The sequence below is a fragment of the Talpa europaea genome, assembly GCF_964194135.1.
Source record: "Talpa europaea genome assembly, chromosome: 9".
Taxonomy (NCBI): Eukaryota; Metazoa; Chordata; class Mammalia; order Eulipotyphla; family Talpidae; genus Talpa; species Talpa europaea.
In genome coordinates, this window is record NC_140076.1 from 49,455,583 (window position 1) to 49,527,671 (window position 72,089).

At 39.3% G+C, this 72,089-nt stretch overlaps 1 protein-coding gene across 1 annotated transcript; it reads right to left on the minus strand.

Annotated features, from left to right (window-relative positions):
• Nucleotides 1-894: 894 nt before the first annotated feature.
• Nucleotides 895-23,146, minus strand: ACADM (acyl-CoA dehydrogenase medium chain; the record flags this gene model as incomplete). Its single annotated transcript, XM_084241592.1, has 12 exons — nt 895-966; nt 2,295-2,543; nt 7,554-7,649; nt 8,223-8,363; nt 10,588-10,696; nt 12,713-12,843; nt 15,031-15,111; nt 16,327-16,427; nt 17,164-17,233; nt 17,334-17,431; nt 19,418-19,505; nt 23,117-23,146. 12 exons carry the CDS (start codon nt 23,144-23,146, stop codon nt 895-897), a joined length of 1,266 nt encoding a protein of 421 aa, XP_084097718.1.
• Between the last annotated feature and the right edge of the window lie 48,943 nt (nt 23,147-72,089).

Sequence of the window (72,089 nt, forward strand, 5' to 3'; positions counted from 1 at the left end):
CCCAGAAACAAAGTCTTAGAAAAATATTTTAAGCCAAGTTTCATTGATTTATTTAACATAAGGCAAGTGAAATGTTGACTCAATGAAATAAGATTTTCAAATATCTTCTGATTGTTGTATAATGGATTATGAACATTACATTTTTGATAGTTACTGTCTCAAATTGAAAACAATATGCTTCCTAAATTATAGTAAAATGACCTCCTTTAATATAATTTCATTAAACTTTCAAAAAGTTATTTAACAGCATCCAAATTCTAATATAGTTTTCCAATACAAATTTTGGATAATCTGAATACTTTCATATGTTGATTTATCGATCACTGGAAGTTTCTGTTATTTTAAGAGGTCAAAATAGCAAAACAAATTTTTTTTAAGATTTATTTTTTATTTATACAACAGCTGGGGTACAGGCCAGAGGCGCAGGAGGGTGAGAGGATTCACCAGAGACAGAATGGGGAGCAGAACAGGCAGACAGACTGAAAGCACTGCTGAGGGGAGCAGCGGGCGGTCTGCCACACCATGTGGGAATCTTCCTGGCCAACCGGAAATGGAACTCGCATTGCAGAGGCTGCAGACAGCCTCACAGTGCTTCACTCAACCCATTGCACCACCCGGGAGGCCCAACAAATGTATTTTTCTAGGCTAACATAACTCAAGCATGGTGATACTAAGGACAAAAATTACTTTAATGAAACCAAATCTATTTGAGAAAAAGCTAGACATAGTTAAATAAAAATAAAAAACATTACAATAGTTGCGTAGATTTAGTGTAGAAGTTTTTACTTAAAAATTTTTACTGGAAAAATATGAAAGCCCTTTTCTATTTTTCTGGAGCTTAGGGAATTGTGTTGTAAAAACACAATCATAAACCATGTTTCTATAGCAATCTTGTTAATTTTTATACCTGCCAATGTGTTCACGGGCTATAATAAGCCTTTGAATTTGTGCTGTACCTTCGTAAATCTGCAAGAAAAAATTATAAATGTAAGTTAAATATTTTCAGTATATACATAATTCAGTTTACTTAAGATTTTGGATAATAATATAAATTCTATTATAATATCAAACCAAATCAAACATACAGGGTCTGCAGTATATAGTGATTTCAAAGCTGATTTTGTGAAACCCATGAAAATATGTAATTCCCTAAAGATTAGTTAAAGTTATTTTAAAAGCCACTTATCAAAATATTAGAGTATTTAAAAAATCAAATAAAAGTATATTATTATTTCAAAAGGCTTGGGAAAAAAATTTAATGTTGCTAAAATATTCACACAAATTTTCTGAACTATTATTAGTTATATGTCACCTTAAATCATGTTCTACTCTTACTCTTAAACCTGATTTTGTCTCTTCTGCCTAAGGAACGATGTTGCTAAAGAAAAAGATGCTATAGGATTTGGTTTTGTTCACCTAAAATAGTCTTCACAGCCAGACCTCATTTCCAGTTTAAACTTCTAACTCTAATAATTTGTTTATTCATCTTCTCATCAGATAGCAGAGAAAAAAGTTAAGTGACTGATATTAAGAATTATAATGATTATAGGCTCCAAAAGAGGGAAAGCATCATAAGATAAACCTGTAACAAATTTTGGTCCTTAGTTATTTCCTGTCTAAATCAAGAGGCTGTGTTATAATGTCTGAATTCCTTCTCACACTAGCATTCTATGATTCTATCTCTAGATTGCAGAGGACTCAATTTTTCAAATTATATGCTAAAGGTAAAAGGAAGCAAAAGAAGATATACTGTGGTGCATGGGTTATAATTACTTAAGTAATTATGTGGTGAACATGGTCATTTTTATCTTATTTAGTAAATTACTCCTTCTTAAGTTTTTCTAGTCACCAATTTAATTTAGGAGACAGAGTATTTTGTCACTGTCTCTTAATGTTTTTTAACTCCCAAATATGGCTTACTGGGGAGTTCTCAGGCAAGATTCAAAAATAAATAATTTTGAGTGAAATGTACATTTTTTTTTTGAAATGTACATTTTTAAAAGAGCACAGGGCAGGTTATGATTAGCTATGATGTTATTAAGAGTTAAAGAAGGCTGTTCCAGACATACTGCACATGTCTGTACATTTACTTTGTTAACCTATTCTCCCTTAAGGCATCAACTTAAAAGTAACATTCTTTCATGTGTTAACTAGTTTCAAAAACTTGAGCTCTCAGCCATCTATGAGGTCATTTATAATTACTAGCATAAAACCTCTAAATAATAAAAATTACACTGTGTCATTTATGAATATCCTGTACCCTAAAAAACAACAAAAACCATTTTTAACCTTACCTGGTATATCTTTGCATCCCTCATTAGTTTTTCTACGGGATAATCTGTATTAAATCCGTTGCCTCCAAAAATCTGTACAGCATCAGCAGCTATCTGATTTGCAATATCTCCAGCATATGCTTTTGCTATAGAGGCATAGTAGGTATTTCGGCGGCCAGAATCAACCTCCCAAGCTGCTCTCTGGTAACCCATTCTAGCAAGTTCAATTTTCATTGCCATTTCAGCCAGCAAAAATGATACCCCTTGATGCTAGAATTGAAAAGAAAAAAGTTTAAGGATATTTATGTACTAATTTGAAATTTTTTCTCACAGAATTTTTTTTTTTTTTTAGTAGAGGCATGCTTTATTTATTTGTTTGCTGGTTTGTTTGTTTGTTTTGTTTATACATGCACTGGGTACAGTCAGAAGCGCGGGAGGGTGAGAGAATTCACCAGAGCCAGAGCGGGGAGCAGAGCAGGCAGAAGGACCGAAGTACACTGCTGAGGGGAGCAGCGGGTGGCAGGAGAGGTCTGCGCGCCATGTGGGACCCTCCTCTGGTGGCCGGGGAGCTGCCGGGGATCGAACCGGCGCTGCAGAGGCTGCGGGCAGCTTCGCAACCCAGCGCTCAACCGCTGCGCCACAGGGGAGGCCCCTCACAGAATTTTTTTAGTGTTAAAACCAATTTTAGATTTAAAAAGGTACACTCCAGGGGCCTCCTGGCAGCGTAAGAAGTTAAGATGCAACCTATGAGACTGTCCACAGCCACTGCATCACCAGTTCAATCCCTGGCCAGGGAGCAATTCACATGGCACAGCAAACCTCTCCCAGCTCGCCCAATACTCCCCTCAGCTGTTAGTTCAGTCAATCTGCCTGTTCTGCTCCCCACTCTGTCTCTGGTGAATCCCCTCACCCCCCCTACCTCTAGCCTGTACCCCAGTGCTTGTGTGCATTAATGAATGGATCCTTAAAAAAAAAATAAAAATAAAAAGGTACACTCTAGTTCTCTAAAGTTAACATATTAAAAAACTATATGGTATAATGATCAAGATCAGGACATCAATATTGGTAAAATATTATCATTAATTACATTATATACATTATTCAAATTTGCCAAATTTACCACTGATGTCCTTTTTCTGTTGAAGAATCTTATCCAGGGTTACATTATAAAATTTAGTTATATCTCCCTAGTCTTCCCCATGCTGCTAGGACTCCATTCTTTTCTTGTCTTTCATGACCTCAGCACTTTTGAAGAATACTGACTGGTGGTTGTTTTTTTTTAAAGATTTATTGTATTTTATTTGTGAGATGGGGGTGTACGCCAGAGGTGTGGGGAGATGGGATGGTGTAAGAGGATTCACAGAGACACAGTGGGGAGCAAAATGGGGGGATCTACTGAAATACACTGATGAGGGGAGTAGCAGGTGAGACAGGAGAGGTCTGCTGAGCCAGGGTTAGCTCCCTGGCCAGGGATTGGCTACTGATAACTTCATAGTCCTGAGACTTAACCCTGTGCCACCAAGGGAGGCCCCATTTTTAAAATTTTTTTAAAGATTTATTTATACATACAAGAACAGGGTGCAGGCCAGAGGTGCAGGGACGGGTGAGAGAGAGAGAGAGAATTCACCAGAGACAGAGTAGAGTGGGAAGCAAAAAAGGAGGATCTGTTGAAATATACTTTTAAGGGGAGCAGAGGGCAAGACAGGAGAGGTCTGCTGTGCCATGTGGGTTAGCTCCCCAGCTAGGGATCAAACACATGCCTCCGTGGTTGGTGATAGTTGGAGACTTTAACCCCAAGCACTACCAGGGAGGCCCAGAAATGTGTCTCTTTAAGTATGCACTCTGTGGTATGGGACTCTCCAAGTGGAGAAATAGTTCTTAGAATGGTGATTCCTCTGGAGTGCCTGATAAAACTATCAAGACATTAAAGATGTGAAACTCTAGAATGCTTCCTCAGTGCATTGAAGGAATATATCTTCTGTAGAAAGATATTATCTTTGCTTACAAGGAAAAATCAAGATAGAAAGATTAGGCCCCTAAGTACTTGAGATACAGATGAAAATTCTGAAAGTAATTAAATGAAGTCGTGTATGTATATATACATATATAATAAAATTAGGGAAGTAAAAGAGAAAGAGAAGCTATACTGAAAACGTATCATCATTTAAAAAAAGCATGGAATTGGGCCTCCCCGGTGGCGCAGCGGTTAAGCGCTGGGTTGCGAAACTGCGCGCGGCCTCTGCGGCGCCGGTTCGATCCCCGGCTGCTCCCCGGCCACCACAGGAGGGTCCCACATGGCGTGCAGACCTCTCCTGCCGCCCGCTGCTCCCCTCAGCAGTGTACTTCGGTCCTTCTGCCTGCTCTGCTCCCCGCTCTGGCTCTGGTGAATTCTCTCACCCTCCCGCGCTTCTGACTGTACCCAGTGCATGTATAAACAAAACAAACAAACAAACCAGCAAACAAATAAATAAAGCATGCCTCTATAAAAAAAAAAAAATAAAAAAAAAAATAAAAAAAAAAAATAAAAAAAAAAAAATAAAAAAAGCATGGAATTGAAAAAGAACTGAATACAAATTCTAAAAATGAAAAAACTAAAAAAAAAATCAAAGATGAATAAGTTGCAGATTAATTGTAAATTAAAAACAATCTGATCTTTCATCATAGTTTGAGAACCACTGACACCTGAGGACAGAAATGAGGTATTTGTTCATAATATAACATATAACAAGTTACAGGAGGAGAAAATACAGATAAGGGGAGCGAGTCAATATTTGAAGAGATGTGCAGAGAATTAAGAACACGATGATTCTTTAGTACTAAAATTATTTAGTAGTTCAGAAGACAAGGGAAATGATATGGATTAAGAGTATGAAATGGAGTCCTAGATCTGTGGCTTACAAATTTTGTGACCTTGGACAAATCATTTAATATTTCTGATTTTCAATTTCCTGATCTTTAATTAAGATTATAGTACTACCAAAACTAGTCTAGCACTGGGAGAATTAGATAATATATTTAATATGTGTGGCACACCTCCTCCAATGAAGACATACAAGTGGCCATCAGGCACAAGAAAAATCCTCATCACTTATACTCAGGAAAATGTAAATCAAAATCACAGTGAGATACCACTTCATATCTGGGAATGACCCACATTAAAAAGACCAGAAGCAGTAAGTATTAGCAAGAATGTACAGAAAAAATGGGCCTCCCTGGTGGCGCAAGGGGTTAAGCACAGCACTATGAAGAGATATGCAGCCTCTGCAGCACGAGTTCAATCCCCGGCCAGCCAGGGAGCAACCCACATTGGTGTAGCAGACCTCTCCTGTCTTGCCCGCTGCTCCCCTCAACAGTGTATTTCAGTCAATCTGCCTGTTCTGTTCCCCACTCTGTCTCTGGTGAATCCTCTCACCCCCAGAGGTGTGGACCTCTGGCCTGTACCCCAGATCGTAATATACATAAATAAATCTTTAAAAAAAAAAAAAAAAGAATGTACAGAAAAAGGAGCTTTCTTACAATGTTGGTGGGAATGTAGATTGGTCCAGCCCCTATGGAACAGTTCTCAAGAGGTTAAAAATGGATCTACCAAATGAAACAGCATTTCACTCCTAGGTATCTACCTTAAGAATATGAAAACATGCTCAGCGAAATAAGCCAGAAAGAAAAAGAAAAATACCGGATGGTCTCACTCATAGCAGGAATCTAGAAAACTTAAATAAGGGACCAGGAAAATGAATAACTATAAGAAAGTGAAAATCAAAATCAGCAAAAAACTATGAACCAGAGACACTCTATGGGGGGTAGGGGGCGGGAGGGGAGGGATTGGGGAATATGAAAATAAAATTTATTATTAAAAATAAATAAATACATTTTTAAAACCTTAAAAAAAAAAATATAAAAACACCGGGCCTCCCCTAATGGCACAGGCGGTTGAGCGCCGCGCTGTGAAGCTGTCCGCAGCCTCTGTAGTGCCGGTTTGATCCCCACCAGCTGGTGAGGGTCCCACATGGAGTGGCGGACCTCTCCTGTTGTGCCTGCTGCTCCCCTCAGCAGTGTATTTCATCAGTCTGCCTGTTCTATTCCCCACTCTGTCTCTGGTGAATCCTCTCACCCTCCTGTGAATCTGGCCTGGTTCTTGTATAAATAAGTCTTTAAAAAAAAATTACGTATAATTTAAAAAAAAAAGGATATAAAAACACTAATTTGAAAGGAAATATGCATGCCTATGAAAGGAAATACGCATGCCTATGCTCACTGCAGCACTATTTACAATAGCCAAACTATGGAAACTACCAAGGTGCCAAAAAAAAACAGATGAATGGATCAGCAAGAAGTGGTATATTCACAAAATGGAATATTACTGTGCTTTTGAAAAGATAAATTCTTGCCCTTTGAGACAACATGGATGGAGCTGTAGATTATGTTAAGTGAAATATCAGAAAGAGAAAGACAAAATACCAGATGTCACTTTTATGTGGAATATAGAGAAATAAAACAAAGAGCCAGATAAACTTAATAACAAACCCTAGAAACTAGACAGTAGAATTGAGGCTACAAGGAGAGGGGAGGAGCAAAAACAAAGTGGGGAGGAAGAACAATAGTTTATGTTGGTAGACTACAGATTCTGTGGTTGCATGTGCAAGCCAGTAATGACTTCTGAAGGGGGTATAACTCTAAAACACAATGCTGTAAACCATGTAACCTCGATTAAAAAAAAAAAAGAAAAACGTGGCACATCGTCAGATATATAACAGGCACTAACAAAATAAATATTAGCTCTTCCTTTTCTTCATAATTTACATAATTCTTTGAGTGGACAACTGTTAGTGGCATAGTTTAAAAGAAATCTACTCTTGAAACCCATCCTGACACATCACATTATCTTCTTGCTACCAAAGTAGAAATAAAACCGTTTGTAGTTAAAGATAACTTTCAAATAATTAGATGAAAATGAATGTCTTTACATTTGGATGAAGTAAGCACAGCATTAAAATTACCTCTACCGGGCCTCCCCAGTGGCAGCGGGTTGAATGCCACGCTGTGAAGCTGTCCACAGCCTCTGCAGCATGGGTTTGATTCCCAGCAGTCCAGGGAGATACCCACATGATGTGGCAGATCTCTCCTGTGTCGCCCGCTGCTCCCCTCAGCAGTGTCTTCAGTCTGTCTGCCTGTTCTGCTCCCCACTCTGTCTCTGGTGAATTCCCTCACCCTCCCACGCCTCTGACTTGTACCCTAGTTCTTGTATAAATAAATAAAAAATCTTAAAAAAAAAAAAATTACCTCTACAAGCAGCTTTCCAAAAGTTTTCCTGTCCAGGGCATACTTGGTAGCTTCATCCAAAGCTCTTTGTGCAAGTCCCACAGCACCAGCTGCCACCTAGTATTTTAATATAAAACAAAGTAAAATTCACAATGTCTTTAAAACGCAGAGTACAATGGCTCTTTGCCTAACAGTCTATGTTAAGGATTAGAAAAAGAGAAGATGACAAAAACCTTAAGGCAATGAGAATGGGGGAAGGGAAGAGAGGGGGAAAGAATAAATATTTTAATTTACATTATTAGGAATTAAAGGTTAATGGAAGACATGGGTAAGGAACAAGATCCAAGCATGAAGACAAATCATTCTTTCTGCTTAAGAAGGAAAAGCTCCTTAGGGGAAATATTCTTAATGAGTGAGAAGAGAGGAAATGAGTACCATCAGTAGGAATGATTAAATCAAGCGCAAACTGCCTAGCGTTCTCTAAGTCTAGCATCAACTACTGCAATTGTGTATTTGCTAAAAGAATTTCTATAACATGCAGCAAGAGAGTTAAAGAAGCCTAAAATATAAAGAATAACAACAATATCTCTCCATCCTTAATAAAAGCAGATTTTAAAAAATATACAACCAAGCATACTAAATGTAGTCAATAAAAAGACTCCATACAGATTATGAAATCATAATACTTACTGGAGGTCTGGTTTTATCAAAAGCTCCCATTGCAATCTTGAAACCTGCTCCCTCACCAATCAAAACATTTTCTTTAGGCACTTTCACATCTTCAAAGACAATTCCTCTTGTATCAGAACATCTCTGGCCCATGTTTATTTCCTAAAAAGAGAAACAACATAAGCTGTAGAATACCATTTGACCTAGCATGAATTTTTTGTTTTAGTAACTGTTTTATGATTTTGAGCTATTACCTAGACCAGGTTTAACAAACTATGGCCTTCAATATCTGTTACAAAAGAAACAAAAGGCCCAAAATGAAGCCATTCATGCCATGTCCCACCAAGACTTAATACTTAACCTAACTGAATACCTATCTCTGCTAAAAGTAGAAATTTAAACTAATAACACTGGAATTTCTTGGTCAGCACTAGTGAGGTAATCTACAAGATGAAAATCCCTTACCTTCCTCTAAGGGAAGGTGGTTTTGCCTGAAATAATCTTTCCTTTCTTTTGCTAATTACCTTGTTCAACTTTCAAACTATAAATATTTTCCAGGTACACTTCTATAGTGCCTTCCTTACTTGCTTGGTGGGATACTGTCCAATTCATGAACCCATTATTTAATAAAGCCAACTAGACCTTTAAAATTGGTTGGATTTTTATTTCACACTAGTAACCACTCCTGAAAAGGAAATATGAGTAAAACTTATGCCTATTCATTTTTAGTACTTACATTTTGTTATTTCTAACAGTCTCAATAAGTTTTATTTGTAAAGCGTACTCTACCTTTAAAACATATGCTTAAAACAATAGAGCATCAGAAACTGCACTGGGCAAGTTCTAGGAGACCTGATTACTAATCTCAACTCAAGTATGTTGTAACCTTGAGTAAATCACTTGGTTTCAATATTCATCAAACATACAGAAATAATGTGTAGGGTACCTTCTGCCATTTACACTCTATGACCTAAAAGAGAAGTGACTCCTCATATGGAGTCTAGTAACATGCTTCCATTTTAAAGAGGATTGGGTACAAGAGAGATTCTGATAGCTTTTAATAAAATAAGATTTTACATATACAGATGACTGGTTTAGAAGTTTACATAATTTAGCCAATTCAAACTAGCCTTTCCAGTTCAGATTATGCCACTCTTAGGATCTAATATCTGACCAGATAATCTGTACTTTTCCTCATTTGGAAGGAAAAAAGTATAATCATGTAAACTTTAGTAACTCTAACTTCCATAATTCCTTCATTTGCCTTAAATATAGACAATATTTGATAATTAATAGTAATTTTAGTAATTTTAGTAATTTTCTTTTTTACAAATCCATTTTGCAAAAGAGATTTATAGTTGTAATACTGAGTCCCCTCTTCCTAATAAATTATAATCTTAAATCATACTTCCTTAGTTCTCATTAGAACTAATTAAATGATTTCATTTCTTCTTTCATTTGTTAAATTTTAAACTTTTTCTCTTTAGTTCACTTTGAATGCTATTAGTGCTAAATTATCAGACTAACATTACAACCCTTTTTTAAATTGCCTTTTTCTTATTTAAATCAATTTTTTCTTGCTTCCCACATTCGAGGCTCTCTGCCATTTCCATACTTTTCTCAGGCACAGCTTTTGCTCTTGGTGATGTATAATGGTGATATTCAATTTATGTCAGATTGTTTTAATACATAAATTGTTTTAATCCATAAATTGGGCCTAATGCTACTTACCCTACCTGAAAGGTTGCTGTAAGGAAAGAAAAAGAATGGAAAAAGTCTTTTGAAATGGCTAAAACTCTATTACTGGCAGGCCTTATAAATGACAGTTTGATTCCTGCTTTATTTTCTTTTTTAAAGATTTATTTATGCATACAACAACTGGGGTATGGGTCTGGGGTACAGGAATGAGATAATTCACCAGAGACAGAGTGGGGAGCAGAACTGGCAGATCTACTGAAGTACACCATTGAGGGGAGCAGCAGGTGAGACAGGAGCATTCTACTGCACCATGTGGGTTAGCTCCCTGGCTGGGAATGGGACTCGTGATGCAGTGGCTGGTGATAGCTTGTATAGCTCTCAGCCTTAACCTCTGTGCCACCAGGGAGGCCCCTGATTCCTGCTTTATTTTCCCTCACATCTGTTATTAGTATTCGCCATAGACTGGGACCTGAATGGTCACTCTACCAAATAATGACTTGACTATTTTCAGCTTAAAACCATCAGCAATATACAGGTTATTTTACCTGTTAACATCAAAACACAACTTTATTTTTATTCCATCTTAATACAAACACAATGTAGTCAATGAAGGAAACAAACTGTAATTTCGAAATGTACTGTTAAAATAATATTTGAGGCATATATCACTAATAGATATACACGTTACCTTTCTTCCGATCTGTACTCCTGGGGTATCTGCTTCCACAATAAACCCAGTAAAGGCTTTACTAGCAGGTGCCTTAGGATCTGACTCAGAACGTGCCAACAGAAAATACCTAGTACATATAGAGATACATGATGATAATAATACCAGGAGATGACACATGGTTAAGTGCTGTCCTAGTTAACCCTCCCAACAACGTCAATTATTTCCCCCATTTTAAAGATGAGAAAAATGAAGAATTAAAAAGGTTTAAAGGTTGTCGCATACTTATGATGTTGGCAGAATTAGTATTTCTGTCCAGTTCTGCTTCACTAATATGGAATTTAAATATTTTTGATAGTACGAGTTGTAAACTCAAAATTCCTTTTATCATAAGGTAATTTTTAAAAAAGGTCCATACATGTTGAAACTGTACTTTTTCTTTCCCAAAACTAGTTTAATTCTTTAAGAGACAAGCTACTAGGAAAAGGAGGGCAAATAGAAATTATGTAGCAACATCATTGTTTTTGTTACAGATGATTATTAGGAACATTTATTGGATTTTACCTCTAGAAGAATTCTTCACAGAAAGATTTAAAACATGAGGAGAAAAGCAAAACATCTATATATGCATGTAACCCATGTTCTACGTTGTCTGGAGCAGGTGATTTTTTTAATTTCATAAACAATTTATTTTCTATGCTTAAAACAAATTATCATTTACTCTATAGTTTTACTGACCTACTTTGTTTTAGCACACGAAGAGTTGTATTTGATGAGTTCTTAAAATTATAAAACTTCTAATTGCATTATTAGGTTCTTTTCAACTTATAAATTTTGATCATTTCTTCATTTTTTTATTACTTGCTAATACTATGATGACTTATTTAAGATAATGACATAGCATCCCACATTACTAGAAATTCATTAAAGGGATTGACAGATACATTTAAAATAAACAAAAACTTCTTAACAAACTCATTTCCAGGAATAATATTTTACTTGCCAGAAAATGCACCAAACAGCACACACATATTGAATCAGAATTTTTGCAGTTGCGGAAAGATAGCCCATTTAATTCACTTTTCCAATCACCAGAAAGTCTTTCTAGAAAGTCTATTTGTAGTTGAGAGTAAATTACATTATTTTCCATGACAACTTAACACACATGGGACAGTGATATTAGAAAATTTCTTCTTATGTTGAGTCATATTCTACCTTCTGTTTGAGCTATTTTCTAACTTTCAGTCATTAATTCTAAACTGGCTTCCAAAAGCAAATGCACAAGTCTGCACTTCTTTCTGTATGACATTATTTTAAAATTCTTGCAAAATAACCAATCCTAAATCCTTTATTCTTCATAGGATCTGTTTTCTATGCTCTTCCTTATGCAGATCATTTACTTACTTCTGAATTTATTCCATGGAGTCAGTGCATGTCTAAAAATGTGTTGCCCAGAATTGTTACCATTTTATCCTTTGGTTTGATGCTATGCTTCTATTTCTTCAACTTAAAATTACATTAGCCTTTTAGAGGCTGATAGAACACATTGTTGATTCCTGTTGAACCTACAGTTACTTACTAAACTTTCATTTTTTCCACACAAATAATGTAATCAACTATATTTTCTTCAACATTTAGTATTAATACAAGTGAGTTTATGATCCTTGTTGAATTTCACATTATGTTTGGACCTGTATTTGGATCTTTGAGATTTTTGCTAAAGAAAAATTAGGACTATCTTTGTTTACTGCCCAGAATCAGAGAAAATGCTATACCAGTGTTTTTTTTCTTTTTCCTCAGAGTCTTAAGGAATGATTTCAAGGAGATGCTGATACAGGAAACAGAGAGTAGAGATAGTATATCAAGTAATGGAGCTCTAGCTTCCCTAACCAGATTCAGCCAGAGTAGATGTTTTGTTTACTTTTATTTTACAAATTAAATTTCTGAGTATTAATTTGAAGAAACAGTTAAGGGCTTTAAAATAGCTTCTGAAAATCACTTTAGTATTTATAGGTTTTTATGAAGCTCCCAAGGCCACGAATAAAAATCATCTTAATTGTGATGGTTTAATAATAAAGAAGAGCGGGGAGATTCTGAATATAAAGTAAGAAAGAAGCAATATACAGAGATGTTTTAGACAACATACCAATTAGCTTTTCCTCCGTTGGTTATCCACATCTTTTGACCATTAATAATATACTCATTTCCTTTCTTTTCTGCTTTGGTCTTTATACCAGCGACATCAGAGCCTGCTCCAGGTTCTGTTACACAGTAGGCCTTTAAAAATATGAAAATGAGAAAAAAGGGCAAACATTAATTACTACGAGTGTTTAAAACCAGAACTGCATTTTACTTTTTAAGTCAATATTTTAAATATATTAAAATATCTAAAAAGTTTTCTTAGAGAATCAAACTGCTTAAATATAAGAACATTTAATATAGAAATTAAAACTAGATGCAAGATAACAAATAAACCTTATCAAAAGTTTACAGGTCAGATATCTTCATCTAAATTAAATTCAGCTTTACAAGTGCAGTAGGTTACAAACTAGGAGATTTGAAAACCAGAGTAAAAGACATCCTTAAGACCTTCCTGTGGTAATGGAGAAGAGTATCATAATTTAATTATATGTCTATGTACAAAAGTCATTCTCAATGGGCTTGGGAAACTAGCATAGTTTAGGATGCTAGAAATGATACTTAAGTCACAAAAAGGAATTCTTGTGGGTAGGGAAAAGGGCAAATGTGTCTTCCACGCAGAAGTAATAACATATGCAATGATAATTGGAGATAAACAGCAGGGTTACTCAGTGTTTATAGTATGAAAGTACCAGAGTTCTATAACTTGTAAGCTCTGTGCATGTTAGAGAATGGAAGGAAATGAGTCTGGAAAGAAAGGAGGGAAATAGATAACAAAGAACCCTTTATATTACATGAAGAAGTTAAGTTTACCTGGTATCAAGAGGGGAATCACTTTTGGTTCTTAACAGAGTGACAAGATGTAAGCAGTAATGGATAAAAGGAGTGGTAGAAGGCAAACATTAAGTAGATGAAGTTCTACTTAATGAAGTTACTGATAGGTACAATGGTTACAAGCCTAAAAACACAAGTACTAGTCTTTTAAGGTATGTAAAGTACAAAGAGAGAAACCTTAAGGGTTAATTTTAATTCCAAGCAGTTTGGAAAAAAATAAATCAAAGTCTTAAGGGTAATATGGATAATAAAAACGACTACTTTGACTTATAAGGTGGTAGGAGGTGAAGAGTGGTAAAGAGGGTGGAGAGAAATAAGGAAAACTCATTGGGAGAGGTAAGTCTTGAAGGACAATTAAGTGAGGCAAGCAGATCTAATGCACAGAAGAAACAGCAGGGGAAACTACTAGTAGTTCAGTACTCGCATTGACAAAAAGTGTGTAACTAAAAGCCATGCAAACAGGCTAAAGAAGAAGGCAAGAGACCTGGTCAAGAGGTTGAGGCATATGCCATTTCCTTAGAAAGTCAACTTGTATGCATTTAACATAAGTTTATTGAACCCTTACACCTACTACATGGGACCTTAAGGAATCACATGGGCTTCAAGGGAATCCAGAATACCCTAGTATGCAAAAGTGAGGAGTAGATGCATTTCCTGAGGAAACAGGATTCTAAAATGAGCTGACCAACTAAAAAAATGTATCAGGTGCCACTGCCACTGAAAATGGAACCACTGGGTGTTTTTGTAAATGCAGAGAAGTGACACAGATTTGCAATGTACATAGTTTATTTTACAAAGGTAGAAAGGATAGATTTAGGGGGAAATAACAACAAAACTTACTGTCTTCCAGGTGCTATTCTAAGTTCTTGACTCATTTAAAACTCACAATAATCCCTATGACATAGGATGTTGAGGAGCTAAACAGGATATTATGATAACTCTCAATTTTTTAGTTTAGGCAACTTCCAATTAGGAATACTCTAGGAGAGAAACAGTACTAGAGTGAGGAGAAAATAGTTTGGTTTGGGACATATTTATTAGTTTAGGAATTTAAGTCTATCCTAGAAGAAACAGACAAGGGTAAAGGTCAGGGGAGAAGTCTGGGCTGAAATTGGAGAGTTAACAAACTACTCAATGAACACACCAAAACTTAACATCAGATGTGGAACTCAGCTATTAAGTAATTAATGAATAAATGAATAGCAGTTAAAAAAGAAAGTTCCCTTGGTCATTAGGTATGTTAATAGGCTAGAGGATTATTCTGACACTTTTCTGGCAAATATTAATTAGATATTTTTCTCCTGGAAATAAGTGAGAGGATTATGATGTTACTTTCTTGGCATTCCAGAAATATCATTTTACCTAAATAGGTTACCAATTTTTTGTCTTAATGTTCTATAGCTCCTTGTATTCATATAGATTAAAAAGTAGAAATGGTACTTTTCTTCCATTCTTTGCATGTGAAATAAAGCAGCAAATACACATACTCACACACATCATTGGCTCCTCAGTCAACCTTCCCAGATACTTCTTTTTTTGTTGATCATTCCCAGCAATAATAATGGGCATTTGCTACCAAAGAAAAGTGACATTTAAAAAGCAAGGTACTTTTGCTAGTTACATAAATTCAGAGATGCTGTTATTCAAAACAAGAGATTTATTTTACCCCAAGGGATAGGTCTAAAGGACTGCCTGTCATTATGCCTCTAAGCGGAGTGGTAAAATCATAAAGGCTTTATGAAATAAATCTGTTAATCCAAGTATTTTCATAAAATTAACTTACACATAGGAGTTGTTCACAATATAGTATATAAAAATCTACTCTAGTGAAATGTACAAATAAAAGAATCAAATTTAGGCTAAATGAAGAAATATATATATGATCAGGTCTACTAAGAATTGCTCATTAAATGTTAGGATTGCCAGCACTGTCAATAAGCCATCCTGCTGCTTTTCCTGAATACTGGGTCTTGGCCTTGCCTTTACCTAAGACTCACCCAGGAACAGGAGCCAAAATGTACAGTTTCACCGCAAGGACAGCTAGGACTCCATGTACTGGAGATAACAGGACCATTTTGTTCTTTGTTTTGTGGTTTGTTTGTTTGTTTTTTAAGATTTATTTATTTATTCATACAAGCAATGGGTACAGTCAGAACTGCAGGAGGGTGAGAGAACTCACCAGAGCCAGAGCGGAGATAACAGGCAGACTGATGAAGTACACTGCTGAGGCGAGCAGCGGGCGCAGCAGGAGAGGTCTGCGCGCCACGTGGGACCCTCACCGGCGGCCAGAGATCTAACCGGCGCTGTAGAGGCTGCGGGCAGCTTTGCAACTGCACCACCGGGGAGGCCCCCATTTTGTTTTTTTAAAGATGGATTTATGTATGCATACAAGAGCTGGATGACAGGCCAGAGGTACAGGGGGGAGGGGGTGAGAGCATTCACCAGAGGCAGAGTGGGGATCAGAACAGACAGACTGACTGAAATACACTGAGGGGAGCAGCAGGAGAGACAGGAGAGGTCTGCTGCGCCATGTGGGTCAGCTCCCTGGCCAGGGATTGAATTCAGGCCACAATGGCTGTGGATAGCTTCATAGTGCTGAGACTTAATCCCTTGTGCCACCAGCGAGCCCCAACAGGACCATTTTTGAATAAGAACTTCAGACTTCACTGTAGAATCATGTGTTCATTTTTAAACAAAACTGTGTTCTACCATATATAATAAATTAGCAGTTAACTGTCTTACTAACATTAACTCACAGCTTGGTAATTTATTTTCAAAGTAACTTACACCCAAAGAATTTGCTTCAATAGCAGTCTGAACCCCGGTACATCCATAAGCCAATTCTTCTGTAATTAAACAGGCATCAAAAGTTCCAAGTCCAAGACCTCCTACAGTATCAAAATATTTTAAGATTCCATTATGTGATACAAGACAACAGAATTAAAAATGAATTATTTAATTAGTTCCAATATGAACTAATTGGTTATAAATGAGAATTTGCAAATACAGTATCTGTAATACAATAAACTAAAAAAGTGTTCTGGGAGCACAGTAACAAATTATACTTTTCTAAAATAAATTTCAAAAAATTCTCTTACTATGTTTAATCTGGACCTATCTTTCTGTTGTAACTTGATTTTGTAAATATTTTATTCAATGCTGCTAAATCTTTAACTCTTTGACCTGAAAAATCTCACAGAAAAAAAGTCTTAGTCAAATGTAAAATTAAAGGTAGATTATAAATGAACAAATTAACCAACTCTACAAAGGTACCAAAGTTTAGATCAAGTTAAGGATAGAACCAATTTTAAAGGAGGAAAAAAATGTGTTTGATGAATATAAGGCTTTTGAAAGCAGGCAAAAAAATATTAAAGTCTGAACAGAGACATAGGTAGAAAGCCATTTACTGGCAACAAACACTTTAAAGAATGAGTAGAGTTTAAAGTTTTTCTTTTTTTTTTTTACAGTTCAGTGATTTTTTAATATAGTCACAGAGTTGTACAACTATCTCAACTATTTAATTTTATAACATTTTCATCACTTCCCCTGCAAGCCCCATACTCTGCCCCTAAAGTTTTTCTTGATCATATGCATGCTAGGTTTAAAAATCTGAAGAAAGCTTACCACAACTCTCTGGAATGTGTGTATTCATTAAACCAAGTTCCCAGGCTCTTTTAATTAGGGGTACAGGGTACTAAAAGCAAAAAAAAAGATAAAGGGGAAAAAATCTGGTTATATTTAAAATCTAGATCATCTTCTAAAAACGTTTCTCTCCTTAAGATGTATATACCTACCTCGCCAGATTTATCATAGTCTGCAGCAACTGGTATTATTTCTTCCCTGGCAAATTTACGAGCAGTAGCTTGAAATTCTTTCTGCTGCTCAGTCAAGTCTAAAGAAAGTTTTTAAGGAAACATTATAATAGGATAATGAGTTGAAGAAAAAAGACCTATGAAGTCAGAATGTGGATCGATATAACTAGTATCTAAGACAGTGTGATCTCAAGAATCAATTTAACTAGGAAGATGAGACATTCTCTGGTGCCATTAAATAAAACTTTTTTCCCCCAAAATATTATATCAATACCATAATATTATTAATCAATACCATAATTTCAATTTTACTCCTCTTTTAATCTCACATAATTTAAATTTTTAAAGCACAAAGCAACTGGTAAAGTGGTGGAAAAGTTTCTCAAAAAGATTGTAACATAAAACTGCTATAATGCTACAAGTAGTGTCCAAAAAAACTTAAGTATGTACTATATACTTACTATAAAATTAATGAAAAGAGTAAGAGGCTAGACTGGGGGTAGGAGTCAATCAGTATTACATTTATCAAATCCACACTTAATGGGTTTTAATGTGGTTGTATCCAACATTGAAGGATAGGTAAAATTTAAAAGTTATACTAAAGGGTGTTTCAGGCAAGAAGAATGAAAGCAAAAGCACAAAGTAAGAATGAGCAAGACAGTTTAAAAATAATCATTTGGAGAGGGACATGAGAAATAAAATGTAAAAGGCATTACAATTTTCGTGTTCAACTGAATAGCGTAAGATGATATTTCTCATTTTATAGATAAGGAAACTTTAGACCACACTGAGGAAATGATAGCCCCATACCTTACAATGAATTAGCAGTAAAGTATAATTAGAGTTTCAGTCCAGTATTCTCTAGATTGCACTTTATTTCTAAAATTGGAATCAGTTCACATCAAGGTTGTGGATGGGTAAAGAGCAAAGAAAGCAGGGATCTATGATGTATTATTTGAGAACCTACTTAGATCCTGTCACTATGTACTGGGAACTTTACATATATAATTTAATCTGCAAATAAGTCCTGTGTTGTATATACTATTCCTATTTTATAAAGAACCAGATTCAACTAATCATAGGTCTCATCCCTACTCCTTTACTTGAGCTTCACAAACTCTCTCCCAAACACTAATCTGATCCTCTGTCATTTAGCAAACCAAACATAGATTTCTCCTGCTAATCCCTTACTACTCAACGTAAATCTGTGTGACAAACCAAAACTACACAGCAATCACATTGAATCAATACTCTTATCTCAACAAGGAAATATGAAGATCCAGTGTCCCACAAAGTGTTATCCTCACATTGTTTGAAAATTTTCACTTAATCCTATTTTTAAAAACTTACAAAGATGAAATAAAAACTAAAAAAAGTAACTCCAGAAGATTCTGAGACTGCATTTTGTACATGGGTGTAACTTAATGATCTCAGTGGCCTTTTTAACTATTTTCTGAAACCAAGTGAATTGAAATTAAACACAAGAAAGGTATTAATTCTGAAGTCAGAAGTACTTCAGGAGGCCAAGGATATCAAAGATAGGAATTACAATTTTGGTTTTTTGCCTAAAGTCTTCATTATAGAGAGGAAAGGGGAAGGAAAGCTTTATTTCTTCCTCTAACACATGGCTCCCTGGTTCCAGGATTGAAAAGTACATCTAATAACAACAAAACTGCAATTCAGCAGGTACCTGATTGGTGTTTCTAATAAGTTTTTAAGAAATATTTGCTGCATTCACATATCCAAACTGAAGAGTGTTCATATGTTATCACTAAAATTGTTATTTACTTTGGGCTGTATACCAGGAAAAGGGCAGGATTATGGATGCATGCTGACAGCTCTTCGTATTGTGAAGAAAAAGAGATCAGGAAGAATCAGTGAGACTAACAGTGAGCAATCTGTGGGTGGTGACTGATTCTACTCATTGACAGACATTACTAAGTTTGTTTACACACACAGTCCAGACAAATACATATACAGAGCTGTATATGTAAGTATGTGTATATATAAACACACAAAAAGCAAATACAAGTTCATAAAATCAACAGACAGAATAAAACATATACCAAAACTAAATCCCAATCCTGGTTCATGTTTCACAGCAGCTTTTGTATGTTGTGATCTCCAGTCAAAACGTGAAATACTTCTCAGGATCTGTAAACAACAATTTTATTCAAATAAATTTGATAAATTATTCCTTAATCAAATAAGAGATACAACCATGAGCACAGCAACTTGTTTGAACATATTAAAAATCAGTTTTTTAAGTTATTACATTCTTTCAAATGTTATTTAATATCTATATTAAATAATTTAATATCTGTATTTAATATCTATATTAAATAAGCTAATTACCAAATGTTTCAATAGATATATCAAAGGAAATTTTTTTTTTTAAAAAGTGAAAATATTGTACTGTTTTCAATAGCTATCTAGTGCATCAATTGTGATGCCCCATACATGTGTGCCTCCTGGGTATGTTTCTGGGAATCCCATTTTTCTAAGATAGCTTACTCTATTTAATAAAACAAATTAGCCTAAGGCCACATTTCATATTTTCTGCCGTAGTCTATAGGCATTCTTAGAATGTTCTAAGTCAGCGGTCAGCACACTATGCAGTCACCACTTTCATAAGTAAAATTTTATTGTAATACAGCTCACTGTATTGTCCATTGCTGCTCACTGTATTGCCCATTTTCCAGAGCTATATAGTTGTCATAGAGACCATATGGTTCACAAAGTTGAAAATAGTATCTGTACCTTTGCTCCTATTCCTTCAAAAGGCTATATAAAAACAATATAATCGGGCCTCCTCAGTGGCGCAGCGGTTGAGCGCTGGGTTGCGAAGCTGCCCACAGCCTCTGCGGCGCCAGTTCCATCCCCGGCTGCTCCCAGGAGGGTCCCACATGGCGCACAGACCTCTCCTGCCGCCCGCTGCTCCCCTCAGCAGTGTACCTTGGTCCTTCTGCCTGCTCTGCTCCCCGCTCTGGCTCTGGTGAATTTTCTCACCCTCCCGCGCTTCTGACTGTACCCAGTACATGTATAAACAAACAAACAAATAAATAAATAAAACATGCCTCTTTAAAATATATATATATATATATATATAAAATCAAGGACATACGTATTATTCCTTTGCAATCTATTTTTATTTTTCCTGACAGCTTAATGTACATAAAACTAAACAGTTGCATTTAAAAATTTACCAAACTGAAAACCATAGTGAACACCTGATTAAGGTTTGAGGACAGTCAAAATTACACAATTTTCATTTCAAAGGATTTTGATGGAACTATGTGTAGGCAATCCAATCTAATAAGTAGGACATTGAAAGAAAAGAGAAGTTGAACAATATACTAAAAGTTGAAGTACTGAATTTGCTTGTTTTTCAACATAAAACTGTAAAAACAAACTGGCTACTTTTTAATAACAATTTCAACTTATAGAGAATCACCTATAAAGTGACAATATTTCCAAATATCTTAATTTAAACAGCCCTTTCAAAATAATAACATAGTTTATACTACAATTTTGAAAAATTGGATGCAGAGTATGAAATTTCACACTTTGCAATTTTCATTAATTTTATTTTGGAAGTAAAACATTGTTTTTCTCGTTCTTATACACCAAACCCATTCTGGTTTAGTTACATCCTACCTATTAATCATTGAATCTCCAGGGCAAGTCTAGGATTAAGAAGCTACTTTTATTCCTGCTTTGCATATGAAAAAACTGAGGCTCAGAAAGATCAAAATTGGCTACAGTCACGCTGCTATTAGGTAGCGAAACCAGGTTCTAACTCTAGCATTTACTATCAAGAGCCTCTGCTAGTTGCAACAAGTATATTGCATAACACTAAGCCAGCTGACTTTCTATACACAACAGCAAAATATTTAAAATGAAATAGTCCTATTCTCAAAATCATCAAAAACAATAAAAGTATTAGGAATACATTTAAAAAGTAAAAAAGAGTCTATGCTATCACCTACCTAGTTACCATTCTTTCAACTTAAGTCTGGTTATTAAGTTCTATAAAGGAAAACATCCCACAAAAATCACACCAAACAAATTGACTATTAAAAATGTATGTATGGGGCCTCCCCGGTGGCGCAGCGGTTGAGCGCTGGGTTGCGAAGCTGCCCGCGGCCTCTGCGGCGCCGGTTCGATCCCCGGCTGCTCCCCGGCCACCGGAGGAGGGTCCCACATGGCGCGCAGACCTCTCCTGCCGCCCGCTGCTCCCCTCAGCAGTGTACTTCGGTCCTTCTGCCTGCTCTGCTCCCTGCTCTGGCTCTGGTGAATTCTCTCACCCTCCCGCGCTTCTGACTGTACCCAGTGCATGTATAAACAAAAACAAACAAATAAAGAAAGAAAGAAAGAAAACATGCCTCTATATATAAAAAAAAAAAAAATGTATGTATGACTCTATCATATATGACTCCTATAAATAGAAACATCACACAGAAGACCTCACAAAATAGGTAAAATGGTCTCCTAAGAAACTTATGGGAGTCCTTACTGGATTTAAAATAGTTTTCAGAAAGTCAATTTACATATGACTTCAGAAAAACATGTTTGTAAAACAATACTAAAGTAGCCACAGTCAGGTAACAATACCCAACAATCTGTTAATTATATATTTGTTAGTCATTTAATTAGAGAGATGGGTTAGTAGACACAAAATAAAGAAATAGAACATTATTTGGTGTTTAGAATCACTGAATTTGAACTAAACCCTTTTTCACACTGGACTAGTTACAAAATTCCTGTAGTTTCTTTTCAAACCTGGAAAAATGGGGCTAATTTTACTCGATAATTTGTTGAAATGATTAAAATAAATGTTCTCCCCCTTTTCTGCCTTCAGAGTCCACTAAATTGTACAGCACTTAATACTGGGCTACAATCCATTAGGACTATTCTAAATTCCAAAATTGCTATTTTTCTGGTCAGTAACATTGATTTAACTCGTTTATAAGTGACAGTTAATGGCAGTAGTGCGTAAACATTCCAATAATATTTAATATAGCAAAATGCATCTAGTGACTGAAACAAATTAGCATCTGTAAGACACACTTCCCAATACACCGACAAGGTTCAAAAAGTCCGGGGTAGGCTGTTGTTTTTTTTTTTTTTAACACCTGCAAGATGGAAGCAACCTCCCTCATATTGCAAAATCCGAAGCGCATTAGAAGTATTAAGTATCCCAAGGACCAAGGGTTCCATTTTACTTTTTCCCCGTGACTTTGCAGGAAGTATGCATGTAGTATGTATCTAGCATGTCTCCACTGCAGAATCGCATCCACATTATGATTCTCCTTCTTGGGCTGGAGCCAGAGAGCGGGCAGCTTTCCTCCAAGAGATTCTATGCCAGTTTAGTTCCTATACTCCGCCCAATTCAGAGACTGGTTCACTTCGGAAAACTATGGGATTATTGGGGGAACTATTTGGAGGGCTCCCAGGCAAGAGAAAAAGGACATCCTAAGAAGTGGACGCCGCCTATGTAGGGGGCAGCTGCCACGAGGATGCCGTTAAAAGCCAGTAAGCATTCTGACCTCCAGGGAGAGGGAGGCTGGCGTGAAAACGAGGCGCCCTATAGGAATTCCGTCACAGCCCGCCGGGTAAATAATAGGGCCGAGGCTACCCCGAGGCAGGCTACCTCCTTAGCCGCCTACCCGTCCCTACAGCAACTACTTTGGTCCATGCCTCCCTCCCTGGAGAACCACAACCCTCACTCCCCAGTGCCTCCGCGGCCCTGCTCTCCTCCTCACCCCGCAGCTCCGCCTGAGCACCGCTGCCATGTTGATTGCAGAGCTGGCCACTCAAACAGTTGACCCCAGCGCCGGGTCAAAACTCGGCCTGGCCCCGCCCCCCGGTGGATGTGGGCGGGGCCGGGGCGGGGCCTCCGTGAGAGGGGTCGGAAGGAAAGGGGCGGCTGGGAGGGGCCGCCCGACGCACGCGCGGTGACCTTGCCGGCGCTGTCCGCGCGACCTTGGGCGGGAGCTTGAGCTTGCCCCTGAGGGTGGTGCTGGAAAATGCCCGGCTGCCCTGCGGATCTCGGAGTTGAGACGACAGCTGTGCGGAGAGGGAGCTCCCCGTGGGGGGCGGGCACGGAGGAACTGGAGGCCCAGGCCCTGGCTGGGGAGTCGGGGGTGGGGGTGCTGGGGTGGGGCGCGGGCTTGGCTGGGTATCTGGGTGAGAGGGCGTGGACCGGGCACTGTGGGCAGCCTCAGACCGAGACCTGGCTCGGTGGCATCTCCCTGGCCGTCAGCCTTGACCTTTACTCGGAGAAATCTGTCAAACCCAAGTTGTTTCTCCTTTAAGCGTTCAAAGTACACTTTACTCTCACATGCTGGACCTAGCTAAAGGGTGTTTTGTGATTCAGAAAAAGAAGGGGAATTTAATCATTTAGGTAATTTGATCTTTCTGAATATTTCCAGGGCAATTTATTGCTATCCGTCTGTAGGCATGTGCCGTGTGTCCTTGGAGATGAGGTGCAAGATGAACCTATCTAAAGCTCCTCCTGAGTGTTGGAACTGAATGTCTGCCTGAATTCTATTTAAAGTCACCCTCTTTTTTTCCAACTAGACTGACTTCAGAGGTTATAGCTGTGATGTTACAAAACTGGGAGATTTGCAAAGCCCTCCGGGTATGGATAGGTCTTTGTGAAAGCTAATAAATTCAAGCCTGGAAAGAAATGTTTTCCATAATCCCCAGGGTTTGTCTTTTTTATTGCCACCATCGTAGTTTTAGGTCGTCATCACTCACCCTTAAATCTTTTTACTAACTTGCTTATCTATCTTTTGCTAAGCTAATGCAGTGTATAATCTCGTTTTAATTTAACTGCTTAATTTCAGTGTTCTATCATTGTATTACCCTACAAGAACCTTCCACTTTGTCCGTTGGGAATTTAGTCCGTTTGGATACAAGGCAGGATATTAATTAATTGCTAAATTCACAGTGACAGTGCCAGGGATATTACAAAAATGAAAACAGAGTTTGTCTTGGAATCATCAAGAAGCCTTCAAAGAGGTCCTCCCCCATGGATGGCACAGCGGGTTGAGAGTTGAGCTCAGCACTGTGAAGCTGTCCGCAGCCTCTGCAGCCCAGTTCAATTCCCAGCCAGCCAGAGAGATACCCACATGGCACGGCAGACCTCTCGTCTCGCCTAATGCTCCCCTCAGCAGTGTTTTCTTTCCATCTGCCTGTTCTGCTCCCCACTCTGTCTCTGGTGAATCCTTTCAAACCCCCGCCTCCCCCCTCCCCCGCCGCACCTCTGGCCTAACCCCAATTCTTGTATAAATAAATAAATCTTTTTTTTTTTTTTTTAAAAAAGACGCCTTCAAAGAGATAAGTGAAGACATAATGAACTTTTAAAGATGAATTGGTTTTGGCTATGTATATATATATATATTTTTTTTTTTTTAAAGATTTATTTATTTATACAAGCACTGGGTACAGTCAGAAGCGCGGGAGGGTGAGAGAATTCACCAGAGCCAGAGCGGGGAACAGAACAGGCAGATGGACCGAAGCACACTGCTGAGGGGAGCAGCGGGCGTGGCAGGAGAGGTCTGCTGCGCCATGTGGGACCCTCGCCGGTGGCCAGGGATCGAACCGGCGCTGCAGAGACTGCGGGCAGCTTCGCAGGCCAGCGCTCAACCACTGCGCCACCTGGGGAGGCCCTATGTATATCTTCTTTTTAATTTCTTTTTCTGGACATTTTGAAGAGAAAATATGTCTAGTCTAGAAGCAGTAGGTTCAATGCATTGGCATGCCTAGTGAATTTGAAAAGTTTATGAAATGGGGATATTGAAGAGAAAGCTGAAAAGATAGAAGGTAGGGCCTCCCTGGTGGTGCAGAGGGTTGAGCACAGCACTTCGAAGTTGTCCATGGCCTTTGCTGTGAGAGGTTGATTCCCGCCCCTCTGGGGAGCTACCCAAATAAAAAGGCAGACCTCTCCTATCTCGCCCACTGCTCCCCTCAGCAGTGTGTTTTGGTACATCTGCCTGTTCTGCTCCCCGCTCTCTTTGGTGAATCTTCACCCCCCTGCAACTCTGGCCTGTACGCTACTTCTTAAAAAAAAAGAAAAGATAGAAGGTAATGGGTACAGCAAGTGCAGTGACAGTAAAGATAAGGTCTAGGGTTTCAGCATAGGGGTAAGTAGTTGAAGCAGAGTAGAGAACAAGGTTATTTTAGGAAAAGTTGAGAGGCCAGGAAAATAGAAGAATCATCTCCATGGATAGTGAAGTTAAGGGAAAAGGGAGGTTCCAGGTTCTCCACCCCACCCAAGGGAGGGTGAGGTTGATGCGAAATGCCCGCCTCAGTTTCTCTCAGCCAATGAAAGGAAACAGTTTGAGGAAAAGGAAAGTGGTTTAATTTGTCAAAAAATGAGGAGGGCAGCAGACTGGAGCATGAAAGACCACTGTCCTGCTCTTGGGCAGGATGCAGGGTTATTTACACAAAGGGATAAAAAAGGGGGAGATAGGCAAGGGAGTCTGCCAAGTGGGGAGGGGATGGGGTCAGCACAGAGAAGGGTGGGCAGCAGCTTGCCTTTTTAACAACTGCTGCTTAACTCCATTTTCCTTGGAATGCAAGAAGACAAACCTGTTAAACAAGGGGGGAAATAAGAGATTGAGGGATGACAAACTTGTTAATGCTTATCTGAGACACCAGTCATTTGTAACTGCATCAGAGTTGAGGAGGGAGGAGAAGAAGATGGAGAGGAGACTACAGAAGGAAGGAGGAAGGATAGAGGACAAGGAGACCTGGAGGAGGCACATGGAGCAGAGAGACATGTGAAGAAACTGGTGCTTACCTTTTGTTCCTGGACTGGTTGACACAGATGTGGGTGAGACTCGAGGGAAGGTAACAGTGCCAGCTTTTATCTTGGTTTTGATTTTGCTCTTTCCTCCAGATTTGTCTGTCTGTTTCTGACACTTTTCTATGGCTCCCTGCCAGAGGGTGCTGTAGACTTGCGGCAGGCTTTCAGGCCTTGCTTTGGGCCAACCCTGTTTGGCTGGACATTTGTCCCCGAGGGGAATGGTAACTTTGGGTGCTTGATTTAGAAACTATATTCTTTGTCTTTTCTGTATTGCAAACTAATTGTGTTAAAGTTCCTTTCCATTAAAGGTCACATATGTTGGTACTTGGTACTTTGGTACTTGGTGGGGCAGATGGAGAACCTATTTAGAGCAGGCAGAATTGGATTATGGGGTGCCCCCTCCCTGTCCTGTAACAGTACTAAGAATTATGACTAGTTTGAGAGAAAGTGACTTTGGGCTAAATACAAGACTTTTTAAAAGATTTTTATTTATTCATTTTTGCATAGAAGAACTGGGGTGCAGGCCAAAGGTGTGGGGTAGAGGTGGTGGTGAAAGAATTCACTAGAGACAGAGTGGGGCGCAGAACAGGCAGATCTACTGAAATACACTGCTGAGGGGAACAGTGGGCGAAACAGGAGAGGTCTGCTGCGCCATGTGGGTCACCTCCCTGGCCAGGGATCTAACTCAGGCTGTAGTGGTGCTTTAACCCCTTGGCCACCAGGGAAGGCCCAGAACTCTTGATAACATCTATGTTTTTCTCAGCTAAATAATCACGATAAGCTGATATGTTTGGTGCAAAGCAACACTAGCCTTTTGGTAGTTGGTGTTTTTCCTTTTCCATTCCTTTTTCAAATAATACTCTTGTTCTGTCTTCTGTAGCGATAGTAAAGCTAGATATCCTACATTGTTATGTTACTATGAGAGATGATTTCACCAAAAAGGAATTTATAATTATATCTCTTCCAAGCCTTGGGGAGTTACTTAAGACTGTCAATCTCAGCAATGAAATACCAGTTTCTCATTCAGTGACACTTCACTTGTTTTCAGAGCAGAAGTCATGCTTAATTGCTGATCCCACTTTAAGTACTATTTGGCTTAGATCCCAGGAACTAATTCATATGGTGAGGTTGTTCACCTGTCTTAAAGACCTCTGTTGCTTACAAGTAAAGAATTAATCTGATTATTCACTTTAGGGAAGCTTCATGAGGTATGGTCATCTTGGAACCACAGCAAATTTTTTTAACTTGAAGGCTCAAAAATTTGAAATGACCTATTTCCCCTAAATAAGATCAGAGTATAAATTCAGATTCTAGTTTGACCACAAATAGGGAAAGTTTTGCAAATGTATAAAACTAGGTTTTACTGTTTAATATACATTATTCAAACCAGGAAGCAAAAAAAACAAGTTCATGGCAAGGGTAATTTCAGGGATCCTGAGAACCACTGGAAGGATGAAGGGAATGCTTGTAAGAACAGATCAGAGACATAATGCTTAGTAAATATTACCTTCAGCTGGGAAGAGCCTCTAGGAGATAAGGAGTAGAGCATAAACTAGAGCTACAGGGAGAGAACTATGGCAAAAGGATTCTAAAAGAATCTGAAAACACCTCAGTTCAAGCAGCAATAATAATGAAATTCTTACATAGGCAAGAAGAGTAGCAAGATTACATAAGGTGATGACCAACAAGACACCCATGGTACCTAGTTCATGACCTAATTAAGGCATGCAATGAATCTACTTGAGATGCCAAGTTGTGACAGGGTGAACACCAGGAAAAAGGAAGGTGCTGGGTTCCCCACCCCACCCAAGGGAGGGTGGAGCTCAGTAGGGAGGAGCAGAAGCTAGAGAAGCCTCTGGGAGGAGGAAGGATGCGAGATGGAGAGCAAGAAGTAGACCTGGAGGAGACACATGCAACAAGGAGACATGTGAAGAAGTTGTGTTTGCTTTTTGGTCGTGGACTGGTTGAAACAGATGTGGGTGAGAGACCGGTGGGGAGGTAACAGTGGCAGCCTTTTTCTTGATTTTGATTTTACTCTATCCCAGATGTGCTGAGCTCACTCTGCCCCTTTTCCTGTGGGTCCCCACCAGGAGTAGCCCTTGACTTGTGGCAGGTTTTCAGGCCTTAGTGGCCTGCATTGGACCAACTCTGTTTGGCTGGGCATTTACCAGTGAGGGGATGGGTTACTTTGGGTGCCTGGTTTGGAAGCCATTTTATCCTTTCCCTTGTCTCTTTTTTTTTGTTTAAGATTTATTTATTTGGGCCTCCCCGGTGGCGCAGCGGTTGAGCACTGGGTTGCGAAGCAGCCCGCAGCCTCTGCAGCACCGGTTTGATCCCCGGCTGCTCTCCGGCCACCAGAGGAGGGTCCCACATGGTGGCAGAACTCTCCTGCTGCCCGCTGCTCCCCTCAGCAGTGTACTTCGGTCCTTCTGCCTGCTCTGCTCCCCGCTCTGTCTCTGGTGAATTCTCTCACCCTCCCGCGCTTCTGACTGTACCCAGCACTTGTATAAATAAATAAATAAATAAATAAATCTTTAAAAAAAAAGATTTATTCATGTATACAAGAACTGGGGTACAGGCCTGAGGTGTGGGGGGTGAGAGGATCCACCAGAGACAGAGTGGGGAACAGAACAGGCAGATTGACTGAAATACACTGCTGAGGGGAGCAGCAGGTGAGACAGGAGAGGACTGCTGTGCCATGTGGGTTGCTCCCTGCCTGGCCGGCAGGAATCGAACTCTTGCTGCAGAGGCTGGGGATTGCTTCATAGGTTGCGTCTTAACCCTTGTACCACCAGGGAGGCCCCCCTTTCCCTTCTCTTTTTTTCACACTGATAGTATTAAAGTTCCTTTCCATTAAAGGTCTTATGTGCTAGAATATGTTTTCTCTTGATGTGGCAGATGGCAGAACATATATAGAGTGGGCAGATTTGGGCTTCTAGGGTGCCCCTCACACTGCCCCATAACAAAACCCTGGCTACTTTCCTCACATTCCCTTCTTTGGGAATCTGTCCTGCCTAGTATGTATTATCCCCAAACAACTATGTTCTCAATTACATGTGTGCTTCCTACCTCTCGGCCACAGCTGTTTGGACCCAGGGATGGACAGTCTGACCTAGGGGAAGTCCGTTCATGAGCTGATCAGGAATTTACCAATACCATGGCACAAAAAGTTGAATTTAGCTAATCCGATTGCCTATCTTGGGAATTTGAATCAAAGAAACAGTTATTCATTGGTCAAAATCTATTAACTAATAGATGGAAAAACTTGTCATGATCATGTGCAAGTTCAGTCATAGAGGAACAGAAACTGGGAGAGAGGAGAACAAAGAAAATGAGTAGTGGGCCTCCCTGGTGGCGCAAGGGGTTAAGTACCACACTGTGAAGCAATCCACAGCCTCTGCAGCACGAGTTTGAGCCCCGGCCGGCCAGGGAGAAACCCACATGGCACAGCAGACCTCTCCTGTCTTACCTGCTGCTCCCCTCAGCAGTGTATTTCTGTCTTGTTCCCCACTCTATCTCTGGTGGATCCTCTGACCCCCCGCATCTCTGGCCTGTACTCCAGCTCTTATGTGCATAAATAAATAAATCTTAAAAAAAAAAAAAAGAAAGAAAATGAGCAGAGAAAAATGGAATTACCAGGAAAGAGAAGAAAATTTAAATCTTACCTCTTCAGATCAAGAGGATTATTTCTAATACCTGCCTTCCAGCTTCATTTGCCATTAGGATCTTAGGTACTTAGGTACTTGTCTTGGAGTCTCAGAAGAGTCCATTTGTATCTTTACAGGAAAACTGGCAATACATTGAACAGATCTTTGTCCCTTGCAATTAAAAAACAAGGAGATGGGCCTCCCTGGTGGCGCAAGAGGTTAAGATGCAGCCTATGAATCTATCCGCAGCCACTACAGCACAGGTTCAATCCCTGGCCAGGGAGCTACTCACGTGGCTCAGCAGACCTCTCCTGTCTCACCTGCTGCTCCCCTCTGCAGTGTATTTCAGTCAGTCTGCCTGTTCTGTTCCCCAGTCTGTCTCTGGTGAATTCTCTCACCCCCCCCACAACTCTGGCATGTACCCCAGTTCTTGTATGTATAAATAAATAAATCTTTAAAAAAAGGAGACATTTTTCTATGGACCTGTACTGATCAAGCTAAATGTACCTAGTTATATTCTTGCTCTATATACTTTCTCGTTTCTAAGCTTCTTGCCACTTACGTAACAGCTTTATTAATTGATGTGCAATAAATTGTATGTATTTAAATTGTATAATTTGATTAGTTTTGACATAAATATTCTTAGGAAACCACAATCAAAATAATACACATTACCATTACTTAAATTTTTCTCATGTCCTTTTCTCATGTCCTCAGTCACTTTGCAGTGACTTTCTGTCACCACACATCAATTTGTGTTTTATAAAATTTGATAAAGTCACTCAGTATGTACTCTTTTTGGCTGGCTTCTTTCATTAACCACAAATTTGAGATTTATTTATAGTTTGATTATCACTAGTGTGTTCCTTTGATGAGAAGTGTTCCCCTGGATATAGCACAGTTTGTTGATGACCATTTAGGTTGTATCTAAATTGGGACTCTGTCAAACTAAGCTCATATAAACATTTGTGTACAAGAGCAAGCACTGATGTATTAGAAAGTAAGCAATGGAATCAACAAAATCAAAAGCTATTTCTTGAAAAATAGTACAGGAAAATTGTGAGAAAGACATGAAAATATTAAAGTCATTATAGAAATTATAAGAGAGCTGAAAGATTTAGTGACTTAAATATCACAAAAGTGGAATGAAAAAAATTATGTTAATAAACTTAGAAAAGACAAAACATACTTTCTTAGAACTATGTAGCAATCATCAAAATTATACATTAATAGGGGGAAGGCTAGAATAGCACTAGCTACTACAACCTAAAAATAAAGAACTAGAGTGAGAGGCAATCTAGCCTTCATCCGGAGTCAAAGATTTGCAGATTGGTATACAGATCTGGTATACAGATTTAGTTAGAAACCTGAAATGTGGATCAAGAGGATCAAAACTTAGGGGGCTAAATGAAGGGAAATAGGAAATTAACTAAATGGATTCCTGATTCCAGTTTTCAGTCATTGATGTTAGTCTAAGTAAAGCTGAATTTGACATAATAACTTGGAAGTTTGCTTTGGATTGCTGATCTTATCTTGGAGATGGGAAGGAGATGAATCTAAATTCATCCATTTGGTCTGTTGCCAACTGAAAGCAACAAAAATATTTGATACTTTAGGAAAAGAAATCAATAAACTTATAAGTTAGGTTATTTTTTTTTGATGCCTTGAAATAATTTACCACACTTACAGCCTCTATTTCAGCTTCTATTTCAGAATGAGAGTATACACTCTCTTTTGATAATTTTTTAGTCCATACTTTCCTCTCTGATTCACTTATATGGGTTCATGAACTTCTGAAATCATGGACAAATTTATTTATTTATTTTTTAAAGATTTATTTAAAATAAGCTGGGGTAAGGCCAGAGGTGAGGTGCGGGGTGGGGGGTTGGGGGGGTTGTGAGAGGATGCACCAGAGACAGAGTGGGTAGCAGAACAGGTGAATCTACTGAAGTACACTGCAGAGGGGAACAGCGGGAGAGACAGGAGAGATCTGCTGTGCCATGTGGTTCACCTCCCTGGGATCAAACTCATGCTGCAGTGGCTTCAGATAGCTTCACAGAGCTGCAACTTAACCCCTTGTGCCACCAGGGAAGCCCCTCATGGGCAAATTTATATGCAGATGTGTATTTTCTGGTGACTTGATCCCTAACTTTTAGGACATTCTCAGGGGGATCTATAAGACCCATTGCTCTATTTTATTTTCCTTCTGCTCACAAAAGCAAATCTGTGTCCAACAAGAAGCACCAGGAACTAAATACTCTTTTGCAGTTAGATTTATTTTACTGAAGCAATTTCTCAAATCATAGTTAGCTTCTTGTGTCTTCGATTCTTATGACTTTTCTATTTTTCTTGATTAGCTTTGTATACCACCTTTGGCATTAGTCCTCTCTGTGTTGATATCCTGACTCATACTTCTAATCATGTGTCTTGTATAAGTTACTGAACTCTCCTGAGCCTTAGATTTAGTAAACTTGTTAAATTCTTATGAGCTGTAATTGAGATATACGTATATGTGTCTAGAGTGGCCTTCATCACAGAAGAAAAATTTCAACAATATTAATTAATGTTTAGGGGCCTCCCTTGTGGCACAAGGGCTTAAGTCTCAGCACTATGATGCTATCTGCAGCCACTGCAGCAGTTCAATTCCCCCAGCCAGGGAGCTGACACTTACGATGCAGCAGACCTCTCCTGTCTCACCCACTGCTCCCCTCAGCAGTGTATTTCAGTAGATCTGCCTGTTCTGCTCCCCATCCTGTCTCTGATGAATCCTTTAATCCCCCTACAACTTCTGGCCTAAATAAAAAAATAAATCTTGGGCCTCCCCGGTGGAGCAGCGGTTGAGCGCTGGGTTGCCAACCTGCCCGCAGCCTCTGCGGTAACAGTTCTATCCCTGGCTGCTCCCCAGCCACCAGAGGAGGGTCCCACATGGCACGCAGACCTCTCCTGCTGCCCGCTGCTCCCCTCAGCAGTGTACTTCGGTCCTTCTGCCTGCTCCCAACTCTGGCTCTGGTGAATTCTCTCACCCTCCCGCGCTTCTGACTGTAGCCAGTGTTTGCATAAATAAATAAATAAATCTTTAAAAAAAAATAAATCTTATATACGTATACTCAGTTCAATCTTATGCATAAATAAAAAATAAATCTTTAAAAAAATGTTAATGTTTATCTAACTTTCATAACTGCTTTTTAAAATACCCACTCTTTTGAGGTATAATTTATAGTCAAAAAAAATCATTGCAGTGAACTTTGAACAAATGTATATAATATCCTAATAAAGACAGAGTATTTCCATCACTCCAAAAAGTAACTATGACTACTTTTTTTTCCTCTCATATTAAGAACCCTGAATAAAAGCACAATAAAGATTAGAACTCCTTGATTCTAGTATTTACCTTCTGGGTCTCAGAGATATGATCAATCTTGGTCACAGAATTATTGACTCTTTGATTTGATGATTGAACCTCAAATATTTGTGGTGTTCAAGTTCCAGGATCCCATAGGTCTTTTCATATATGTTCCAGTTGTCATCATTTGGGTATATGGTAAAAATGTAACTTCTTGCCCCCCAGAAGTATTATCATGTGACTTGTGTCTTGATTTGGCCAAAGAAATGAGAAGTGTGACACACGTCACTTTTTGGACTGAGAACTGTAAGAGTCCGAACACGCCCCCCCTTCACCCCCAATCACCCAGTGCTGTAGCAACAGGCAAAGTTCCAGACTTTGGAGGCTCCATTAGCATAGGTCTTGTGTAAGGCGAATGAAGGAGAGTCCCTCAACTAACTATCCTAAGTAAGAAATAAACCTTTGTCATCTAAAACCACTACAATTTTGGAATCCTTGGTTATTATAGTGTACTCTAGCAGTGTAATCCTGGCTGATAGAAATACCTGTGTAGAAATGTGTGACGTTTAAGTGGCTTTTCAATCACATTTATTTATATCATTAAAAAGATGTTATGGGTGGGCCTCCCCGGTGGCGCAGCGGTTGAGCGCTGGGTTGCGAAGCTGCCCGCGGCCTCTGCAATGCCGGTTCCGACCCCCAATGCTCCCCGGCCACCGGAGGAGGGTCCCGCATGGCGCGCAGACCTCTCCTGCCGCCCGCTGCTCCCCTCAGCAGTGTACTTTGGTCCCTCTGCCTGCTCTGCTCCCCGCTCTGGCTCTGGTGAATTCTCTCACCCTCCCACACTTCTGACTGTACCCAGTGCTTGTATGTATGTATGTATAAATCAATCAATCAATCAATCTTTAAAAAAAAAAAAGATGTTATGGGTTTCTCATCGGTGTAAAACTTTACAGGGTTCACTCAGTATTTTCAGCTCCCTGTTGGGAAACTAACTTTGAATTCTTCATGGAAATAGATTTTTAAATATCTTCATATATTTATTTGGTGGCAACATACCTTTTACTTGTTTCCTTATAAATTTAGTTCACTAACAAGTTTTTTTTTTTTTCCTGCTTAACTGCTTTGGCAGGAATTGAGGCATTTACTCTGAGATATTTATAACTCTCTTTAGATTTTATGTAAAGCAACAGTTGCTGAAAGTCTGAAGCTGCCAGATACCAGTCTTTGTGTAAAGTAACTATCATTTAATCCTTAAAACTATACCTTCTAGGACTTCCCCGGTGGCGCAGGGGTTGAGCGCTGGGTTGCGAAGCTGCCGGCGGCCTCTGCAATGCCGGTTCCGACCCCCAATGCTCCCCAGCCACCGGAGGAGGGTCCCACATGGCGCGCAGACCTCTCCTGCCGCCCGCTGCTCCCCTCAGCAGTGCACTTCGGTCCTTCTGCCTGCTCTGCTCCCCGCTCTGGCTCTGGTGAATTCTCTCACCCTCCCGCGCTTCTGACAAATTTATTCTGATAAATAAATAAATCTTTAAAGAAAAAAAAAAACTATACCTTCTAGTTAGATATCATATTGAATAATGCCAGGGAACACCATTCACAACTGATCAATGCTTAACTTTGAACAACTCTTAACAGTGAACAACTTTAGTTAAAAGCTTTACAGATTCAGGGGCCTCCCTGGTGGCACAAGGAGTTAAGCTCAGCACTATGAAGAATCCGCAACCTCTATGGATAAGTAAATCCCCCCGCCCCCAAAAAAAGGGATTTTACAGACTCAGATATTTGATTTTGTAAGTTTACTTAGGAGAAATCAGACTGTAAGTCATCCAGTCTCTTTTAAAAAGACTCAAAAGATTTGTGAAACAAAGGAATTATATCTAAATTATGAAACGCTGTCCGGAGCCGCCTGGAGCATGCGCCGTGTTGCGCATGTGCTCAATGAGTTAGATTTCGATTTACTGTTTCGTCTTCGGAGAACCACAGGTTTTTCCCGTAAAGCACATGAGACTGGGAGGTACAGGGGGAGGAGCTACGAGGGTATAAGAGGAGAACATGGGAGCGAGAAGGAGAGAAGAAAAGAGATTTAAGAGGAGAACCATGAGAGAGGAGAGCGCTGCGAGAGGAGCAGAGAGAAAGCCAGGGAAGTAAGAAAGACAGGGAAAAGAAAAACATGTAAAAGTAAGAAAAGGTAAAGGAAAAATAAAGAAGTGCTAGTGTCAAGTTGTCTCAAGCCCCTCATTTCAATCCTCAGCCCTTCTCTTTTCGTGCCTCCACAAAACGCTAATTTATAAATGTAAATGGATTTGTTTGAGATTGTAACTTCTAACGTCTGTCTGTTTGCACAGGATAATGGCTAGACCCACTCATGAAATTAAATTTCATGGCATAGGTTAAGTGCATAAATGGGTTGACCTACAAAGGACAGCGAGCCTGATGAACATCTTTTCTACTTTTGGGACAGTGCTATCTGATTAATCAGAAGCAGTCTGAAAAATTCTTTTTGGTAAATATATTGTCATCAGTTGTTTGGTACAAAGATACTTTTATGCTCCAATTACATGCTAATGCTTGTGAGTCCCATCTAAATTTGCTCTTAAATAACTTAAATACTGTATTATCTTCACCCTCATTTTTTGGAAAGATTTATTTATGCATACAAGAACTGGGGTGTAGGCCAGAAATGGGGAGAGTGAGAGGATTCACCAGAGACATAGTGGGGAGCAGAACAGGCAGACTGACTGAAATACACTGCTGAGGGGAGCAGCGGGCAAGTCAGGAGAGGTCTGCTGTGCCATGTGGGTTAGCTCCCTGGCCAGGGATTGAACTCATGCTGCAGTGACTAAGGTAGCTTCATAGTGCTGAGACTTAACCCCTTGGCCACCAGGGAAGACCCTTTACCCTCAATTTTTAATGAGTTGTTAACATGATACTGTTACAGATACACTTCTGTGAAAGGGGAATGTGCCATAGGAGCTAGCTGGATATATATAAAAGAAGGCAAAATGAAGGAGAGGGCACTCATGGAAGGAGAAAAGTAGAGGGGAGACCTATGGGGACACTTGGAAGAGACATGTAGGTGAAAGACATGTCACAGGGAGGCGACTTCTGGTGGTTGGCAGACCCAAACAGGATTGGCCCAGAGCAAGGCCCGAAAGCCTGCCACAAGTCCAAAGCATCTTGCAGTGGGGACCCACAGAAAAGCATCAGAAACAACCAGACAAGTCTGGAAGGAAAAGAGCAAAATCAAAATCAAGACAAAAACCGCATTTGTCACCTCCCCAAGTATTTTATTTTTTAAAAAGATTTATTTATTTTTATACAAGAGCTGGGGTACAGGCCAGAGGTACCGGAGGGTGAGAGGATTCACCAGAGACAGAACGGGGAGCAGAACAGGCAGAGGGACCAAAATACACTGCTGAGGGGAGCAGCGAGTGTGACAGGAGAGGACTGCCACACCATGTGGGAATCTCCCTGGCTACCAGGAATCGAAATGTGCTGCAGAGGCTGTGGACAGCTTCATAGCGCTGTGCTCAACCCGCTGCACCACTGGGGAGGCCCTATTTTATTTTTTTTTAAGGTTTATTTTTTATGTATACAATAGCTGGGGTACAGGCCAAAAGTGCGGGAGGGTGAGAGGATTCACCAGAGACAGAGTGGGGAGCAGAACAGGCAGACGGACTGAAAGCACTGTTGAGGGAAGCAGCTGGCGAGACAGGAGAGGTCTGCTGCGCCATGTGGGAATCTCCCTGGCTAGCCGGGAATTGAACCCATGCTGCAGAGGCTATGGACAGCTTCACAGTGCTGCACTCAACCCTCTGCGCCACCGGAAGCCCCAAGAGCAGTGTTCTTTGTGAGAGAAGCAAATTAAATTACTCCTAATCTCACGGCAAAAAAATAAATAAATAAAAATTAAAATAAATAAATAATAGTATCTTTTTTTGTTTGTTTGTTTAAAAGTGTCTTAATCATCTTTCTGAATGTTCCCAAGGTTGATTTTTATTGGTATCATTTTATTATATTTGGTCTTCAAACTGTATGTTTCGCAAGGTTGTGTGGGGTGGTGTTTCTTGGAATGCAATGTGTATGTAAAACTGGCTTTTGACAGTGTCTGACAATTTAAATTGCTATGGGACATTAAATTCTTAAATTTGAACACTTTTGATTTTATAATTATGGCTTGTTTTATCTTTTCAGAGGTTGTGGAACTTCACACACATGTAAGTTCCTGTTTTTAAAAAAGAAACTTACATAATTTAGTATTTCATCTGTAAATTGATTTCTTCTATTTCTACAGGGTATTGAATTGTTTCCCATGTGAGGAACATGAAACCCATAAACATTTTTATTACAACAATTATAGGATTAGTCTTTTGGCAAGAGAAAATAATGCCCAATCAGAAAATCCCAGATTATTTCTAAGATATATTAAAATTTTTCATTTTGGCACTTGGATGCAATCCATTTGTTAATGGTTAGATGATCCTTGAGGTTTTCACAGCTTTATCCTACTTTCATAGTTGTTTCTTGGGTCATAATTACAAATCAGGCAAGGTTCTATTACTACTTGAGCCTGTTAGGTAATATGTTCTCTCCAAGGCCTCCCCTGGTGGCACAGGTGGTTGAGTGCAGCACTGTGAAGCTGTCCTGCAGCCTCTGCAGCGTGGTTTGATCCTGGCTGGCCGGTGAGGGTCCCACACGGCGCGGCAGACCTCTTCTGTCTCACCTGCTGCTCCCCTCAGCAGTGTATTTCGTCATTCTGTCTATTCTGTTCCCTGCTCTGTCTCTGGTGAATCCTCTCACCCTCCCTCGCATCTGGCCTGTACCCTGGTTCTTGTATAAATAAATGAATAAATCTTTAAAAAAAAATGTTCTCTCCAATATTTTTGTAATATTTCATCCACTTTATTCTGCCAACATGAGTAATCTCATTTAACAGAACATAAGTTCTGATGGTTGACCTAGCATCACCAAGTTGCCGTCTTTAAAATGACAAAGTCCATCTTGCCTATATGAGGAGATTTTGAGATACTCAATATCTTTTTCTCTTCTATTGTGATAGACTAATTGTTTTGTTTGAATAAATCCCTCCAAATTCATTGAATTATATGGGCAACTATCTTTTTGATGTTAATAGCAGTTAATTAAATAAGTGTGGGTTCTTGATTTTTCAGAATAGTAGTTTAGGTTATTCCTTTAGCTTAAAAAATTATACACGAGTTTCATTCTTAACTACCGAGATACCCTTCAGATGTGTGATAACTCATTAAATTGCTACCTTTTTTTAAAGATTTATTTATTTATGCATACAAGATCTGGGGTACAGGCCAGAGGTGCAGGGGGATGAGAGGATTCACCAGAGACAGAGTGGGGAACAGAACAGGCAGACTTACTGAAACACACTGCTGAGGGAGCAGTGGGCGAGACAGGAGAGGTCTGCTGCGCCATGTGGGTTGCTCCCTGGCGGGCCGGGGGATCAAACTCATGCTGCAGAGGCTGTGAATTGCCTCATAGTGCTATGCTCAACCCCTTGTGCCACCAGGGAGGCCCTATATTGCTACCATTTTTGAGTGATGTTTTTGAGTTTGTTTCAATGTCCTACCAGAATCATAAATAACTTAAAACCATATTTATTAGCTTTGGTATTAACTATTAAGCCTTTAACAAGTTGGCAAACTCACATTTGATAATGCTGCCTTTAACCCCTGCACCACTAGGGAGGCCCCGGAAAACTATTTGCTATTGGTTCAGCTACCTGAGCTCAATGAGCTAGTTTCAATCATAAAATGTTCAGAAGGTATAGCATAGCCAGCATAACATTCTAAGTGATGAGCCATTACCAAAAGTATATCTGAAGTCAGAACATTGCGTGCTTTGATTATGAATAGCTGTCAGTCATAGGATTTACCTTGTAAGGAAGAGGAAGTTATCTGGATTTAGATTTGAATAGCATTTGACGGTAATAAGGAAAACAGATAAAAACCCCTAAGGTTTAAGTAATAATTTGACTGGTCAAGAATGGGTGAGAATTGTTTTGAAGTGAAAGGATTATATCACATGAAAAATATCTAGAATGAGGGGTGGATCTTGAATAATATTGTAGAGGCCTCTGCTACAGCAGCGAGAAGAAATGGATAATTTCTTACGTCCAAAAGAATTGCTAAGGTAGGCAATGTGCTTATGATGAATTCCTGGTTTTTGAAGAAATATCCCTAAAGCACAGCTACATCTTTAGGTACAGACCTTAGCTTAATGAAGAATACCCAATGCCAAGGATTACATATTTAATAATGGAAAATGCTCTTTTGGTATCTCCCAAGGAAGGGCCTCGAGATCATGTTTAAGTTAGTCATAGTGGTGGAGCTAATTAAAATAATCTAGTGTCAAATATGTTAAGTGATTTTAATACCTCTTTTAGAGGTGACACAACAAATTTTGGAGTTATTAGTGGCTGAGTGGGAAACACCAAATATAGTTTAGGTATAAAGGACATGTTGGTAGTTTTATTATTTCTAATCTATAGGCTGAATTTGGTAAAAGCAATAAACTGAAAGTTGTCAGAGGAGTTTCAATTATGAGATGTATGTGCAGTGCACATATATTTAAAAGCAAGAAATAATTAGTCTTGACTCAGAGCAGGAATTCTCAACTTTTTTGAGTCATGGCTCCTTTGTGGCAATTTGGTGAAGTCTCCAGACCATTTGTAACAAGACTATGATTAAACATATATGTAAAATGCATGAGATTTCAAAGAAAACCAATTATATTGAAATGTCCTTCTGGAATTTGGCAATTGTTTCTTGTGCCTTGTGTCACGTGTCTTGTGGCATTCTGTGCTTTCCTGAAATATTAGTTCCCACTTCGGATATCTTTCAATGTTGCAGACCCCTAAGGCATGCAGTGCTGAGACAAGAAAAACATCAAGATCATGGCTAAAAAACTGATCAGCTGGGATGGGAGGACTGGCCCACGTACAGATCGGGGTGTTCTTTCTTGTGTCTGTAAAGCTATGTCTAGGGGACAAACTAGATTAGAAAAAAAAACCAGAATGACCCGATGGCACAGAAACTTGGCAGTAAATGAATGCCCAGACAATGCCAAATGCTAAGAGAATACTTCATTGTCTAGTAATTAACCTGAGGTAGGGGGGCGGGGCTACTTGTATCAATAAAAACAAATTGCACGGGGCACTCAGGACCCTTAAACGCAAACTAGAGGCCTTGAGTCCCCTGGTCCCCTGGGTCCTGCTTCCTCTGAACTCTATTTTGCATCTGTCATTTCTTTGTTTTCACGTTTCAATCGGATTCCTTTCTCAAACCTGTTCACTGGAGCTGGACTCTGACAATTCAATGTCCCATAAAGTCATTTAAAAAATTTGTAGTGTTTTCATAAATAAAATTTTTCCAGCACCATTTGTATAGCACACAGCATGTGATTGTCTTTCCTTTTTAGTATATAGAGCATATAAGACAGAGAGTACAAAGAACAAAATAAAAGAATATCTGCTATTGAGCTAACAGGGAGTTGGACTGATAAATAAGACCTACACAAACCGCAAATGTTACTGTAGGGGCAGGACAGGACACAAGGCAGGTTTTCTGATCCCATGCAGACCGGGTAAAGGAGGAGTCAGAGTCCTCAGTGGTTTTGCAGGTTTTTATTGGGGTTCAGCGGGTACGTGGCAGGCAAGGGTGCTGGGGGGGCCGGGAGGCTGGCAGTCCTCCCAGCTCCCAGCAAATCCTCACTCTATCTGGGCTCTCTGGCGTTCTCTCTGCTTCTCTGCTCTTCCATTCGTTCTGCTGCTTCTCAGCTTCTCTTTTGGCTTCGGCTTCGGCTTCTTGGCTTCTACTGCTGCTTCTTGGCTTCCCCATGACGCCGCCCTTAAAAGCCCAGTCTCAGCCCAGGTGAAACACATCTACCTATGCCCACACCCTATTCCAGGTGCCCGCCATCAGACATGCATTCAGGACAAGGATCCATCATCTATCCTGATGGCTGAAGGGCAGAAAAGCCTGACATTTTCTTTACCCTACAGTCCACCCCCTCAGGGTTTTCTGCCATACAGTCTATATATACATATACAATTTTCTAAGCAAACAAACAATGCAGCCATGGCCCACAAAAGCAAATACATCAAATATATATAACAAAATACAACAGAACACAAATAAGTCCAGGCAGGGCACCAACCTAGTGCAAAAGACAATTATTGGTACCAGGAGATGAGCCACCAAATCTGCTGCCGAAGGCACCGCTCATACGAGGGAGGGGAATCACTCACGACATTATTGCAACATGCCAGGAGCCGTCAGGCTTCCTGGCCTTCTCTGGCTGTAGTCTCGGCTACAAGCCACACACAGCATCCACCCCCAGGATGCACTAGCTCTGGGATTGGCAATTTTATTCTGTTGGGGGTAATCGCCAACCCTCAGGGTTTCTGTCTGCAGTCGCTCCAACACTCGGCTTTCATAGCCACCAATGCGACTCGCAGACCCCTGCACTCAGGCCAACCCACTGCACAAGCACATGGGTCGGGATCCAAGCTCTGCATTCGGCTTGGGCTCCACCCCAAGCCACGTTCCCCACCCGTCCCCCAAGGACGGGTTCCTCAGCTCCTCACCCTCACTCAACAATGAGCAGGGCATCACCCACAGGTGATTTTACGAGACTCACAGTTCTTCAGCATACCCAGGCTGCTTAACAGCCGCTTAGGGCTTCTCAACTTAGCATCAGCACCAGTTTTTGCCTTCTTAGTTGGCTTTTCTCCTCCACCTGGCTGCTGGGCATACACAGGCTGCTTTTGGCCATCTAGGCCCACTGGCCACTCCCAGACTCCCATCTCTGGGGGTGTACAAACAGTCCTCCCCCAGGGTCCCAAAACATATCAACCTGCAAGGTCCTCCGCCTTCTGGCGGGATTGTCAGTCCAAGTCCATCAGTCCATCAGTTCAAGTCCATTGGCCTCTCCCTGCTTCAGCAATGACCTGCTGCCTCAGGGGTCATTGGCTGGTCCTTTCCAGTGTTACATGTCCACTTATCTTGATAGAGATAAATATACAGAAAATATACTCAAAGATAATTATCTGAATAATCACAATTTTTAATATCTCATACCTTTATTTGTACATTTTAAAAAACATAAATATACTTAGCAACAAGCTAGTATAAGATGTATTTCCCTCAGTGAATCACACTGCTCTGTATCTCTGTATCTCTTTCACAATGACTCTGGGTTTGGCCAGGTGATTTTTTTCCCATCAAAGAGTTACAAGCAAATGTGATGCAAGAGGAGGCATGCCAAATATTTGTGCATTGGGTTTTGCTTCATTGGAACATGTCTTAAATTTATTTATTTTTATAAAGATTTATTTTATTTATTTATGCATGCAAGAGTTGAGATGTAGGCCAGAGGTACAGGGTGGGGGGAGGTGAGAGGATTCACCAGAGACAGAGAGAGTGGGGAGCAAAATGGGCAGATTGACTGAGATACACTGCTGAGGAGAGCAGTGGGCGAGATAGGAGAGGTCTGCTGCCCCATGTGAGTTAGGGATCGAACTATAGCTTCATAGTGCTGAGACTTAACCCCTGTGCCATCAGGGAGGCCCCCATGTCTTAAATTTATTATGTGACAAATCAGGACGAAGACGAAGTGGTGGGCCTCCCTGGTGGCACAAGGGGTTAAGATGCAACCTATGAAGCTATCTGCAGCCACTGCAGCATGAGTTCGATCCCTGACTAGGGAGCTACCCACATGGCGCAGCAGACCTCTCCTGACTTACCCACTGCTCCCCTCAGCAGTGTATTTCAGTCAGTCTGTTCTGTTCCCCACTCTGTCTCTGGTGAATCCTCTCACCCTCCCCACACCTCTGGCCTGTACCTCAGTTCTTGTGTCCATAAATAAATAAATCTGTATATATATATAAAAAAAAAAACCAAGTGGAGAGAGGTCCAGTTCACCTCAGTCCAATTATCCCAACTGAGATTCCAGATATGATTGAGAAATGGTGGTATACCAACCAGCCCCAGTTGAACTACCAAATGACTGCAATTGTATTAGTGAGCCTTGGGGAAATCAGCAAAGAACATCAACAAAAATTGGGAGAAATAATAAATTGTTACTGTTTCAAGACATTCGATCACAGTTTGTTATACAGTCATATATAACTTATACATCTTCTCTAGGTGAAGGAAGGGCAAATTTTTTTCTTATAAAACCTACAAAAGGGCCTCCCTGGTGGTGCAAGGGGTTGAGCACCGCGCTATGAAGCAATCTGCAGCCTCTGCAGCACAAGTTCAATACCCAGCCGGGCAGGAAGCAACCCACATGGCGCAGCAGACCTCTCCTGACTTGCCCGCTGCTCCCCTCAGCAGGGTATTTCAGTCAGTCTGCCTATTCTGTTCCCCACTCTGTCTCTGGTGAATCCTTTCACTCCCTGCATCTCTGGCCTGTACCCCAGCTCTTATATGCATAAATAAATAAATCTTTAAAAAAAAAAAACCTACAAAAAAGCTGGCAAAAGATCACTCCCCACAGACAGAACAAATTGACATCTAGATCTTTGCAAAAGAATGGAGAATTCAAGGATTAGCATCTTCACGAGGAAAATTAACAAAAATCCTATCAAAACAGATCAGAAAGCCTGAGACACAGTGGCCAGGAATCCTCTGGGGGCATTGTGACCCATGGTTGGGAGAGACATCAGGGACATAGAGCCTCCCTCTGGGAACTGAAGAGCTCACTCTCATGTCAGGTCCTCCAGCGATGGGTAACTGTGCCAGGGAAGGGAGTGTATCCATCCAGGTAAGGGAATGATTGTGTTTCACAGGCTTCTAGACTGTTTGTCTTTTATTTAGAGTGCAGTCAGTCATAGTAACTTCCTGTAGCCCAAGCCAACAGCCAAGAGTTCCCTAGCTGTTCTTTTGCTTGAACTTCCGGGGGAAACTATGCCTGCAGAACCTGCTGAGATTGGAGGTAGGCTGCAGCTGAGGCAGCAGTTACAGCTGAGGCTAAGGGAAAGCTCTGCTGGTAGAATCCACCTTGAGCTGACAGTGGTGGCAAATTCCTCTCTCTCTTCAAGCCAATATTAGCTTGTGCTCTTGGCAGTTTATAACAGCAACTTTCTCCTTTCCCAACCTCTGGATGCCACTCTATAAGCTGGGCTCTTGGATCATCTTCTAATGCTGGCTGTTGAACTTCAGCCATCCTGAATAATGTCTTCAGCCTCTACAACAACAGATAATCTAGTTCACCAGGGCTATACCCAGTAACTCTAACACAATTCTAACACAAGTCTACTATAGCAGGATTGGAAAATATAGCTGTTGAGCCTAAACCATACAAATAAAAAGAGAAAGTCAACAAAAAATGAGGAGACAGCAATTCATCCCAATAACGGAGCAAGACAAAACCATGGGGGAAAAATACAAATGCAACGGAATTATGCAAATTACCTGAATAAGACTTCAAAGCAATAGTCCTAATGATGCTTACTAAAATTGGGAGAATAATGGATAAAAAAATGTGAACTTCAACAAAGAAAAAGAAAATAGGAGAAAATTACAAACAGAAATCTTAGTACTAAAGAACACAATTGTTGAACTAAAAAAATTCCATTAGAGAGGTGTAACAATAGATTAGGTAAAGCAGAGGACAGAATTGGTGAGTTGAAAGATAGGGTAAGTAGAAAGCAACCCAAAAAAACAACAAACAAAAAAATTAAACATAACAAAAATAACGTTCATTCACTATGGAACAAAATTAAAAGATGCAAGGAGTAGCAGCGAGAGGAATAACATTCACAAAAGAGAGAAAGGGGCAGAAATCTTAACTGAAGTTCTAACAGTAGAGAATCTCCTGAACCTGGAGAAAGAAATAGTTATCCAGATCCAGGAAACTCTGAGTTCCAATGAAAATAAACTCGGATACTCAGCAGGACAATGATAAAAGTTATAATAAAGAGAAAATCTTAAAACCGCTACAGAGGGCCTCCCTGGTGGCACAGCGGGTTGAGCACAGCACTATGAAGCTGTCTGCAGCCTCTGCAGCGCGAGTTCGATTCCCGGCCGGCCAGAGAGATTCCCACATGGCGAGGCAGACAAACTTCCCCTGTCGCGCCTGCTGTTCCCCTCAGCAGTGTATTTTGGTCACCTGCCTGTTCTGCTCCCCGCTCTGTCTCTGGTGAATCCTCTCACCCTCCCACGCCTCTGGCCTGTACCCCAGCTCTTGTATAAAAATAAATCTTAAAAAAAAAAGCAGCTAGAGAAAAGCAGCAAGTCACATGTAAGTGATCCCCATAAGATTATCAGCAGACTAGAGTCTACTTGCTATGTTTTAATCACAGAAATGCTTTGAAGTTTCTTTCATGCATTTTTGGAACAACAATAAATATCATATTTATATCTATAACATAAAAATAGTTTAAATCCCTATATTAGTCTCTGATACTATAGTGAAATAAGAGAATCCAAATATTTTCCGTCTTTACAAACTCATTGTTTATTTTTATTTAAATACCTAATTTTAGAGTTTATTTACATTGATAAGCATCCTATAATTAAGAGTTTACAGGGAATTTTTTTTAAATTTTTTTTTATAGAGGCATGTTTTATTTATTTGTTTGTTTTTGTTTATACATGCACTGGGTACAGTCAGAAGCGCGGGAGGGTGAGAGAATTCACCAGAGCCAGAGCGGGGAGCAGAGCAGGCAGAAGGACCAAAGTACACTGCTGAGGGGAGCAGCGGGCGGCAGGAGAGGTCTGCGCGCCATGTGGGACCCGCCTCAGGTGGCCGGGGAGCAGCCGGGGATCGAACCGGTGCTGCAGAGGCCGCGGGCAGCTTCGCAACCCAGCGCTCAACCGCTGCGCCACCGGGGAGGCCCTACAGGGAATTTTTTTTCACATCTATATCATCGGGGTGTCAGGGTTAAGTGAGCTATCAGAATAATTGTTATATAAGTGTTAACTATGATTTAATTATATTAAGTTTTATAAGAAGGAAGGTTGGGACTGTATACAAGAGTGTATAGTTTGACAAAACTATATCAACAACTTAGCTGAATTGTATCAGTGAGACTGGAGGAAAAGAAATTCACTATGCCCTGAGTGCAAGTGCCAAGCACTGTTATACTGTCTTGTAGGGGAAAACTAATTGAGATTATCTCATGGTTAGTCCATTAAAGGCATGAATATATGCAGTCATAATTCAAATCTAATCAATTCTGCCTCCCCCCCATTCTTTTTTTTTTTTTTGATTGGTTGCATCCACTCCCTTAGATTTATCAGTACTGATTTATCAGTATTGATAAATATTAATTGCAGAATATTCTTCCGGACTTGTACCTCTAACACCTGCCTAGATATACCATAAGAACCTCAATATAAACACCTCTAAGTGTTAAGGTATTTTCTCCTCTAAACATGTTTTTTTCCTCTCTCTCCAGTCCTATTGATGAATAGTATTGTTATCTCACAAGTCATCGAAGCCTAGAAACCTTGTTATCCTTATCGATTCTTTAATGTTTCTTCCTGACATCCTCACATAATCATTTACTAGGTGCTGCCAGTTTTGCTGTGTCCGCCTATTTCCTCTGTGTTAGTTTAGGTCTGTAACCTGACTTGTTCTAGCATATTCTTCAAATTGCTTCAAGAGTTATCTTTCTGAAACATAGGTCTAATAATTCTGCTCCCTTGCTTGAAGCATAATTTGCCTAATTACTTACAAAATAAACTTTAAATACTTTATTATCCCCTTAATTCCTTTTGTTGGTATCTCAAAGCAATTTTTCCTTTCTAGCATCTCTCTATTATCATTGATAACTTACATATCCATTTTCCCTCTAAAAATTCATTTCCTTGAAAGAAAGAGCTATGATTTATTTAATTTTGTATTGTCAGAGCCTAACAGAGTACCCAGCATTCATAGTTGAAGCTCAATAGTTTTATGAATAATTCTAATAATATTCATTGAGGTCTTAACATGTAGCAGACGTTGTTTAGAATTTCCTTTACTCTATTATCTTTACTTTTTCTTACGCAAAGAACAGATCTTAAATTTTGCTCTACTGTAGCAAATTTCATTGTGAAATTTGCACCATACCTTTTTTTAAAATTTTTTAAGTAAATTCCTTTATTTCCTTGGCTTTTTAAAAAAATATTTTATTTTATATAATTCTTACATCATTTTTCATCTTTGTACAATGTATGCATTTTCATTTTGGTTATATTCCCCATGCAATTGCACCACCCCCTACCTTCTTCCAGTCTCTTTTTTCTCTACAATTCCAGTCATATTATTAGCTTCTTTATCTCTATTTGAGTCTATGTTGTATTATGCCATTATACAAAATTTAAAGTGTTTGTGTTTTATTTTATTTTTTTAAGATTTATTTATTCATGTATACAAGAACTGGGGTATAGGCCAGAGATGTGGGGGGTGAGAGGATTCACCAGAGACAGAGCGAGGAGCAGAACAGGCAGACCGACCGAAACACACTGCTGAGGGGAATAGCGGGCGAGCTAGGAGAAGTCTGCTGCGCCATGTGGGTCGTCCCTGGCCGGCTGGGGATCGAACTCATGCTGCAGAGGCTGCGGATTGTTCCACAGTGCGGTGCCCAACCCTTGCGCCACCAGGGAGGCCCGTGTTTGTGTTTTAAAGTAGAGAATAGTTTAATTACAATATAATTAAAAATAATTATTTCAATTTACTTAACCAATTATAATTTTTATAGGCATTGCTATAGCCTGTGCTGTTAAGTAAACATGTTACTATCTTATGTTGTCACCTAGCAAAATTTCATTGGAACCAAGTTAATACATTGGTACGATAATATATATGACAGTAAGTACTGACATATATAATATACATTTACTTATATAGTAGATGTATATTTATTATATAAAGAGATTTATTTTAAAGGCCTCCCTGGTGGCTCAGCAGGTTGAACACATCACTATGAGGCTGTCTGCAGCCTCTATAGCGCTGGTTCAATGCCCAGCTGGTCAGGGAGCTAACCCACATGGCAAGACAGACCACTCCTGTCTCACCTGCTGCTCCCCTCAGCAATGCTTTCAGTCCATCTGCCTGTTCTACTCCCCGCTCTGTCTGTCAGAGGCACCCTCCTGTGCCTCTGGCCTGTACCCTACCTCTTGTATAAATAAATAAAATCTTTAAAAAAAAGAGAGAGAGATTTATTTTAAGGAATTGGATCATGTGATTATGAAGACCAAACAGTCCCAAGATCTATAGCTGGGAAGCTGGAGACCTATGAGAGCAGATGATATAGTTCCAGTGTAAGTCTGAAGGCCCATGTTACTGCTTAAATTGTCATATAGATGTTCCCTCTTAGTCTTTTTGTTCTAGGTGGGTCTTTAATAGACTGAATGAGGCCCACCCTCATTTGTGTGGCATCCTGCCTTACTCAATTTACCAAGTCAAATGTTAACTTCTTCCAGAAACACCCTCATAGACATACAATAATGTTTGACCAAATGTCAGGGTACTCCATGACCCACTCAAGTTCACACATAAAGTTAGCCATCGCAATTGGTTGTGTGATTATATGTAGTACCAGAAACTATATATACACTATAGTGACACGCATATCACTTAACACTTTGGCCAATGATGGGCCACATATATAACAATGGTCCCAGTAGGCTGAAAGGTATTTAGTGGCCTGTATTATCTAGTCTTGTGTAATTATCTCTATGACATTCCCACAAGGATAAAATTACCTAAATGCATTTCTCAGACTATATTCCAGTCATTAAGCAGTTGCATGACTGTTATACAAGTTCTTTACACAATTTAACAGTGAAAGTGAAATGTAGAATTACCAAAACAAACATACATTTTTAACAAAAATACTTTATTTTTTCATTCCCTGTCCACACCCCAACAAAAATATTTTATACTGCTTCGTTTTTAAAATGTAATATAATTGTAATGCAGTATCTGCCATTTTAGCCACTTCAAGTGTATAATTCAGTAGCATTAATATTTACGGTGTTTTGCAATCATGCCACACTGTTTCCAAAATTTTCATTGCCCAAAAAGAAACTCTCTGTCTCTTAAGCAGTAACCCTTTAAACCTCACTCCCTCTAACTTCATGCAACCTCTAACCTACTTCCTGTTTCTATGAACTTGCCTTGGTATGTCTAGTCAGTAGAATCATGAAATATTTATCCCTTTGAGTCTGATTTATTTTATTACTTATAATGCTTTCAAGTTTCGTCTATGTTATGTCAGAACCATTTCTTTTTGTAGCTGAATTATGTTTCTTTTAATGTATATACCATGTTTTAATCATCTATTTATCTGTTGATGGATAATTGAGTTGCTTTTACTTTTTGGCTATTGGGAATGATGCTGTAATGAACATTTGCCTACATGTATATATTTGAGTTTTTTCAATTTTTTAAGTTATTGCCTAAAAGTGAGATTTCTGATTCATATGAAATATTTCAGTTTTTAAATTTATTTAATTACCTAATATACATAATTAAATGAAATGAAATTAAAAATTGAGTTTCTTAGTTGCACTAAACACATTTTAAGATATGACTAGTGACTACACTATTGGACAATGCAGGTTTAGATTAGAGCTTTGCAGATACTCAATAAAATATGCTTCCTTTCTCTACTGATCTTGTGCCTTCTGCTTTTGTACTTTTCTTCACTTTTTCTTGTGTCATAATTCATTTTGCCTAAGATATTCACCTACTTGCTATTCATTTTTATGGAAATTTTATCTCTTACAGGAAGTATTCTTCCTGCAGTCTATTCTGAACTCTTCTACTCACAAATTCATAAAACATTTGACTTTTAATTTCCACATTTACTTTGCATTATAGCTATATATGTCTTAGTTTCTTATATGAGTTAAATTCCTTAGTGGCAAAGATATTAATAATAAAAACAAGAACTACTTCAGCAAAGCAAGCTAGCCACTTGTTAAATGATTATAGTGCTTCAATATTAACAATTTTATATACTTCAATGTATTTAATCCTTACAACAGACCTAAGAAAGGAGATAGTATTATTTGAATTCTGCATCAGACTTCAGACTTACAGACTGTATCATGTCCAAGAACAATATTTCTAATGAATGGTAGTGTCAGGATTCAAACACAGTTTTGTGAGAATTCTTAACATATCTACTTGTTATTTTGTAGACACTACTTAATGTAATAATAGCACAGAAAATGGCTCTGCACAGTAAATGGCAGAGCCAGAATTTGAATTCAAGTTACTGAGTCTAGAACTTATATTTATAATATATTTTTTATAATTGCATTTAACAAACATTTGTTGAAAGATTACTATGTGCTAGGCACTGTGTACATTACTAAGGATCAATAGAACAGTATGTTTATATTTATTTTCTAGGAACTCAGTCTACCAGAAAGAACAAATAGACAACTTTGTCCTTGATAGAGAAGTTATTAAACACAACTGCCACCACCACCAATTAGAATAAAACTTGCTGTTCCCCAGATACTCTTCAAAGTGTTTTGCAGGTATTATTAATTTAGCCTCACAACAATCTTGCAAGTTCATTATTATTCTCCTTCCCAATTTTCATATCGGGAAACAGGGGCAGATGTTAGAATGTTAAATTCACACTCTAAAGTGGGAAGAACTGATTTATAAGCAGAGGCCATCTGATTCCAGAATCCAAATGATTCAATGAATGTTGCCTATGGGCAATATAATTTCTTTCTTTTTTTTTTTTTGAATTGTGAACAAGCAGTATTATATATAGCACATTGAAAAAAATGGGCTTTAGCCATTTCAGGAATTTGGAGAAATGATAGACATTCTGAAATGAGATTCTTCAAGATAGTGCAGTTACTACAATGGTCAGCAGAGGGTGAAGGGAGGCAGCATTTCTAAAGCATTGCTACATTAAAATAAGGTAAACTGTGGAATCCATAATTTCTAAAGTCTCTTCTTGCTCTAAGATTCTGTGATGCTCCTTGTCAGAATTTCATTAGTTCAGTGCAATATAAAGCAGAAGCAACAATAGGAATGGTCCCATCTCAAACGTAGAGAGAGGAAGATTTTTATCTGATTTAACATGGTATTTATTTTATATTTATTGAATGTTAAGAATGCCTCTCAATAAATATAAGGTGACTGATACCCTTTAAAAGCTCAACATCTCAGTGAAGAGGTGAGATAAATAAAAGCCCCAAAGGTGTTATAAAATATATTAAGTTGTGGAGGAGTTCAGAGATGAGGAGAAATGAATGGGGCTGATATGGAATGGGAATACTTTATGGAAAAGGTAACTTTGTTCGGGTACTAAAAGTTGGGTAATATGTTCATCAGTAGAAAGGAGGTGAAAGTTATATTCTTGAAAGTAAATGCAATTTCCCAAGCATTTATGAGCCATCTTCAGTGAGCAAGTTGCCATCCCAGGCACTGCAGAGAGAAAATAAGGATGGGTGATATTGTCTCTAGAAAGTCACAAATATCCCTACAGTAGTGATGTAAGTCAGGACATGGTAGATAATTATCAGGATGCTCAACAAAATGATACACACCTCTTATTCTAAATATAAGACCCAGATAATTTCTACAGAAAGCAGGTGGCAGAGTACTTTTCATTTCACCCACCTTACTACCTCTTTCTGAAGGAGATGTATTCCTCTATCATAGAAATCCCCCCAAACAAACACAAATAGAAACTGCTAGGCACTTGGAACAAAAACAGACACATAGAACAATGGAACCGAATAGAGAGCCCAGAAATAAAACCACACTTACATGGGCAACTGATCTTTGACAAAGGAGCAAAGACTATGCATGGAACACGGACAGTTTGTTCAATAAATGGTGCTGGGAAAACTGGACCACCACATGCAAAAATATGAAAGTAGACTACTACCTTTCACCGTACACAAAAATTAACTCAAAATGGATAAAAGAACTGGACATAAGACCTGAAACCATAAAATATATAGAAGAAAATATAGGTAAAGACATGCATTGCAATAACATTTTAAAAGACTCATCACCCAAAGCAAAGCAAGTCAAGGAAAACATAAACAGCTGGGATTACATCAAACTGAAAAAAAGCTTCTGCACAGCAAAAGAGACATTAACCAAAACAGAGAGACACACCACTGATTGGGAAAAAATCTTTGCACTCCATTCAACTGATAAGGGACTGATCACAAAGATATACAAAGAACTCACATCACTCAACAAAAGCAAAATAAACAATTAGTTAAGCAATGGACAGAAGAACTTGAAAGACACTTCTCCAAAGAGGAAATGAAATGGCCAACAGGCATATGAAAAAATATTCAACATCCCTGATAATCAGGGAAATGCAAATTAAAACCATAATGAGATACCACCTTACACCAGTAAGAATGGCACATACCAAAAAAACTGGCAACAACAAATGTTGGCGAGGATGTGGTGAAAAAGGAACTCTCCTACATTGCTGGTGGGAGAGCAAACTGGTCCAACCACTATGGAAAGCTGTGCGGAGATTCCTCAAGCTGCTAAATATGGAGCTACCAGATGACCCAGCAATTCCACTACTAGGGATCTACCCAAAGGACACAAAAACATTGATTCAAAAGAACACCTGTATACCTATGTTTATTGCAGCACTATTTGCAATAGGTAAAACCTGGAAACAACCCAAATGCCCAAAAATAGATGACTGGATCAAGAAAATGTGGCACATATACACAATGGAATATTATTCAGCAATCAAAAAAGATAAACTAATGCCATTTGCAGCAATGTGGATGGAGCTAGATGGAATTATGCTCAGTGAAATAAGCCAGAAGGAAAAAGGAAAATATCGGATGGTTTCACTTATAGCAGGAATATAGGGAAAGCCAATAAGACAGTGTAAAAAAATAGTAACAGTACAAACACAACAAAGCAAAAACGAACAATTATAAATCAGAGACATACTGCAGGGGAGGAGGAGGGAGAGGAATCAGAGGGAGGGAGGGAGGAGCCCAGGGGACGCTGTTGATGGTGCATGGGTACATTAGTGAAGGAAACTCTATGGGGATTACACCTAGGGGGGTGGGAAAGCAAATGTTGTTTAAAAAGGAACCAAAAAAAGAAAAGAAAAGAAAAGAAAAAAAAGAAACCACTAGGCACTGCAGAGCTTGTTCAGAGAAGAAATTGTCCCAGTGTGGGCACAGTAAGAATTTCAGTGCTTGGAGAATATGGCTTTCTGCATAGAAGAGTTATTGCCTTCTGTGGGTGTTCTAAGTTGTTTCTGAGTATTGATGTAGCTGGCATGAAGGACAGTGAATCCACATCCTTTTGTGGCCCAGAAAATTGGCAGGCTACCAATTCCACTGAACTTCAGATGGACTCCTGAGGAATAGACATAAACCATTGGAAACTGTAGCCACTGACTTTTATTTTTATCAATGGCAACTTATTTACTGCTTTGAGAGTAAATAGAAGTAAAAGCAGCCTTATGTGAAGACCATGCTGTCTTTTCACCTGTCTTTGAACTTAGGCCAGACCAATTTCCTAATGATAATAATAATGTTGTTAATATTAAAAGACAAATATAACAAATGGCTGCTCTTCTCAAATAAAGGAAAAGTTTTTTTTAGGAAGTCATTTGGGAAGTCTTATGCATGTCTCTAGGACCCTGAGGGTCTTACCAGTGAATATTCTAAAGTTGAGATGCTGTGGCTGAAACTGCTTCATCTGGTGGCAGAACACACAGGGGCTGCTTTGGGACTGGCTCTATTTCCACCCACAGCAGGATAAAGATGCATGTTTTTTTTTAAATTAAAAAAGTTACATTTACATAGAATAACAAGGAAAAGCAAAAACATGAAACATGATTTTGAATTATAACCATATTCCTATAGATTTTAGCTTTTTAAAAAGAATTGAGTATGTTTCCTCACTTACTTGAAGTATACTGGAAATAATTTCATTATTATGTCTGTCTATGTAGTTCAACTAACTCAGTCTTTTTTTTTTTGACATGATAAATTAACAACAATACTAAATTTGTTATAATTCTATGCCAACAGATGTTAAATATATAAATACCTTTTAGTCAAAAATAAAGAAGAGTGAGGTTAAACAATACTGAATTTACATCAAAGCAACCATAATCATTGTATTGAAAGAAGCATGGACCTCAGAAAGAAAGCATAACATTGTATTTATCTTTGTCCTATAGTTTTGTTAGATTCCCATTTTTTCTGTTGTCTACAGTTTCATTTCCAACCCATAGGATCCTGATGTTGTTATAGGACAGGGAGAGGGGCAGCCCAAACCCCGCAAACCTGCCTATTCTAAATGGGTTCTGCCATCCGCCGCATCAACACAAAACATAGGAGACTTTAAGGGGAAGGAACTTTAATAAAACTAGGAAACAATACAGGTAAGGCAGAGTCTAGTTTCTAAATGAAGCACCCAAAGTTACCCGTCCCCTCGTGGGTAAAAGTCCATCCATATGGGATTGGCCCAGAGCAAGGCCCCAAAGCCTGCCACAAGTCTAAAGCATCTTCCAGTGGGGACCCACAGAAAAGGGCCAGAAACAACCAGACAAGCCCGGAAGGAAAGGAGCAAAATCAACATCAAGATAAAAGCTGCCATTGTCACCTCCCCATGGGTCTCACCCACATCTGTGTCACCCAGTCCACAACCAAAAGACAAGCGCAGTTTCTTCACGTGTCTCTAGGCTCCATGTGCCTCCTCCAGATCTCCTGGCTCCATCCTGCTTCCTTCCTCAGTCTCCTCTGCAGCTTCTCCTCTTCCTGCTCAGCTCCACCCTCCCTTGGGTGGGGCAGGGAACCTCCCCCTTTCCTGGGGACCACCCTGTTGCAATGTCAGGAAGGGAAATTGATAGTTTTATTATAAAGAAGCCATAAATCTGCAAGCATTGTCTGTATATTAAAGAATTTGCAAGACTGTGTTGTAATATATAGGCAAAGTACTACTTTTTCCTGTAATGGCTGAATTTGGAGGTGTAAAACCTTAGCTTGCAAGGGATTATGCTCAGTGAAATAAGCCGGAAGACAAAAGAAAAATATCAAATGGTTTCACTTATAGGAGGAATATAGGGGAACCAAGTAAGAGGTCAGGAAAAAATTATAATAAATTAAAAATAAACAAAATTAACAGGCAACTATAAATGAGAGACATTCTGCAGGCGAAGGGGAGGGATCAAAACCCAGGAGGGAAGAGTACAAGGAACTATGGTGATGGTGCACAGGTGAATTGGTGGTGGGAATTTTATGGTGTCCGCACTTGAGAGGAGAAAGCATACATTTTACAAAAATGAAGACTGATGTAAAAATAAATAAATAAATAAATAATCAGGAGAAAAAAAAAAACAACTTAGCTTGGATCCCTCTCTTGTCTTCTTTGAGTCCTGCTTCATTAGCTTAATTCTTTCTCAGTGCAAAAAGTTTTCTTCATATGGCTGGTAAGATTGCTCCAGGTTACATTGTCCTTAGAGTTAATTTCCAATTCCAGAGAAAGATGCATGCATTTGAGAATTAACAGGAGTACTGAGGTGTTCTGCCTGAGGGACAAGAACAAAGGATTGATCCCAGGAAACAAGCAGCCAGAGAGAGAAGAGGCAGAAGTGGCAAGCATGGTGACTTCACAAGGAATCCATAAGGTAACCCATAGAATCAACAATTGTACCACTGCTACCTTGAGGGCCCTGCAGGAGAATTACAACTGTGCCTGCCACAAAAAAAGACCTGTAGGTTTACCCAACACCTAACCTCCTACCCTCCAGATTTCAGAAATATAACTATCCAATGGAGAGATTAAGCCAGCAAAGAAAAGAAGCTCATTTTGATCCTTACTTCACATAGGTTGGAGGATAGAAGGAACTTAAATTTGAACAGGTCTGGAGTATGGAATTATATCCCAATACAGCTGTTTCTGTATGTGCTATAATAGAGTTGTGAGGTTCTCAGTTTATTTTCTTAACTTTGCATTTTACCTTTTCATGTTTAATATTGCTTTGCACCATAAAATTGATTTATGTTTATTAATATTATCATAAAACACAGGAAATTTTTTCTCTACTTACTTCAAGAATTGTGTTTTCATCTGTATTTTCCTTTCTCATATTTACTTTTACTGTTGTGTGTGTTTGCAAAATTGTTGTGTCATTCATTTTTCTTTTTTTATATCACATATGGGCAGCTTTGTCTAGACCTTCTGTTTATTTTGCTATAGTGTAGGTGAGTTCCACTTGCTTTTCTAGTACTTCTGTCTAGGCAGAGGGAACAACTCAACTGTGGTTATGTATGACCTTGTTTGGTGAACCTGCATTCTGCTCCCTTGGGATTTTATTAAATAGTTTATGTTATAAAACCTGTCTACCTGTTAAGGTTTATCTTACACTAAAAAATATTGTTGAGTTTTGCATTATTCTTTTTAATCATTGGGGAGTCCTGAGTTCTTTGTTTCCTTCATAGAAAGTAATCTATAATTTTGTTTTGGGTCTCCCTGGTGGTGCAGGCGGTTGAGCGCAGCTCTGTGAAGCTGTTTGCAGCCTCTGCAGTGCCGGTTTGATCCCTGCCAGTCTTAGAGCAACTCACATGGTGAGCAGACCTCTCCTGTCTCACCCACTGCTCCCCTCAGCAGTGTATTTCATCAGTCTGCCTGTTCTGTTCCCCGCTCTGTCTCTGGTGAGTCCTCTCACCCTCCTGCACATCTGACCTGTACCCCAGCTCTTGTATAAATAAAATAAATCTAAAAATAATAATAATAAAAAAAATTTGTTTTCCTTTGTTTATTGCATTCTCTACTTCCATGTCAACAATTTTATCTTTCCACATTTTCCCATTTGTCCCTAATAGCAATTTATCTTTTTTCCTAACACCCACTCTTCCTCCTCTGGGGAAAAGATACAGAATAAGGGCCTCCCCGGTGGCGCAGCGGTTGAGCGCTGGGTTGCGAAGCTGCCCGCAGCCTCTGCAGAGCTGGTTGGATCCCCGGCTGCTCCCCGGCCACTGGAGGAGGGTCCCACATGGCACACAGACCTCTCCTGCCGCCCCCTGCTCCCCTCAGCAGTGTACTTCGGTCCTTCTGCCTGCTCTGCTCCCCGCTCTGGCTCTGGTGAATTCTCTCACCCTCCCGCGCTTCTGACTGTACCCAGTGCTTGTATAAATAAATAAAAATAAATCTTAAAAAAAAAAAGATACAGAATAAATGGAAAGTTTTGCCCCTGTATCAATAATACAAGTGTAGGTCACTTCCCTTCAGGCATTAAACATGCTTCTTCTCTATTTTCCCTCCCTCAGAGACTCTTGTCCTAATTATTTTCTCTTTTCCCATTGTTTCTACAAATTAACTCTGGTGTTTATGATTGTTCTGCTATATCCTCTCTATTTTTCTCTCAGCTGGAAGATTCCAAAACGGAGAGTCCCAATAGTCCCCTATCCTGGTAGAACATAAAGGTAGTTGGGATGAGACATTTCCTTCCTTGTAAAACTGTCACCTCCAAGGGCTACATATATCTCATAGCAATCTGTCTTTTCCAGTTTGAAGAGTGGTTTAGATTTTTCAGGATTTTTTTCATTCATTTTCTCTACATAGTACTTATTTGGACAATGCTATTAAAGAAGCTTATAATAGTGCTCTGAGCTTTGTTTGGTAAGTTCTTGGAAACATCTTTGCTTTCTTTCATAATCTACCAAATTACTAAGGTTATTATGTGACACTTCCTTTGTTTGATTGCTATTGACATGTTTTCACTGCTTTAAATTTTTTTCCCATGTGATTAAGTTATGAAGTTAGGAACAAGGGGTATTTTTAGATTTGTTTGAACTTCAATATCTCAGCCTTGGACTCTCTTATTCCCATGTGTCACTTGTAGAAATTAAAGAGTAGAATATTTAAATGATTTGCTTGAAACAGCTTACTAAAGAAAGTGGTTGGGAAGAGCTATGATTGAATTTAAACCTGTCTTTTATCATGTAATCAATATTCTATTCTGTAATCAATGGAGAGTAGTGAGGATTTTAAAATAGACGAGTGATGAAATGAAGCATTCATTTTAGGTTTGGGAACTGATATATGGTCTGGTAGAGATATATGAGGTGATTTTTTTCAGAGATAGAACTATGAAAGTAATGAAACAAGTTAGGAAGGTTTTATAAAATCAGATAAAAGGCAATGAAAGCTTGAGATAAAGTGAAGTATCTTTCATATTTTAGAATTTTGAATTTGGTAATCAGGGTCTTTTTCCTCAGAGGTTTCTAGGGTATTATCAATGTGTCTCAAATTTGTAAGAATTTTATGTTAAAATCAGGAAGCTTTGGCTTAGGAGGCAAGGCAAAGACTAGCTTCTAATAATTTATTTTCCCATATACTTATTGTGAAACTTACACCAAATCATTTCAACTTTATGGGTTTCCTTATGTTTAAAATGGGAAAATTTAGTTAAAGGTAATATAAGTTCCCTTTCAACACATAATAAATACTCAGAAGCAGAGAAATGACATCAGCATCATAAGGCATTCTCCGCCCCCCTTTTTTTCCCTCCTTTTTTAATAATTAATTTGACATGCATCTGTGAAAAAAGAGAACCTCTATGGGACTCTGTGGGAGTTGTGAGGTCCAACACCATATGCCAATAGAGAGTAGCCTTGCTCACCTATACATTGAGTAATAGGCAAACAAACCTTGTTATTATCTGTGGAACCATCAGGAACTTGCAACATGCTCACAGCCTCTCTTGCCTTCAGTTTGGGAAAGCTTAGCGTGCTTACTTGGGTGGATACCAAAAGATGAGAGACAATTTATGAAAGGCCAGACTTCCCAGGGAGAGATTCTAGCACATCAAAAAATGAAGTGCTAGAACAAAAAAGAATACAAGTCTGGACACATTGGAGATAGTAAGAGGAACCTTGCCAGTTCTACCCTCCCCCAAGGCAGGGCAGTTGATACTAAACTAACAGAGGATTGAGCTATTTACCCAGGGAGGGGGAAAGGGTGAGTGCCTACATACCTCAATTGTGCAAGGTACTACTGAATAAACCTTTCTCTACCCAGCTCCTCTCTATTTCTGGCAGCACCTATAATATTAAGACAGGATCTCCATGAAGGAGAAGATGAAGAAAGAAGCAGATGCTACTATGAAAGGGCATTAAAGGGACTAGTGCTGAATGCTTTCAAGAAGATAGCAGGAAGTCTAGATCCACCAGGAAAGATTCACCCAAGGATCATTCTTCTTCTTCTTCTTTTTTTTTTTTTTTCTGATTTTCACTCATTTACTTCATGATGTTGTGAATGTATGCATTTTCATCTTGGTTATAGTCCCTATACAATTGCACCCCCCTTATTTTGACCCCAATCCCTCCTCTCCCCACCCTCCCCACCCCCAGTGTGTCTCTGGTTTATAGATGCTTGTTGAATATTACTCAGCAATCAGAAAAGATAAACTCATGCAATTTGCAGCAACATGAATGGAGCTAGAAGGGATCATGCTTAACGAAATAAGATAGAAAGAAAAAGAAAAATACCGCATGATCTCATACATAGCAGGAATCTAGAAAACCTAAATAAGGGACCAAGAAAAAGAATAAGTATAATAAAGAAAAAATCAAAGGATCATTCTTCTTAACCTACAGCTAACCACAATGCCCTGCATGTTAAACCCAAATGTCCCCTCATTCTGCAGCTGACAACTTGTGCTGGCTCTTGACTACAGTGGCAAAAGCAAACAGGGAGACTCCTCAGAAAACAGGCCAAGGTCCATGGGCAAAGGAGAAACCACAAACTTGAGATGTAATACCACCTTCTGGAAAACAAAAGAGAGGTTTCCAATAGCCAGACTGGTGAGTTCTAAGAATAAGAGAAGACATACAATCTTAAAATTTCTATTACAAGGGCCTCCCCTGGTGGCGCAGGTGGTTGAGCGCTGCTCTGTGAAGCTGTCCACAGCCTCTACAACACTGGTTTGATCCCGGCCAGCCAGCGAGGGCCCCACATGGCATGGCAGACCTCTCCTGTCGTGGCTGCTGCTCCCCTCAGCAGAATGTACTTCATCAGTCTGCCTGTTCTGCTCCCTGCTCTGTCTCTGGTGAATCTTCTCACCCTCCCGCACATCTGACCTGTACTCAGGTTCTTGTATAAATAAATAAATAAATCTTAAAAAAAATTTCTATTACAAGAGGGAACAAGAAGTGTGAAGCATCTGGGCCACACAGAACTGTAGAAAAGTACCAGATGTAAATTAAACCAACAGGGCCTCCCTGGTGGCGCAGTGGTTGAGCGCTGGGTTGTGAAGCTGCCCGTGGCCTCCACAGTGCCGGTTCGATCCCCGGCTGCTCCCTGGCTACCGGGTGAGGGTCCCACATGCGCGCAGACCTCTCCTGCCGCCCGCTGCTCCCCTTGGCAGTGTACTTCAATCCTTCTGCCTGCTCTGCTCCCCGCTCTGGCTCTGGTGAATTCTCTCACCCTCCTGTGCTTCTGACTGTAGCCAGCGCATGTATAAACAAAACAAACAAACAAACAAATAAATAAAACATGCCTCTAAAAGAAAAATACATGTTTAAAAAAAAAAATTAAACCAACAAAAAATGTTTGTCACCAGAGGACAACAACTAAAAATTTGAGGTCTCTGTCTCTTCAAATGTAAAAACAGTAACACAAAACTCCAAGGAATGTAAGAATCAAGTTAACACATCATCATCAAAAGATGATAAAAATTCTCTTGTGTTGAAATTCAAAAGTATAAGATTTTGTAAGTTAGCTGATGAAAAATTCAAAATAGCTGATTTGAGGGAACTCAATAAACTGTGAGAAGGCACTGAAATACAATTGAATAAGACCAGGAAAGTGATTCATTATAAATTTTTTTGATTCATTATAAATTTAATAATGAGCTAGAAAGCATAGAAAAATACCAAAAAGAAATTCTGGAGCTGAGGAATTTATTTATTTATAAATGTTTAAAAATGTTTGTTCATTTTAAAACAATACTTGCTTCTCCCCACCCCCTCAGGTATAGTCCCCATAGAATTTCCTTCACCAATGCACTCGTGCACCATCACCTCAGTCCCCTGTGCTCCTAGTTCCCTCCCGCTCATCCCTCTCCCTCCTCCACCCCTGCAGGATGTCTCTGATTCATAATTGTCTGTTTTTGCTCTGTTGTGATTTGTACTGCTATTATTTTTTTTACACTGATGTCTTATTTGGTTCCCCTATAGTCCTGCTGTAAGTGAAACCATCCGATATTTTTCTTTTTCTTTCTGGCTTATTTCACTGAGCATGATTCCTTCCAGCTCCATCCATGTTGCTGTAAATGGCATGAGTTTATCTTTTTTGATTGCTGAATAATATTCCATTGGGTATTTATACACCACATCTTCTTGATCCAGTCATCTATTTTTGAGTATTTGGGTTCTTTCCAGGTTTGACCTAGGGTATAGGTGTTCTTTTGAATCAATGTTTGTGTGTCCTTTGGGTAGATCCCTAGGAGTGGAATTGTCAGGTCATGTGGTTGGAGCTGAGGAATTTAATGAACAAAATGAAAAGTATAGTACAAGGCGGCTATAGCAGAATAGATCAAATAAAAGATAGATTCAGTGGTCTAGAGGTAGGAAGTCTGATACAATAAAATTAGAAAAGAACAAAGGCAGGTGCTTCCCTGGTGGTGCAAGGGTTTAAGCACAGCACTGTGAAGCTATTCACAGCCTCTGAAGCTGTGTTCTATTCCCAGCTGGCCTGGGAGCTACCCACATGGCGCAGCAGACCTCTCCTGACTCACCCGCTGCTCCCGTTGAAGTGGAAATATATTATTGATCAAATAAAGATAATAAAGATTCCAGCAGAACTTCCAGCCCAGGTACAATGAACACTCCAATGCAGGAATAATTAACAAGTTTGTTTACTTACAGCTCTTTTCCTTTTAAGATTCATGGCCAGGACCTCAGCACTCTTATCTACAAGGTCGGGCAGTCAACCAGCTGATCTATCGCTCCAAGGCCATCCCCGCATGCCTGCATCTTTCCCCCCTTTCCTTGTCCCCCTTATCTGGGGACTTTGCTGCAAATGGTTGTGTCTGCTGAAAAACGATGCTATCAATGTAACAGATAGGGACACAATTGTGTATAAAAGGAACCCTTGGTCTTTAAACCAGTGCTCAGATCTTATGGGGCTATCCAGGTCTGGGACTTCATGCATGAGTGATAAATCTTCTCCTGACCTCACCATTTCTGAAGTACCACTTGTTCTTCCTCTGCCTGGGTAAAAGGCTAGAATTTATTTCTACAACACCCTCAGCTGTGTATTTCTGTCAATCCGCCTGTTCTGTTCCCTGTTCTGTCTCTGGTGAATCCTCTCAGCCCCTACACCTCTGGCTTGTACTCCAGCTTTTGTATGCATAAATAAATAAATCCTTATTTATTTATTTTTATTTATTTAAAGATTTATTTATTTATTTATTTATTTAAGATTTATTTATTGTAAGCCAGAGGTACAGGGGGTGAGAGGATTCACCAGAGACAGAGTGGGGAGCAGAACAGGCAGATCTATTGAAATACACTGCTGAGGGGAGCAGCAGGCAAAGCAGGAGAGGTCTGCACCAAGTGGGTTGCTCGCTGGCTGGCAGAGGATCAAACTTGTGAGGCAATGGCTGGTGATAGCTTGATAGCACTGTCTTTAACCCCTACACCACCAGGGAGGCCCTTCTCTAAGACACATTATAACAAAGCTGTCAAAAATCAAAGACAAAGAATCCTAACAGCAGCAAGGAAAAAAGATAGACAGTAACCTACAAAGGAACACCAATTAAGATATTAGGCTATTTCTCTGTAGAAACCCTATAGACCAGGAGAAAGGAATGATGTATTCAAAGTTATAGAAAAAAAAAAGTTGCTTGCCATGAGCAATACTCTAGGCAACAAAATTATCCTTCAGATGGGAAAGAGAAAGACTTTTACAGGCAAAAAAAAAAAATCTGTGAAAATTTACCATCACTAGATCTGCCTTACAAGAAATGCAGAAAGGAGTTCTTTTAAGTACAAATGACAAAAACATTAAATGGTAAAATGAGAATATATAACATACTGATAAAGGTAAATATATATTCATGTTTAGAAGCTAATTATTTAATATTAGATGTGTTAGCCATTTATCTACAGTAGAATATTAAATAAGAGTATTAGAAATAACTGTAGCTACTCTAATTTAATGAACACCCCCCAAAAGAAGTAAGCTGTGACATTCAGAATCATATAAGAGGAAAGAAAAATAGTAGTTTTAATATGCAATTAAAGTTAAGTTGCTATCAGTATAAGATAGACTTCTGTATCTGTAAGATGTTTTATGTAAGCCACAATGGAACCACAAAGCAAAAACCTATGGTAAATTCACAAAAGACAGGGGAATTAGAACATACCACCATGGAAAATCACCAATTCACAAGGCAGGAAGAAAGAGAAGAAAAAAGAAAGCATGGAAATACAAACAACCAGAAAGCAATCAATAAGAAGGCTTTAGTAATTCTTTACATAGCAATAATTTTCATGTAAATGAATTGAATTCATTAATTAAAAGGCACAGGGTAACTGGATAGATTTTTAAAAAATAGACTCAACTCTATGCTGCCTATAAGAAACTCATTTCAGCTTTATGGAGACACATTGGCTCCATAAAGTGAAAGAAAGGAAAGAGAAATTCCAGGCAAAAGGAAACCAACACAGAGCAGTATACTTATACTCATATCAGACAAAATAGCCAAAAGCAATAACAAGAGACAAAAAGATCATTATATAATGATAAATGTGTTAAGAAGACATATTCTTCATCAAGATAATATAGCAATCATAAATATAAACACACTTGACATTGGAGCACATAGATTTATTAAGCAAATACTAACACCAAAATGGGAAATAGATGACAATACAGTAATAATAAGGGTCTTCAATACTCTACTTCCAGCAATGGATAGATCATCCAGACAGAAACCCAATAAGGAGACATAGAACTTGAAGCATACATTACACCAAATAGACCTAACAGGCACATATAGAACATTTCATCCAATAATAGCAGAATATACCTTCTTCTCAAGTGCACACAGAACATTCCTCAAGATAGGTCATATGATTGACTACAAGTCTTAACAAATTTAAGGACATTGAAATCATATCAATAATCTTTTCTGACTATAATGTTAGGAAACTAGAAATAAACCATAATAGGAAAACTGGAAAATCCAAAAGAATGAAGAAATTAACAACACTCCCAATCAAGGAGTCAAAGAAAAAATCAAAAGGGGAAAATATCTAAGTAAAATGAAAATGGAAACACAGTACAACAAAATCTATAGGATACAGTAACTTATTAACCTCTCATATCCTTTCTACAAATAATACACTAATGATCAATCTAATAGCCTGCATTCTCAGGGCTATGCATTGATAAAATAAAACAAAATGTTTCCTAACTTGATTCTATTATAAACCCATTGTCTTCAACATCAGCTTGTCCACAATAATGCCTGGAATTCTTTCAAATTTCTGTAGTAATTCCTTCTCCATTCTCTACAGTAGGCATATTATATCATTGTTTTTCTCAAATGTTTTCCCCCTACAATCTACTCCCTCAATCACAGTAGATAACTTTATGTTTTACTTCAAAAAGAAAGTAGAAACCATCATATAGAAACTTTCTCAACTTTTTGCCACTATATCTACAAACTTCTCTACCCCTTTGGCCACCTGCATCACTTAAGAAAGTGACTACAAATATCAAAAAGCTTAACAACAGTTTAAACTGTAAGATATCTCATAAAAAAAAAAAAAAGATTAGATCCAAAGACTAGAAGGGAATGGTGAAGATTTAGGATAGTTCTTGGGGGTCTGGGATAAGAATTTCTCACACCCTAAAAACAAATAAAAGACCCAGCACCACTGGTGTACAGCTTCACTGACTATACCATTAGTTTAATAGTTGCTGTAATTATTTTTGGTCATGGGAATCATCCAAAGTCACAAAGCTCATCAGTAGACAAGTTGAAACTAGAACTCTCATTTCATGATTCAATATATATTGGTAACCCTAATAAGGATAACATTTAGGCCTAAGAAACCAATGAATGTTTAATTCCTCATAAAACATTTAACTTTGACTTCTTGAACATTGAATCAGTGATATTCATTGCTGGGAAAACATAACCCACTTCCCCCAGAAAAGGGTATTTGTTCCATTTTGGATATTAAAGTCAACTTTCTCAAATCCCTTGTGAGACAATTGTATTGAAATTTATGTTTTTTGAAGGGAAATGTGGAACCTAAATTGCAAAGGCATCTCTTTATAAATTAAGAAGAAAATTTAGTTACTTGAAAATAGAGTTTAAATGAGCTGCAATGAAGGATATTATCCAAGGAAATCTCACCATATGAAATGAAGAAAGTGCTAGGGAAAGATTATGAGGGGTGTTTGAGAGAAAAGTGAGCTAGAGATGACAGCATCCTTTACTCATAGTACAACTGCATAGGCTGATAGTTTGGGGGAACATAAGAACATCACTCTTAAGAGACTGGGAACCTCTGAGAGAAGCTCTGTGATTCATCAATAGGAGGCCCATGGTAGCAGACACATGGTGGCATGGTAGGCAGAACAAGAGCTGATTCCCCTTGGCTGTTGCATATTACAAAAAAGATTTAGCATTCCTGAGCAACTCTGAGGAGATACAAGGGGTGATCTAGAAATAAACATTAATATACTTGCAGGAAGTCACAGGAGAGGTTTCAGTAAAAGTCTCTGTTCACAGGAACACCATAGTGATAGTTGTGAGTGGGCAGCTCCAAACTGAAGAGCAGATGAAGAATACTGCTAAGTCTCAGAGGATCAGCAGCATCAGTGAAAATTAATACAGACAGCTAGGAGAGGGAGAGATTATTGAGCTTCTTGGGAACAATAACCATGCAATATATGCTAGGAGATCAGATTCAGCAATACCAGCTTTTAGGAGACATCAGAGTAAGCATAAAGAACAATGCCCAGGTGAGACAAAGTATGTATCAACTGGACATTATCTGCTAAGGGATGACAACACATAGATCAGACAACACCTCCACTGGACTATTGCTAAGATAGACGAATTTCTCTGTACCCAGATCTCAAAAGATGATGTCTGGAAAGGAAGATAGCTGTATCTTCCTATTTATCATTCATTTCTTCCCCCCCCCCAAATATTTATTTATTTATTTATACAAGCACTGGGTACAGTCAGAAGCGCGGGAGGGTGAGAGAATTCACCAGAGCCAGAGCAGGGAACAGAACAGGCAGACTGACGAAATACACTGCTGAGGGGAGCAGCGGGCGGCAGGAGAGGTCTGTTGTGCCATGTGGGACCATCGCTGGCGGCCGGGGATTGAACTGGCGCTGCAGAGGCTGCCGGCAGCTTCGCAGCCCAATGCTCAACCGCTGTGCCAACAGGGGAGGCCCATATCATTCATATCTTTGTTTAAACATCTCTTCCTCATGTTACAGGGCAGGGAGAGGGGCACCCCAGAAACCCAAATCTGCCCATTTTAATAGGTTCTGCCATCTGCTGTATCAAGACAAACAACACTCTAGTGTGTAAGACCTTTAATGGAAAGGAACTTTAATACAATTAGTGCACAACAAAGAATATAGTTTTCAAATTCAGCACCTGAAGTTACCCAGCACCCGAAGTTACCTATCTCATGGGTAAATGCCCAGTCAAAGGGGTTGGCCCAAAGCAGGGCCAGTGAGACCTGAAAACCTGCCACACGTCTAAGGCACCTTCTGGTGGGGACCCAAAAGAAAGAGGCAGAAGGGGCCTAGCACTTTTGGGACAAAAGGAGTAAAATCAAGATAAATGCTGCCATTGTTAACCTCCCTACAGTTCTCTCACCCACGTGTGGTTCAGTCAGTTCAAAGCGGAGGAGCAAGTAAAGCTTGCTCACCTGTCTCTCTGCTCCATGTGCCTCCTCCTGGTCTCCTGGCTCCCCATCCTTCCTTCTCCAGTCTCCTTTCCAGCTTCTCCTCCTCCCTACTCAGCTCCACCCTCCCTGGGGAGGGGCTGGGAAGCTGGAACCTCTCCTTTTCCTGGGGACCACCCTTTTACACTCGGGAAACTTCCATGGAATTCTTAATCTAAATTTAGACTCTGTTCCTCTCTTCCATATTGTTGTATTCTTTATTTTCTCATGGAGATTGAATAACAATTTATAGTTATCAATTTATTTGGTTAATTCTGTCTCCCCTGTAAAACTGTAAGCACCATGAATGCATGGACCCTATTGTTTTAGTTCCCATTGTGGACGCAATCACCTAGTACAGTGAATGGCATATAGTGCTACTCAATGCATATTTGATGGAAAATACATTTTGGCCCATTGTGAAAATCTCACAAGCATTACATTATTTTGTATACAATTTATTTTGCATGCATACCACTCACTCACATATGAAGGAATTGGTTGATAGACTGGTACACTGAATAGAAAAACAAAGTTATAAATAGGAATTATAATTGAGAGGATTACTGATTACAGTTTGTGAACATTTTGGGGGGCAAACTGATTAATTGGACTCTAGCAGAGGACAGATTGAATATTCTGTCCTTGAGTAGGCCATCTGGAGTATCAAAGGAAATAATGTTAGCAGTTTTTATATATTTCAAAAGATCCTGAGAGTTTAACTGTGGATTATACGTAGCTGACTACTCTGTGTAATATCTGACTATTCTTCCATCCATACTGTCTCACTCTGAGTTTGGCTGTGTCACTTCCCTCAGGGGAGTTTCTGGGTAATTCAAGCAGAGCTCTAGCCTCAGGGTTTCTTGCCCCTCCCAAATACCTTCTTTTGTTTTTCTTGGGTTTCAGTGGGGTTAAACTGTAGTGAGAATATACTTCACTGTGCTGCAAAAGCTCCTCAAAAGTTAACTCCCTTTAGAAGAATATAGTTTTACTGATGAGGATAATGCTAAACAAAGTTACTACCTAGTCTCCCTTAGAGGTGGAATATACATACTAAATGGTCTCACTTATAAGTGGAATATAGAGAAACAAAATAAATAGGTCAAACCAATAGTAAACTCTTGACACCTGACTGCAAAACTGAGGCAACCAGAAGGGGTGGGAGTGGGGGAGGGAGGATGCTTAATGGAACACAATAGAAGATTATTGGGGCACTGGTGATGGGCATGGTGTGAAATCATCTATTTCTAGAAATTCAAACCTTTATTTAAAAAAAAGTTATTTATTTATATATGCATGGAAGAACTGGGGTGGGGTGTAGGCCAGAGGTGGGGGGAGTGAGAGGATTCACCAGAGACAGAGATGGGAGCAGAACAGGCCATCTTCTGAAATACACTGCTAAGGGGAACAGCTGGTGAGACAGGAAAGGTCTGCTGTGCCACATGTGGGTTAGCTCCCTGGCTAGGGAGCAGACAGAACTCAGGTGCCAGGGGTAATGACGTGATATTGCTGAGATGTAACCACTATACCACCAGGGAGGCCTAAAATTTAAACCTGTGTAAAGGCCAGGAACAGGACACAGTGCAGGTTTTCTGATCCCATGCAGACTGGGTAAAGGAGGAGTCAGAGTCCTCAGTGGTTTTGCAGGTCTTTTATTGGGGTTCACCAGGCATATGGCAGGCAGGGGTGCTGGGGGGCCGGGAGGTTGGCAGGCCTCCCAGCCCTCAGCAAATCCTCACTCTATCTGGGCTCTCTGGCGTTCGTTCTGCTGCTTCTCGGCTTCTTTCTCTGCTTCTTGGCTTCTACTGCTGGCGTCCCCATGACGCCGCCCTTAAAAGCACAGTCTTAGCTCAGCTGAATCCCATCTACCTATGCCCACACCCTATTCCAGGTGCCCGCCATCAGGCATGCATTCAGGACAAGGATCCATCATCTATCCTGATGGCGGAAGGGCAGAAAAGCCTGATATTTTCTTTACCCTACAACCTGTAACCCCGAATGTAGATACAATAGTGTAAATCAGCTTTACCTAAACATGATTTGAAGGTTAAAAAGACACACACACATATATACATACAAACACACATATATATGTATGTATTAGATGATAACTAGTAAACTGAACGTAGCAGGGGCCTCCCTGGTGGCGCAAGGGGTTAAGCACTGCACTGTGAAGCAATCCACAGCCTTTGCAGCATGAGTTCAATCCCCAGCTGGCCAGGGAGAAACCCACATGGCACAGAAGACCTCTCCTGATGTTGCTCCCCTCAGGAGTGTATTTCAGTCTGCCTATTCTGCTCCCCACTCTGTCTCTGGTGGATCCTCTCACCCCCTGCATCTCTGACCTGTACCCCAGCTCTTGTATGACTAAATCTTAATTAAAAAAATAATAAAATAAATGGAACTTAGCAATATAAAATAAAATTTCTTGTGCATAGATCCAGCATATTTTTAATTTCTAGTAATGATGCTGTTGTCATGGGTAAGGTAGATATCGCTATATGAGAGGTTTATTCTAAAGGCATTAAAATGTTAAGGGACATATTGGTGAAGATTTTATCTGTAAGTTCTAGAATTTCTACTGAAGCCCCTAAGCGATGTTTGTACAATTCAAACATACATAAGTGAGACTGTATTTCCTGAGGTTAGGGATATCAATGGGAGAATAACACTGAAATAAAGAAACAAGGAATTTATAAACTCTCACTCCAGGTGCTTCCATTTAAATCCAGGTGAAATTTTGTTATAAGGAATGTCTGTGTACTCCTTGTTATCAGAGAGAAAGGGAAGAAGAGTTATTTAAGGCCTTATGCATCTATAGTGATATATGGAATGGGGTAGTAGGAAGCTAGTATCAGTTTTTCCACTCCTTCATATGTTAATTTTGAATATGTAAGTGTTACAGGAATTATTTTTTTAAAGATTTATTTATTTATAAAAGAACTGGGGTACAGGTCAGAGGCACAGGAGAGTGAGAGAATTCACCAGAGACAGAGTGCGGAGCAGAACAGGCAGACAGACCAAAGACACTGCTGAGGAAAGCAGTGGGCAAGACGAGAGAGGTCTGCTGCGCCATGTGGGTATCTCCCTGGCCGGCTGGGAATCTAATCTGGGCTGCAGAGGCTGCGGACAGCTTCACAGCGCTGCACTCAACCCGCTGCGCCACTGAGGAGACCCTGCAGGAATTCTTTTTAACCCACTAGTTGAACTATTCCTTTCTCTTCCCACCATCCTTTCTCTTTTTTACATTTATCTAACTCTAGTCATAGGATTCTAGGTTCCCTTAAAACCTAAGCTGTAGTAAACATTATGGTTTTTTTCTATGTAAATTTTTAAAATACTAAGTGTTTTTTCAATAGTGAGACAAATTTGGATTCTTTTGACATCTTTTGGTATTAATATGATTAAAATTAGTGGGCCTTTGTTGGCCCCTTTTATTTTCCATGAAATACAGTAGCTATTTTTGGATAGTCATTCGATATAAAATATTTCAGCCACAAATACTCTCCTGAGTGTTATATCTTTCAACCTTTTACTGCAGTTGGGATATCATCCAATTAATGACAATCATGCCTTTATTAATTATATTTCCATTTTGTTTTTTGGTATAAATTGTATAAGTTCATTTTCCCTGTTGAGTTCACTTGTTACTTTCACAAGGAACTTGTTTTCCTTTCTCTATTCTTATTATTTTTCACACTGGGTAGTTTTGACAAAGCTTGAATAATCTAAGAAGAATGATTACATATAACTAATATACATGTAACTTAAATAACATATAAAGTTATGATTTTAACACCAAGGCTATTTTTTGAAAAGATTCATTCAATCTTCCCACATAAAATGGTAAATAGAGACCAGGTTAATTTTGTTCTTGTCATTGTCATCATCACATCATCATTAAATAAAATATAAGTTTCCTCATGCCCAGCAGAATCATATGTGACTTAAAATATTTTTGATTCACTGTGCTCATTCTTGTTGATGGCTCCAAGAACAGCCAGAAATTTGGAAACACCAATCTCTGCAAATCTATCTTTAGAAACATGATTAATTGGACTCAAAGCTTTGATAATCTCTAATTCTAGGGGCTTGTAGACACCATCAGAATCAGAAATATACCCAAGGACTCAATTCAGTTCCTGCTCTCTGGGGACAAAACTCAATTGATGGGATATAAAAATAGACCTTCAGACACATTCCTTAGGCTTCATTATTACTAGCAGATGTTTTCTATTCAGTCTGCCTTGATTTGCTTTGTTTTATGTGTGATCCAGCATCTTGGTTCCTACTCCAGATTCTGACTGAAAGATCAAGGTAACATGTGGCTGCATTGTGGCGAGTAGGCTCTCAGCCACCCTTTGTCCCCAGCCCTCACTGAAGTACAGCACACACTGTTTATGCCATGCATTTTGCCTTACTGAGCCCTCCAGACATTCTATTTGCAATCCTTGGCACAGAGTAGCAGTGTGGGCTACTCTGGAAACATTTGGCCTGGAAATGCAGAGCCTTTGTGACCATAATCTCCCTGGGTTTGTTCACTTATCTGTTCATGGGACTGAGTAAACTACTTTGGATGATCCCCTGTGATAGTTGTAATCTTTAATTTAGTTGTAATGTTTGAAATGCTATAATATAAAAATGTTAGTCATATTCAAGTACAAAAAGAGACAAATTTGTCAACTAAAACTTTGTATTTCCTCTGCTGAGAACAGTGTCGGCCCCATGGAAGGACTCAGGAGAAAAAAGGAAACTGTCCCTGGTCTTAAACAGAAATATTATATTTCAGAGGTAACTGGTATCTTGGGAAGAGCCTGGTATTGAGTTAGAAAAGCTGCATGGAAATCCTGGGGCTGTGCACAAATCATTAATCTCCATTGACCTCATTTCCTCCTCTATAAATTGAAGAAGATAGGATCTGTCCTTTGAAATCACAGGTTTGTGGTTAGGATCAAATGAAACAGTATGTGAAAGTAATGAAGGAATTGTAAG